Source organism: Dreissena polymorpha, chromosome 1, assembly GCF_020536995.1.
Source record: "Dreissena polymorpha isolate Duluth1 chromosome 1, UMN_Dpol_1.0, whole genome shotgun sequence".
NCBI classification, from domain to species: domain Eukaryota; kingdom Metazoa; phylum Mollusca; class Bivalvia; order Myida; family Dreissenidae; genus Dreissena; species Dreissena polymorpha.
Window position 1 is genome coordinate 112778900 of NC_068355.1, and position 63398 is coordinate 112842297.

At 36.5% G+C, this 63398-nt stretch overlaps 3 protein-coding genes across 7 annotated transcripts; all 3 read right to left on the reverse strand.

The window, feature by feature from the left end:
* Positions 1-13470: 13470 nt before the first annotated feature.
* Positions 13471-17504, reverse strand: LOC127845013 (uncharacterized). Its single transcript, XM_052375630.1, has 6 exons — positions 16937-17504; positions 15782-16074; positions 15340-15635; positions 14633-14728; positions 14311-14454; positions 13471-14154 (listed from the first exon to the last, which is right to left on the reverse strand). Exons 4-6 carry the CDS (start codon positions 14633-14635, stop codon positions 13735-13737), a joined length of 567 nt encoding a protein of 188 aa, XP_052231590.1. The 5' UTR covers positions 14636-14728; positions 15340-15635; positions 15782-16074; positions 16937-17504; the 3' UTR covers positions 13471-13734.
* A 1860-nt stretch (positions 17505-19364) lies between these two features.
* Positions 19365-27364, reverse strand: LOC127844994 (dual specificity protein phosphatase 3-like). 3 transcript variants are annotated; one of them, XM_052375612.1, is made up of 4 exons: positions 27197-27364; positions 23174-23340; positions 20874-21100; positions 19365-20120 (listed from the first exon to the last, which is right to left on the reverse strand). In XM_052375612.1, exons 2-4 carry the CDS (start codon positions 23326-23328, stop codon positions 19894-19896), a joined length of 609 nt encoding a protein of 202 aa, XP_052231572.1. In that variant the 5' UTR covers positions 23329-23340; positions 27197-27364; the 3' UTR covers positions 19365-19893. The 3 variants fall into 3 exon arrangements, with proteins under 3 accessions (XP_052231572.1, XP_052231578.1, XP_052231562.1); XM_052375618.1 differs by having other exon boundaries at positions 27193-27346; XM_052375602.1 differs by lacking the exon at positions 27197-27364 and adding an exon at positions 24445-24480.
* Positions 27365-32666: 5302 nt separating this feature from the next.
* On the reverse strand, positions 32667-59814 carry LOC127845015 (uncharacterized). Of its 3 annotated transcripts, XM_052375639.1 has the most exons (16): positions 59640-59814; positions 56142-59111; positions 55581-55734; positions 55102-55232; positions 53708-54672; positions 51563-51700; positions 50768-51027; positions 48981-49103; positions 40564-40908; positions 39424-39522; positions 38249-38347; positions 35845-35943; positions 34589-34837; positions 34095-34337; positions 33275-33402; positions 32667-33031 (listed from the first exon to the last, which is right to left on the reverse strand). In XM_052375639.1, the coding sequence occupies exons 1-16, from the start codon at positions 59764-59766 to the stop codon at positions 32994-32996; spliced, it is 6168 nt and encodes a 2055-aa protein (XP_052231599.1). In that variant the 5' UTR covers positions 59767-59814; the 3' UTR covers positions 32667-32993. The 3 variants fall into 3 exon arrangements, with proteins under 3 accessions (XP_052231599.1, XP_052231606.1, XP_052231611.1); XM_052375646.1 differs by lacking the exon at positions 48981-49103; XM_052375651.1 differs by lacking the exons at positions 32667-33031; positions 33275-33402; positions 34095-34337; positions 34589-34837 and adding an exon at positions 34941-34983.
* Positions 59815-63398: the final 3584 nt, after the last annotated feature.

Below are 63398 nucleotides of genomic sequence, written 5' to 3' on the forward strand. Positions count from 1 at the left end.
TATGACTTATACAATGTATATGATAATTTGTGAACTGCTTGATAAAAAAAAAAAATTAAACTGTTTGCAGGGTCAAAACCCAATTAATGAAGATAAAAACCAATAACATGGAATGTTTCTTTTTCAGCAGATAAAGATTGGAGCGATTCTAGAAATGAGCCATCCAGTATTGCTGAAACCATCTCTTCAAGCTCTCCTGGGTCCAAAATGAGACCAAAGGCCAAGCGTCAAAGGTGTTTCTGATTATGTAATAAATGAGGTCAGACCATGATAGTTTTGCCTGATGAGCGGGCTTTGAAGCCGTCAAGTCATCTCTGGTCATTATTTCGTAATTGTCTTTAATTCATATATTTGTTACCTATACGATAGACTATGGATACCTCTGTCTGTATGTGTTAGTTGAGTACGTTGAATTTTACTGTGTGTGTGTGGTGCCTTGGTACCTCACAGCATTTAACATTTCCAGATGTCAATCCTTATAAATTGCATATACATTACAGCAGTGTGTGTTTAACAAGGGTCTCTGTAAACTGTGGGTTTGAGTCCCACTGAATACACAAAATCTTTTAAAAATGTAGGGTCTATGCTTATTAAAGGTGGTAGTGATATAGCAGTTATGGTATTGCCAGAAACAGCGGTGTAATGTAAATAGGTTCAGTGTTTGCTGTGAATCTGTACTGTTGGGGACAGGGACCTTTAGGGTTAAAAAAGTGGGGACAAAAAGGGAAAAATTTGGGAACAGAGAAATACATTTGTAGCAGAATTACATTTTCAGAAACTAGAAATGGCGCGGCAGAGGCCGACGCGTATCCCCACGCCGAATGTTTGACAGGTGTGCCCCAGGGGTTGGTAATGGGGCCATGCATAGCTGAGATTGACAGTATTGTCATAAGAGAAGTTCATCATCAATTAGAAGTGAATGGTGTAGAAATGAAGAAGTTATAGTAAAGGCAATTTGGGTGGGTGTGACATATTGTGGGCAGGGCGCCCCAGGGTTGGTAATTGTGCCATGCAATAGTTGAGATTGACCATATTGTCATAAGAGAAGTTCAGTATCAATTTGAAGTGAATCGGGTGTAGAAATGAAGAAATTATAGTAAAGGCAATTTTGGCGGGGTGTGGTCTATGTGGGCGGGGGCCCAGGGTTGGTAATGGGGGCCATGCATAGTTGAGATTGACCGTATTGTCATAAGAGAGGTTCAGTATCATTTGAAGTGAATCGGTGTAGAAATGAAGAAATTATAGTAAAAGGCAATTTTGGGTGGGTGTGGTCTATGTGGGCGGGGCGCCCCAGGGTTGGTAATGGGGCCATGCATAGTTGAGATTGACTGTATTGTCATAAGAGAAGTTCAATATCAATTTGAAGTGAATCAGTGTAGAAATGAAGAAATTATAGTAAAGGCAATTTTGGGTGGGTGTGGTCTATGTGGGCGGGGCCCAGGGTTGGTTATGGGGCCATGCATAGTTGAGATTGACCCTAATGTCATAAGAGAAGTTCAGTATCAATTTGAAGTGAATCCGTGTAGAAATGAAAAAATATGGTAAATCATAATAAAATGGAATTTTTTGGTGGGCATGGCCTATGTGGGCGGGCGCCCCAGGGTTGGGATTGGGGCCATGCATAATTGAGATTGACCCTAATGTCATAACAAAAGTTCAGTATCAATTTGAAGTGAATCCGTGTAGAAATGAAAAAATTATAGTAAATGGAAATTTTTGGTGGGTGTGGCCTATGTGGGCGGGGCGCCCCAGGGTTGGGAATGGGGCCCATGCATGGTTGAGATTGACCGTATTGTCATAGGTGAGGTCCAGTATCAATTTGAAGTGAATCGGTGTAGAAATAAAGAAGTAAATGTAAAATAACCTAAAAAAATGAGTGATTATTTCTGACGCGGCCCCACCCCAACCCCTATAACTTTTGACCCAGGGGTCAGATCAAAATTCCAAATAGTGCAGGGTCGCACATATGCTCATAGCTACCATGTGTGTAAATTTCAAGGTTCTAGTGCTTTTAGTGTAGGAGGAGATAGTGGCCAGGACGGACGGACGGACGGACGGACGGACGGACGGCGGAGATCACCACAATATCCCCACCTTTTTTTCAAAAAGCGTGGGGATAAAAAGGACTCATCTACACACTCATTTTGTTTCAAGAACAGACAAGAAAGGGCAAGCTTAAGGGGAAGACTTGTATTACAATAAATGGTCAGCTATCTTTGGGTTGTTTGGGATATTTGATTGTGATACCTTACAATTACTTAAAGAATAACATTTTGGTGAATACCTCTATCTGTATGTATTGTGTTTCTAGTTTGTGTGGTGTTCCTCGTACCTCACAATGTCTATACAGTAAATATTACATATTTTGTTTGTATTCATTTTTTTGTACCACAATAACTACAGGCTGTGGGTTTGAACCCATATTAGGCCATACAACAAGTCCGTGGCCTCTGAAAAGGTTGTTACTTCAGTTATGACCAATGAATGATAATTTTGTGAACTGATTGTTTAAAAAACTGAAAAACTGTATGGAGGTGCAAAATCCAATTAATTAAAGATAAAAACCATTAACATGTGATGTTTCTTTTCTGGCACATAAAAATGGGAGTGGTTCTAGAAATTAGCCATGCAGTGTTGTTGAAAACAACTCAAATACAAGCTCTTGTGGTTCCAAAATGAGCACCAAAGGCCAAAGTGCAGAGGTGGGTCTGATTATTGTATTAAATTAGATCATAGACCATGATAATTTGGTCTGTTGAGCTGGCTCTGCTAACCTTCAACACATTTCTGGTCATTATTTCCTCCATGTTTTTTTATTCATATATTTATTACCTTTACGATAGACTATGGATACCTCTGTCTGAATGTGTTCAGTTAAGTACATAACATTCTACTGCGTGCGTGTGTGTGCCTGGTACCTCACAGCGTTTTAACATTTCCAGATGTCAATCCATACCAACTTAAAGTTTTACTTTTTTGTGAACACCTCTATCTGTATGTACTGTGTTTCTAGTGTGTGTGTGTGTGTGTGCCTTGTACCTCACAATGTCTTTACAGTAAATGTTATATGACCCGGTACACCTTTGGATTGTATCAATGCACTTTTTGACCACAATAAGTACGGTAAATGCTGTGGGGTTTGAACCCTACTTAAGCCTTAAAACCAGTAGGTGGCCTCTGAGGAGTTTGTTGCTTCAGTTATTACTTATTTATGACAATTTTGTGAACTGCTTTATTTAAAAATATATATATATATATATAAACTGTTTGCATGAGCAAAACCAAATCAATGAAAGAAAAATTCATTAACATGGGATTTTTTGTTTTTTTTTTTAAGATAAAGATTGGAATAATTCTAGAAATGAGCCATCCAGTATTGCTGAAAACGTCGCCTATTCAAGCTCTCCTTGTCCCAAAATGAGCACCAAATGCCAAAACGTCAGAGGTGAGTCTGATTATTATAATAAATGAGGTCATAGACCATGATAATTCAGCCTGATGAGCCAGCTTTGGTCATTATTTCCTCCATGTCTTTGATTTATATTTGTGTTGCCTTTACAAAAGACTATGGATACCTCTGTCTGTATGTGTTCAGTTGAGTACATAGCTCTCTACTACGTGTGTTTGTGCCTGGTACCTCAAAGCATTTCAAAATTTCCATATGTCAATCCTTATACTATGCATATACATTTATTTTAATACAGCAGTGTGTTTGTTTACCAGGGTCTCTGTCTGCTGTGGGTTCGAGTCCCACTGAATACAGAAAATCATGTAAAAAAGTATGCTTATTAAAGATGGTAGTTATATAGCACTTCATGTATTCACAGAAACAGAGGTAATGTACATAGGGTGTTTGTTTATCTGTAAAATGCAGTGAAAGAGGTTAAAACAAAATGAAAGGCAAATACAAATACTTTGTCACAGTTGCCAGAGAGTGCTTTATTAAATAATGATGATGATGACAAAGAAGCTGGCTTTCAACCTACCAGTTCTAACAGTGCGGAAATGGACTCATCTAAAGGCACATCTTGTTTCAAGAACAGACAAGAAAGGGCAATCTTAAGGGGTAAGGCTGGTATTATAATAAATGATCAGCTCTCTTTTGGTTGTTGTGGAGATTTGTTTCTGATCTTTTACCATCTTACTTAAAGAATTACATTTTGGTGAATACCTCTATCTGTATGTACTATGTTTCCAATGTGTGTGTGTGTGTGTGTGTGTGCCACTGTGCCTCGTACCTTACAATGTCTGAACAGTTAATGTTATAATAACCTTTGGATCGCATCAATGCACATTTTTACCACAATAACTAAATACTGTGGGTTTGAACCCTTATTAGGCCGTACAACCAGTCTGTGGCCTCTGAAAAGGGTGTAACTTCAGTATGACTTATGAATGATAATTTTGTGAACTGCTTGCTTTTTTAAAATGAAAAACAGTTTGGAAGTGCAAAATTCAATTGATTCAAGATAATATTCATTAACATGTGATGTTTTTCTTATCTGGAAGATGACGATGGGAGTGGTTCTAGAAATGAGCCAGCCAGTATTGCTGAAAACTACTTCAATTTAAGCTCTTCTGGTTCCAAAATGAGCACCAAAGGCCAAAATGCAGAGGTGGGTCTTATGGTTATATTTAATGAGGTCATAGACCATGATAATTTTGCCTGATGAGCTGGCTTTGCAGACATCAAGACATTTCTGGACAGTATTGCATCCATGTCTTTGATTCATGTGTGTGTTACCTTTACAATAGACTATGGATACCTCTGTCTGTATGTGTTCAGTTGAGTACATAATTCTACTGTGTGTGTGTGTGTACCTAGTACCGCACTGCGTTTATGCTTACTTAAGATGGTAGTGATATAGCACTACTGGTATTCCCAGAAACAGTGTTAGTGTAAATAGCTTGTTTGTATGTCAGTGAAATGCAGTGCAAAAGGTCAAATAGTCTTGGGTTAACACCGTTTTGTTGTTCTGTTGTTGTTTTCTCATTAATTTCAACAATAGATGTGTACTGTGGCATTATCTCATCCCCATAATTTCTTTACAGCTGCAGAGTTTAGCAGCGACAGTAAATGGAGGAGGAGCATGGAAATGATGATCATGAGTATAATGAAGTAGAAGGTATTCAGATGAAACCTGAAATTGAGTGCTTTTCGGTCTTTACATGAAGTGCTTTTCGGCTGGTATATTGTCGATATATATCCAATTTAGGGCATTAATACATCATAATAAACAAAAGGTAGTATAAATATGCATGAAATATAAACATTTATAATTAATTAAATCCGTTTACACACAATAGAAACGAAATGTTTCATATATAGAGAGAGAAATTAAGTTCTTTTCGGTCTTCACATGAACTGCTTTTCGGTTGGTACATTGCCCATATATATCCAATTTTGAGCATTAATACCTCATAATAAACAAAAGTAGTATAAATATGCACAAAATATAACCATTTATAACTAATTAAATCTGTTTACACACAATAGAAACGCAATTTTATATATATATATATATATATAGAGAGAGAGAGAGAGAAATTGAGTGCTTTTAGGTCTTGAGTGCTTTTCGGTCTTCACATGAAGTGCTTTTGGGTTGGTATATTGCCGATATATATCCAATATTGGGTATTAATACCCCATAATAAACAAAAGGTAGTATAAATATGCATGAAATATAACCATTTATAACTAATTTAATCCGTTTACACACTTAATAAAAACCCAATTTTTCATATATAGAGAGAAATTGAGTGCTTTTCTGTTGGTATATTGCCGATATATACCATTTTGGGCATTAATACCTCATAATAAACAAAAGGTAGTATACACATACAATCATATAATCATTTATAACTAATTAAACCCGTTTACAAACACTAGAAACGATTTATTGCATATATATAGAGAGAAATTGAGTGCTTTTCGGTGCTATTCTGTGCTTTTCGGTGATTGTATGGACCGTTCCAACAGTTCATGATGTAACATAAGACAAATATGTGTCCAACGTTATATCATAACCACTTATTTAATTTTAATTGATAACTCAATTTCCACCCTAAGACAAATATGTGTCCAAAGTTATATCATAACCACTTATTTAATTTTAATTGATACCTCAATTTCCACCCTAAAATCCATCTATACCAGCTGCTTGTACTGGTACTATATTTACGACAATGGCGTCCATTTGCATGAATGTAACGAAATTCGCTAGTTTCAAAAGCCCTTCGATACTGAAAACATAAACCCTGAATGCATGGACATCAATATCTTTTGCATAAAACGGCAGTTTGTGAACGTCTGCATATGCTCTACATTGTTCCCAGTTCGGGAATGTTTTTACTTGTATATAACCCACTGCAGAAACGGGTCCAGACATTTCTATGCACAATATTACCTCGAAATCTCAATAACCAAGTCACGAGTCAGTGTGCGGCGACCATGTTGATTTTCTGCGCATGCGCCCTTGTTACCCGTTGACAGCACTAACATGCGAAACTAGTCAACTCGTACCTAAGTCAACAACTACCTTGGTCAACTCGTACCCGATTTGGTTAACTCGTACCCGATTTTTGGTCAACACCTTCCCCCACTATTCAACTCGTACCCGATTTGGTCAACACGTACCCTCCTAAAAGTTATTTCTATATATCAAAGACGTGAAGTTTTTTATATGTTTTTTTTCTTGCTTTTTGTGAATTTTTTGGTAATGTAGGTAACGGCTATAAATATGTGTAAAAGTTTAATTCTAATAAAAACTATTGTCATCGTCATAATAGAATTTGGCATTAACCTTATTTTTGCCAGTACTTTAGACAACATATCAGTGACGCTTTAGAATTGATGACATGTACAGCCAATAAAATGCACTTATGTTTACAGAAGCAGCTTAACATAATGAAAAATAAATAAAAAAGGTGTGTTTATTGTATTTTTTTATATTAAGCAATACCGAATGCTTCATATAAGTCCTTATCATTTCGAAAAGAAAAAGGAATTTAATGGATAAAAAAAGAAACAAAGAAATTTCCATCAAGACTATTGGTATACTTTTAGGTGTAACACTTGCTCAGTACAACATAATGGTGAACGGCGTAATCGAACCCCTTTTGTTTGTGTGCCATGTAGAGAAAGGCCACCGGTTGAGGTCATGGACGTGTCTCTCTGTGACGACAGTATCTCGGAATCCGAGTCCGACAATGAGTCTGTGCCCGAGTCCGATCATGAGTCCGTGCCCGAGCCTGGCAAAGAGACCGAGTCTGAGACAGTAGTAAATTGTCCGAGCTCGAGTCTGGCCAAGAGTCCGAGCCCGATTCTAATATGGACACTTTTGTGCACGTGACAACGTAAAACAATTTTCTAGCTGAAGATGCCTCGAATTTTATTTATTTGGTGGTGGCTGCTTTCTGCCATTTTATTGGCGTATAAAAGGGTTTGAATGACGCCAACACAACACGCCGATGGCTCCGACCCTTAAACATTTCTAGCGCGTCTATACAACGCTTGCAGAGATGAAGATGCCAAAGATGTGTTGCTACGGCGTTCCAAACGCCTCTCTTCAGTGCCTCTTGCAGACGTCATATTCGATGTATTTGGAATGAGGTCGAAATAATCGCGGCGACATGGCGATCTATGCTTAGTCACTGCTCGAAACGTTGCTGGCGACTGCATAATGAGCACCTTTGCGTTATGCATATATCTTGGCGGTCGTGAGTGCGCTATGCAAAGGCCGATATGCTGCAACTGGGGTGTAATGGTTCAGCGACATAAATAGAGCTTTTTCATTAGCGAAAGTAAATACATGAGTACGCGATAGTATTACATACGCAGGCGATAGTATTGATCATGTTCGCAATAAAATTAGGACAGCAGGCTATAGTTACTATGTGAGAATGATATAGCTAATACGTGCGCATGCGATAGCTATTACGTGTGCACGCAAGAGTGATAACGTGCGCATGCGATAGCTATTACATGCACACGCGATATCTGATCAATGAGAATAGGTGTCTGATGATTCGTTAAAGTTTACGTACGCTCCGGAAGTATTTATAAAGTGATTGCTTATCACATAGGGTACGGGTTTTATAAGCGAATATTTAATTTCATAATTGTAAAGAATTGTTAATGTGACACTTCGAGTGCATAGAACATCATTTACAGTAGTAAATTGTTATGAATGAATATATATATATATATATATATATATATATATATATATATATATATATATATATATATATATATATATATATATATATATATATATATATATATAATTCAAATATCGTCAATGACACTAGTTGCGTATAGTGAACGGTTATTATAAGTGTAAAATTCAATTTCAACTGCAGACGTGTATCGCAATCGCCCCGTGGTATTTACCTCAGTATGGACACACACACACACAGCACACTTATAGTATGTCACGATCGTCCCGTGGTATATTTACCTCAGTATGGACACACACACAAGTTTCAGGGATGGGACCCTAATTTTGATTCCATTTACCAAGTTTCCCTAAGTTCTAAACATGGCCAAACAACATCAGCCAACCCACGACTCGAACCCCAAAATCCACGACCCTTAATTAAAAAACAATAATCAGACTTTATCCTATGTACTAGGATCCTCCCAACTAGCGAACTTCTTTGGCTTGAATCGGTTTAAGCTAGTGGCCATAATTCAGGCTCAGTTTATGGTCATTATATGGGCATTGTAGGAAAGGTCCTGACAGCGCGCGTCAGGGTCTGAAAGATTTTTGATGATCGAACCTTTCGTTCAAAAGTTATGGCCCTTGGCGCAATGAGTTCTGAATTAAATGTTGTTATTTTCTGTTTTTTGATGATTTTTTTTTTCTTCTTAGTGTTCAAAGCTAGACCCCTTATTTTGGGTTTGTAGATGCAGGGTGTAAATCTCTACAAGCCCCTGTAATATGCCCGGGGGTAAGGGGGGGGGGGTAATAATAAAGTTGTGGGCCTTGAGAACTCCGATTTTTATTGTGTTTTTTAGACAGCGGGGTGTTTGGCAATGTCTGGTGATTTTATTTCGCAATTTAACTGACATTAATTAATATTGACGGAAAGATAACTAAATTTCCAACAAATAGACACTTGAAAATTAAAAATCGGCCAAAAAATAAACGTGGTACACGAGTTATAACGTGCTGGAGCCACTATTTTTGGGTTACAAAGCACTAAAATCGAGAATATACACCACTATTAGGCACTATTTACCAACAGAGTACCGTGTAACCATATATACCGTTGAAAAGGTCTTTAAAAATCAGGCAGGATTTTTAAAGCATTATACAGAAATAACAGTTTGTGTTCCGCGGGGAGCTGATAAACCTTTTTTTTGGCTTTGTTCACCTCATTTTTATACAATAAGAATTGTTAAAACTACTAAACGTGATATTTAATGCCAGAATATGGTATATATGGATAGATATACGTTCACCGGACCTGACGATACCAGATATATGGTTGTGTGACCATTTGGGGCCGGGAAAGGGCGTGTCAAACAGGGGTACCCTCAAATACAATGAGACTTTTGTGTGTTTTGTGCTCTTTATACGGTTTAAAGTGACCAAAGTCGACCATTTCTTGACTTATATTCTTGAAACTTGGCACGATTATTATATTTGTATGCCGGACCGGACAAAATAAAAACTTTGACCTAAATATTGGCCCGGGGGTAGGCTAAGGGGGTCAACGTGACCTACCCTCAGGCGCTGTGTCCATTTTTTTACCATAATACAATGTACTTTTTTTTAATTTCTCATGTCTAGACCTGGAATATTTGGTATATTTAGGAAGGTGTTGGCCCGGGAGTGAGCCCGGGGGGTCAGGGGGGGTTATTAAGCGCGTCACGTGCGTTCTTAAGGTGGTTTTTGGGCCTAAAAATGCCCTTTTGAGAACATATTGTGAGTTTTTCTCGAAATATATTAATATTTAGGCAGTGGCTAGTCGTATGGCCCCGTACGGCTAGACAAGAGGGTAGTCGTACTGCTCTGTACGTATAGCCTTTCCTATGGAGATTGTCTAGCCGTACAGCTGTTATGACACATAAATATATTGATTAATTATTGATCTACGTGCAGATTCCGAAATTTCTAGCCTTTAGACTAGTTCGTGTAGTCGTCGTCACGGAATTTGCAATCTGGTTTATGTTTCGTCGTGGTTGGAAATCCGATACGTGCATAGTATATAAAGAGTGTAAACAAGGGAGATATATAAATGTAAATTGGTTCCGCCAAACAACAATTACAGCAATCAATAGAAATCACAGTTATGGAGTATATAAATACGTATTGTACATGCAAATATCAAATGTATACAATAAATATATAGTAAATAATATTAACTAAGTTAATGAAAATTGCGACATCACAATGAGAAACGTTTATAACAAAACAAATAAAAGGAAACTTAACGTGAAAAGGATAAAACGATAAAAGAAAAATGGAAACGTAAATTTACAGAAATTTAAAAAAGCATTATAGAACGAAAACAAATAAACATGATTTTATAGCACTTGACAAAAGCAAATACAACATGAAGTTATATACCCTATTTTCACAATATGAGGCACCATTTCACGAAATGTAATGTCGACTATGCAAACAAATAAATCAACGGAACTAAAATGATTGCTTTTTGATGTGTAAAGTCTATTAATGATGCAGCGGCAACAAAGCCGCTGATTATACAGTGTGAATACACAGCCTTATCCGTGTCTTTGTTGTTCGCTTGTATGACAAATGAAGTTGCTCATATCTTAAATGACATGTCACTTTAAAGAAATAATACATGAGCCGCGTTTTGAGAAAACTGGGCTTAATGTATGTGCGTAAAGTGCCATCCTAGATTAGCCTGTGCAGTCCGCACAGGCTAATCACGGATACCATAAAAGCGGTAAGTGTCGTCGCTGATTAGCATGTGCGGACTGCTTAGGCTTATCTGGGACGACACTTTACGCACATGCATTTAGCCCAGTTTTCTCAGAACGCGACTCACATTATTTACAGAATCATACATTTGTCAGAGACAGATCGTAATGCAAACGCATCTAGTTTTAAGATCTTTAGTAAAGTACAACTTTTTGACATCGAGAATGTGCATCGTTTGAACTTAAAGTCGTAAAAACGTATTCAAGCGTGTATCAGACAATCTATACCCTTTATCTAGAACATTTTAGGAGTATCCGATATTGCTGCACAATGGTAATGGAACCAGCCGAGACACAGGTCGCAGCACACACATCTAGTTTCTAACTCCTGTAAAACTGTACACATTTTGAACGCTGGTACTCTTCAATTTTGCCTGTTAATGCACCATAAGAGGAGAATTTTTTCCCAACAGTTAAAGACACGGCCATTTTCAGTGAACTGATATATTGCTTGTATGAAACCATCTATTTATCAATTGTCTTAAAGATAATTAAATTATTTGTGTAACTCAATTTCAGAGAACTACCTTTGACGGCTGCCTTCATTGAATTTCATAATATCGATGCCGCAACTAAACAGTTTTCACGCCTTACATAGGAACGTCGACTAATTAAAGAATCAAATTAGAAACCGAATTAAATTATTTGTGTAACTCAATTTCTGAGAACTACCTTTCACGGCTGCCGTCATTGAATTTCATAATATCGATGCTGCAACTCATTAAAGGGGCCGTCCAACAGATTTTGGCATGTATAAAAGGGATCTTTTCACGGTTTGGTAAATTGACAAAATTGAAAAATGTTGTTTCAGATTCGCAAATTTTCGTTTTAGTTATGATATTTGTGAGGAAACAGTATTACTGAACATTTACCATAGTCCAATATAGCCATTATTGTATCCTTTGACGATTTGAAAACCTAAAAATTATAAAGCGTTGCAACGAGAAACGATTGAATAATATGGAGAGTTCTGTTGTTGTCGTTTAAATTTACGAAAATACGAAGATTGCTTATATAAGGTATAAAATACTTAAACTGTGCATACCAGGCGGAAAAGCCGAGAGGGCTAATGCGTTTTTACTTCAGACTTACTCCAGGACTCCGGGGGTCACTGGTTCGAGCCCTGGTACCGGCTACTTTTTTTTCCTTTTTTAAATTTTATTCTTAATTTTTTACTGGAGCTTTTAAGATCCAATGTTTATATTTATCAATATAAAGCATTTAATGACAATTTTCAAAATATGCCAAAATCTGTGAAAAGGCCCCTTTAAAGCTTGTCATTTACTGCTTTAAATGCTTTATATTGATATATTTAAACATTTGAACTAAAAATCTCCAGTAAAAAATAAGAATACAATTTAAAAAAAGAAGAAAAAACGTAAATCTCCACAGGGCTAGAACCACTGACCCCTAGAGACATGGAAGCTTTGAGTAAAATGTCTCTCGTTTTTACCACTCTATCATCCACGCTCACGTCAAAGCCGGAGGTATTTTTTAGCTATATAAGCAATCCTCGTAGTTTCCCAAAATATCAATTCGCGTCGAACGACGCTTTAATCTGTTGGACAGTCCCTTTAAAACAGTTTTTCACACCTTACTTAGGAACGTCGACTAATTAAAGAATCAAATAGTAAGCAACCGTATTACAAGGAAGCCGTAACAGATGAAGAATTTTAAAACTTTTATGAGCTTAAACAAACTTATTACTGATTAACAACACTGAATGACAATTCTATACTTTATAAGCCGTACGGCTAGACAATCTCCATAGGAAAGGCTTTACGTACAGAGCCGTACGGCTAGCCTCTTGTCTAGCCGTACGGGGCCGTACGACTAGCCACTGCCTAATATTTAATATTATTTGAGTAGATCATGGTGAATTTTAACAATAAATCGAAAAAATATTCAAGAAAAGTTGAAAAATAAAAATCGTTTTTTAGGATCCTCCCAACTAGCGAACTTCTTTTGCTTGAATCGGTTTAAGCTTGGGGCCATAATTTAGGCTCAGTCTGTCTATTAACACAAGGACCACAATAATATATAATGATAACATAACTTGTGGCAATAGGTGTGTTTTAATTGTATTACCTTATTTGGTGTTATACATTGTTGAAATAAATGACTGACTGAATGAGTGAGCAAGTTAGTAACTTACTCACTCATTCAGTCAGTCAGTCACTCACACATTTAGTCAGTCACTCGATCACTCAGTCAGTCACTCCTTCACTTCCTCACTACCTTACTCACTCAATCACTACCTCACTCAAAGTCAGTCACTCAATCACAAAGTCACTCACTCAGTCACTTATTCAGTCAATCAGTCATTTATTGTCGCGGATCAAGCTTTTGGTATTAATTATCGGATACATTCAGCCCTTAAATAATATTGTAAGTTCGTTCGCACTTTTGTGTTTGAAGTCTTTTCGCTTATCCCTAGGCAATATTGATAACAACAAGTGAGTGTCTGTAATATTAATACACTGATGTGTGTATTATTTTAATAGTTTCAGACAAAAAACCCTGGGCAGAACCAGTACTAATTATGCATGCGTATATATTGATTATATATAACAATAAATCAAGTAATTTACCTGGGTAGGGTTAGTAGAACCAGTAGTACCAATATGTACAACATAATAAAGTCACATTCCTGAGTAAAACGAGTTCTTGGCACAGAAATACATTAATACAACGAGAACATATCAAAAAAAATATATACAACAGTTTCCTGGGTACAAAAACCAGTATTGTCAGCCGACACGGGTAATGTGAGCTCACGGATAAGCAACTATATAAGACTTTCGTAACTTGAGATTTTTCACAATATTTCGTAGTTTCTCACGGAGTTGTTTTTCTGAGAGCGCAGCTATCTTAGGTGTACGCTTCTCACGTACATCTAAGATGGACACGGTTTTACCCGTGTCAACATACTTCGCAATCTCATCAGCAAAAACGTGCAATTTCTCGCGAGTCTCGTCCTCCGAGACTCGATGGCGGCTGCTCCCCGTGCTGATGCGCGACGTGGTCGTGGTTGTGTATGGGTCCTCCTCGTCACTGGAGGACACCTGTCGCAGCCTCTTCCTGGACACGACACGGATCGGTACCGATGAGGATGATGATGACTTGCACTCGCACTCCTGCCTTTGGAAATACTGGGCATCATCCAGTGCATCCTGGGCATCCTTGATTTCCCCCTATAGAAAATAGACATAATACGTGTAAATATGTATTTTCGTATATTTTAAGAAAGCTGAAAAGCGTATAGATTATATAAGTAAACAAATAATTGGCTTATCGTACATTCATGTATCTTATCATTGTAAATCGTGTTTAAGCATTGTTAAGCTTACCAGGGAATCCGTCAGGCTGGTCTCCAAGTCTAGGGCCTGAGTGTCAGTGTCAGGGTCAGGTTCCAGGGCGGCGACCGACGGCATAGGGACATTTGTGTCGTCGTCGCTATGATGCGTGAAATCATGCCCATCTGTTTCATCGTACTGTTAAAAATAAATAAAACACGTGTAAGAAAATACATTCGATATTTGTAAAGAAATCTGCAATGCGAATTGATTATATAAATAATTAAATCAGCAGCTTATTGTACATTTCCATATGGTGTCGTCATCATCTGAGAATGTTAATCGTTAATCGTGTTTGATTCTCTGTAAAGCTTACCATCGTTTCCTCACGCTGTGGTTGCTGCTCCGGGGCGGCGGCGCAGGGCAGAGCTACGCGTGTGGCTGACAGGCAGCCATGGATAGTGCAATCGGCCTGAAAAACATTCAGCTGAATAAGTAGCCGTCGGAAAAGAGTACAAAGTTAATTCATGTAAACTAAACAAAAAACGAGTACTTAAAAGTGTGCTTAATGCAAAACATAATTTAAGTGATTATAACTTTTTTATTTACGCTTGAAATTAAAAAAAATATTTAAAAAATAAAATAAAACTATAAACTGTTTTTGTTTTAATAATACAAAAAAACAACAAAAAACATATATAATGTGTTTTTTTAAAAAAAACATTAACAGTTTATAGTTTTGTTACAAATTTTGTTTAAATTTTTGAAAAAAAGAATTAAACAAAAGTTATAATCACTATAATTATCTTGTTTTGCAAAAAAAGCATTAAGCACCCTTTTGACAGAACGTCAAAACACATTAAAAAACTACCAGTGGAAACCTTAAATTCTATCGAAATAAAACAATAAGATAGTGAAATCTATATGATGTTGTCACGTTGAACCCGAATCCGTTGCTACTTTTGCGATATCTTGACCCGTTAAAGGATTATTAATTGTAAATGGTGCGGTTCGAGAATAATGCATCGTTTATCTAAATGCATACATCTTCATAATCAAATCAAATCCTATGTCTAAGCTTACTTCCTCCACCGTTGGTGCTGGTGCATGCTTTCTGTCCCCGGCCCACTTCAAGAAGGCCCAAACCACTGTCAGGGCGGATCGAACTGTTCCTGGCTGGTAGGTCTTGGTTAGTTAGTTGTCATGGACCTCCATGTGTCCTCCTCACACCAGCATGTCCGCCAACATTGTCCCCTCAGTCTACCCGCTCAGGGCCAGGAAGCGGTTCAGCTTCATCTTGGACTCCAGACGCTTCGCCACGTTGTACTGCCCCCGACAGCACGTGGCCGCGTGCATGATGAATTCTTCCACAATCGAAACTGTAACAAATATTATTGAATGATATTCTATGCTACAGCTTGAAATTGCATACAATTTTACTTACAACTGATTAATATAATTCCTAAGTATTCAAAATGTATAATATATTTATATTTTTATAATATTTTTTATCTTCGTTACTTACAGCTTTAACGACCAAGCATGACGCGGGAATGCGGGCCGAGGCTGAGACAGCACTCCCGGGTGAGGAAGGTGTTCAGTGTCTGCTCGTTCTCCGAAGAGCTCTCTTCTGGGCGTGGTGGCGGCAGTGGGTTGGCCAAACCGTAACCGGCAGCAGACCCGGACGCGGTTGCTGACCTGTACGCTGCGGCGGAGTCAGGCACCTTCCCAGATATAGTCGCTGACCCTCGCATACAGCGTCGTGATACCTTGCAGGCTACAGATGGGGCATGGCCTCCACATGTGTACGAGCTTTTTCTGAAATAAAATTTTGCAATGTGTCGGAATGCACCTGGCTATGAGCACGTGCTTATAAATTATGCACCCAATACGCTTACTATAGTGCTGTTACTTAATAGTAAAGAATACATTTTAAATAGATGCATATCAATGAACGCCGAATAATAAAAACAAATCAAATTAAGTGGCCCAGGAAACTGAAAAATAAATAGTTTTAAACAAAATATAATGACAATCTTAATTGATATATCATACTTTTGTTTTTACCTCTTGTAATGCATTTCACTGTTATACAGACTCGCTATTTACATAAGCACCGTTTCTAGGAATACCAGTATTGCTATATCACTATTACCTTAAGTAAGCATATACACAGGGGTTTAAGTTTAGAAACCTTTGTAGATGATAATACATACAAAATATAAAAGCACAGGGGTTTCACCGGGTAAAAAAAAGTTGTCGCCACAAACTTCGTTGCGTGAAACAAGTTGGAGCCAATCTTTCATTCTTTGTTCATGATAATGTTAACAATAATTTATATTGACACATTTCAGTCAATCAACATTATGGTCATCATGAAGTACATGTAGAAAAAACTCCACTCTCGTGATTAAAATCATTCATGATAATTGTAAATAATAGCAAATATCTATTTTATATCACTTTATTTCAATTCATTAACTATTGTCAGCACTGTTGACAGTTTCATTGGGTCACGAAAATATAAGACAATATATAACTTTACTTGCCGAGTCCTCATATAAGCATTCTATATTAAGATTGGAACAATATGCACAACTGAAATAACATATACTTCAGTGATACATGAACCAGTTCTAATGAAATCTTTCAAAAAGAGTAAATAATCACATTTGTTCACCTTATTAACCACTTTCTTCTTGGGCGTTGTCCTCATTTTCTTATTTTATTAATAAATCCACTGACATCAGCTGGAACCTACACCACTGTAGAAGATAATGTTATATTATTAAATATAACACACTAGAAACACTGAAAACAGGATCCTTTTTTTGTAAGAAAAAAAATGTAAAAACTTGAGTCTGAAAACAGTAGGTGCGTGCTCCTACCTCGGATTTATGACCGGGCGCATGCCTAAGGGAAGTAACTGCTGTGAGGAGTTTGTCGGTTTTGGTACGATGGTTCCCTGTTGGTGCTATTCTGTTCCCGCTTTTCAAGACGGGAACCACAGAAACCAACCAAATATCAGAGATGAACGTCAAGTGTGTGGGGTCACACTCTGACACACACAAAAGTACTACAACGTTATTTCGAGGTACCCGTGGAAACGAGCCGAAAATGTGGAATATGGTAATGACAAGCGTTTGGCGAGGTACACATTCCGAGGTAACGGGAAAAAGTACCTCGGTAGTTTTTGGTACCTCAGTACGTGGGTGTGTTTTTCAATGAATTACCTCGGCATGTTAGGAATACAGACTCACACACACACACACACACACACACACACACACACACACACACACACACACACACACACACACACACACACACACACACACACACACACACACACACACACACACACACACACACACACACACACACACACACTCACACACACACACACACACACACACACACACACACCAATTTCACACAGTGTCTTAGTGAAATTAAACGCAAACTCAACAATATATTGTTCTATTGAAGGGTCCTTTTCATGATTTGGTAAATTGACACAATTGAAAAAAAAATGTATCACATCTGCAAACGTTCGTTTTAGTTAATATGTGTGAGAAAACAGTAATATTAAACATTTATCATGCTCTCAAATATCCATTATATGCATCTTTTGACGGTTTAAAAACCTGAAAATTATAACGCGTTGAAATGCGAAACGATTAAATAATTTGGAGAGTTCTGTTGTTGTCGTTATATTTTGTGACACTGAGAGGATTGCTTATATAAAGTATAAATTACATCAATGTGTACGGATGGCCGAGTGGTATTAGCGTTAGACTTTTACTCCAGGGGTCAGTGGTTCGAGCCCAGTTTAGGGTTGCTTTTTTCTTTCTTTAATTGTACTCTTGTTTTCTACTGGAGCTTTTTAGATCCTGTGTTAACATTTTTTCAATATGAAGCATTTAATGAAAGACTTCAATACATGCCAAAATCTGTGAAAAGGTCCCTTTAATTAATGCATACTATAATCCTTTGTTTTATTTCGACAAGTTATAACGATACTGACCAACCATGGGAGTTAAATGCCGCCTTACTACACTACGTAGATATTTAATTGTATGTTACGTCCCTTACCACATCCCTCGATCACAGTAAGTATTGTCGATCTATAAGATTAACAGACCGACACGCTGACAAACAGCAAACTAAACGAGCCTCTATGGCGGACTTAATAACTTGATTTGATCAGACGATTATACACAAGTAAGCATATCTGTTCGTAATATTTAGTGACGCTTTTAAGATAATTTTGATAAAATTCCTACACCCGACCACAAAAAAATACATCAGTAGCAAATCACAATAAAGTTACAAAAGTTACAAAACGCGACGTGCGACCATCTGTATAACCTAATAATCCTCCAGACATGTTGCGATGTAAAATTATTTCTCTAAAGAAGAATTTCGTCCGTATAAATATTAAAATGTATTAAAATGTATATTATTTTAGTGTAAAACTAATATTCCAATTGATTTAATGTGATGGTTGACTAATACAAAAAAAAAACAATATCAGCAAAAAATCGAAACCCAATACGTTAACCATTTTGCAATGTCTAGCAATATTGATATTAAAGAATCTTCTTCAGAGGCAACGGCAATTGGTTAACTTTAGGGCGGCGGGGCTCGTGTGGCCCTTAACTTAAAGAATCTTGTCCATTGCAATTTTACAGTGACCCGCAGCAGTGTATAATATATTATCAACCGCTTTCTTATTAAATCCAGACTGCTTTTGCTTTTTCTGAATTTTAAAGGGGTTGGAAGAGCCGGTAGAGTTTAAACTGCCTTTAGAAGAGTTAAGAGTTAAAAGCACGAACAAGATCCACCGACTGGTCAAAGTGCAACCATTAAAACTTGAATACAATTAAGAGGTAAATGCACGCCATTCTGAATTTATGCTTTCCGAAATAACATAACGGGAATTTAAAAATATGGGGCGATTTGGTACATTTGGTATTAGAATGTTTAAGGTAATGTAACATTTTAATTTTAGTTATTTTAAAATTAATGAAAGCATACGTTTCAACTTCTTCTTTTTCAATCGCAGCAAAGACGTTTTTGTTTGTGTTTATAAAAACTGTATCACGTTTCATTAAAAATCGTTTTCTTTTATTATTTAAATCTATATACAAAAACTCAATTGCTAATCAACATCGATAATTATTCTCATATACTTGATAAATGACCCATAGAGCGTTGTCTGTCGCAAATTATGGACCTGCGATGTGGACGATCATTCAGCTGACCATGCGTCACAGATACCTTCTTCAAACAACAACTGAGGCTCGATAATAATATATCAATCTCCGATTTAGAGCAGAGGATTTACTACATGAAGATTACTTGTAGATATTGCCGCCCATTTCCTACGCCATTGTACTCCTATGACTTATCGAATCATTGCATTATAAAAATGAATTCGTTTTATGTTTTGGATTATATAAAAAATCGTTATTGTTAGTCTTGACGAACGACCATATATTTGTCAATTAAAAAAGTTTGCCCATTATCTTATTGACGCATTGACTCGTTACACATGCACAACAAATTTGGCCTCTCCAAAAACCTCTACCTCAGGCTACCTGATGTCCGAGCTACACACTTCTGTTTGTCACATCAAAGGTTCACATTGTCCTCTTTAGTCTCAAAATGGCCGCTGTTTAATAATTCACTGTTCAATTCACACAACTGTTTTAGAAACCCATCGTTTGGACAAATTTCCCGCCGTTTCCGGACTATTTTCACTGCTTCTGGTGCTGGTATCCGGCATTTGATAATCAAATAAGCGAGTACAATAGTGGCTGAACGGCTGGTCCCCACTTTGCAGCTGACGAGGACTTTGCCTGTGAAATGTACCAACACACTTACATAAGTTTGAATTTTTAAAATTATTATATAAGCTTTGAGATTGTAGAAGAAAATACAACGTATCGATAGGCATTCACTTTGTGGTAAAAATGCATCTTTAACGTTACTATCAAATACATAACTAGTTGTTTGCATCACACATTACTTATATATATTATTTAACATTTACATCTGTAAAACTTTCCAAGAACAATGTGCATTCAAAATTGTCACAGCTGCGTGGATGTACATATGTGATTAATGAGGTTATTGTAAAATCGTTTTACTTTGCAAAATCGACCAATCGATGCATATAATCATAATACAAATTTACAAGATGAATAATAATTATACGTAAGAATAATATTTACATTCAGCCTCAGTTATAGATTATAAGTTCAAGATGTCACCGTATTAAAATACGGATATGATTCCCGGTACGTTTATTTGCATCATTTGATTGACTTATATGTCATTGACTTGGCCCAATGTTCACACACGACTTGCATGTTTTTGGAAATTACAGTGTTAAATAAGGCAGATGTCGTACTTACCAGTTAATTGCCAGAAGACATGTGAATTTATAAAGGCGAACTATAATTAGGCTTTACCGTGATGTTTCAGACTTGTATACACGTTTAAGCAATAAACTTTATTTCCATGTACAAATTAGAGAAAGTCCTAAATCTAAAAAATGTTCAAATATTCATTTCAAGGCTACGTACTTATTAGCAAACATCACTTCTTACCCCCATCAGCAATGGCCGAGGCAATATAATCCGCGCATTTCTGAAAGGACTTGGAGAGGTCAAAGGTCGGGTCGTCGGTAGCTTCAATCCCTAAATACTGTATGTTGGCGGGCCGGTATAGTTCCGTATCCAAGTGGACGTGGTAGCCATCGTGGACGCCCTCCGCCATGTTGATCAGATGTGTGACGCCCAGACGCTTGAGTCCGGCTGGAGAGCGCGCAATCGACCTGGATAGGATGAACACTTTAAGAAATACACACATGTTTTGTCCCGGTTGGTTTGTTATATTTGAGACAATCAGCACATTGTTAACGTAGTTTATTGATCTACATTCAAACATATATTATTTTTATTTCCCTTCACTAGTTTACATAGCGTTATACAATTTTAACAGTAGTAAGAATACTAAATATTTGTGTACATGTAAAGCATATTCATATACGAGTATTTCGTACCTTCAGAGAAATATTGTTCGGAGCAAACATATATATTTAGTCTATCACTTATGATAATCTTTTGTCATTTTGGGAAGTGTATTCTGTTGTGTAGATCAATAGTATGATAATAGTTGCTACCTTATTTACGGGCTTTTTATACATGTGAAGGGTAATATTAAAAAAATGTACGAATGTTCAGAATATTGTTAACGTTTAGTTCTATTGAGTCGCTCGCGTCTTAATTTAATTGCATTTTCATAGGAGTTCTGAGGTCATACAAATTATGTGTGCGTGTATCTGTCCCAACCACACCAAGTATTGGTTTTTTTCAGAAAGTTTACGTCAATGTTTTAAGTTATGCATAACTTTCAATGCAATCAGGAATTAGTTAAACACATATGGTTTAATTAATACCTTCGACAAAATATGTCTTGAACATGACTATTGACAAGCGATAAAAGTCCCCTACCTGTGAAACTCCACCATTTCAGCAATATTTCTAGTCCATTTGTTGCCATAGCAACCAGAATTCTTGATATAGGAAGAAAATTAAATGACGTGCATAATCTCCATATTGCCATCTGTCCATGTTTGAAGTTTTGTGAAAAAATATGAAGAACTTTTAAAGTTATCGCAGGATCCAGAAAAGTGTGACAGACTGACAGACTCACAGACACACAGACTCACAGACACACAGAGCGCAAACCATGAGTCCCCTCCGGTTTCCCGGTAGGGGACTAATAACCATATAGTCCAAAAAAGAACAAGACTTCACCTATTTTAAGATGTTTCTGTATAACCAGGTATCTTAGTTTTGATAGCTATATACACTACAGTAGTATTTAGATATTCATTTTTTTATATGGGTACATGTAGATAATATTGAAACAACACACTTTTGTCGCTGAACAATATATTTACGCTTTATATAAGTCATATGTAAACATTACTTTATTGCCACTGATTCTTAAATAAAATTGAATCTCAGCGACTGACTGTATTTAAAAGACGCTATTGAGTGAAGACAAGTAACACTATTACTATTTTTAACAAAGTTCGAATACCTCTGAAGTACAGGTAAAAAAAAAGAATTGACACACTCATCAGAAAGATTGACAAACACTCTCCAAAAACGTCAATTACAGACTCAGAAACGTGCGGAAGGACAAGATAGCCATGAAAACGTTCTCCTGACCCATTTCTGGTAGTTAAAATTACATAATAATAATTGATATGCTATGTGATTTTGAAAAGATTATAAAAATATAAGCTTTGTTTGTACCCCATATTAGAAGGTTTATTCCTCCAGAATCTAAAACATTCCGTTCATAAGTCTAGTAAGAAAATTACGTAGGAGAGCTAGGACTCCGGGTCCTCACATTATGTTACCTCAGGCGCAGGAGGACCTCCTAAACTCCTAAATACACACACACGCACACACACACACATCAAATGACATTGAGGCTGTCCGTTAAGCGCAGTGGTAAGTACACGCGCCTCTCGCCCATGCGATCCGGGTTCAAACCCCGTTCCGGACAGCACGTGAAATTGGTTGACGGACACCATCACGGACAGTGGTGGATTCCTGCGGGTATTCCGGCACCCTCCCCACAAAAAATACCACATCATGTTTTTCAGAAACGAATCAATAATTGGAAATAACGGAATAAATTCAAAATCATAACAAACGTTCGTGGTTCAAGTATGCTTATTTGGAAGGAATGTTGTGCCACTCTCCGGTTTATCCTGTTATTAAGCCTCATGAACAAAAGAACCTCTCTCACACACACACACACACACACATCGCATTGGAAATAGATCGAAAATGGGTTGCCAAAATGAACTTTGAGTAGTCTCACTTACTCCTCCCCAATGAAAATGTTTTTGTACACCTCGTCGAATGGTCGGGACGGAAGCATCGTCATACCACCGCAGGGCTCCGTGATTATGTCGTTTAGAACATCCGGTGTTACCGAGTCACCGCTCGAGCCCGGCCCGTTAGTGGCGCCGGACATCATGTTAAGCGGAACCTGAAAGTGGACGCGTACTAAATAAGATATGCGGAAAAGAACTTTTTATCATATTCTCATAAGTTGGGAAAAGAGATTAAGTGCGGGTCATTATTTTAATAATGCAAAAACTGTATAGAACTGAGGTAATGGCATATTGTTCTCAAATTGAGATTCAAATAAATTTTATCTCATTGTTCGGTGTCAAACACGCCATTTTTCAACCTGTAATCCCTATGTGGTCCATAACGATCTTTAATCTTATAACAACTCTATAACAAACACAGCGGAAATATGTTCGAAAACTTAACATTTTCCGCGCTATAACTACATGATGCGAGTGTCTGGTCGCGTAACAATGAAACAGAATAACCACCCTCGATGTTTAATTGAGCCTCGTTATGGGAAAACTGGGCTAAATGCATGTGCGTAGAATGTGTGCCGACATTAGCCTGTGTAGTCCGCACAGCCTTATCAGAGAAAATAATTTCCTCTTTTATGGTATTTTTTGTTTAAAAAGAAGTATATTTTAGCGAATATCCAGTTTAGCCGAACAGTGAGGCTTGATTCATTTGCACCGGAACGTGTTGTCTATTGGCCCGTAAACAACAATAAGTATAAAACTAGTTATTTTTTAATAAAATAAGGTCAGAGTGGATACTAATGTCATAATATGTGTAAATATATTGGGATATGGTTCAACGCTTCTTTTCTACAACGAATGCGGAAAGTAACGAGTGCTAAAAGGCGGGAAGATTAATGACTTTCCAACAAAATAACTGAAACAGACGTCCGATCAATTACAGAATTAAGACGCAATGCATGGGAGATTGAACATGAATCTTAATGAACAGAACAATATTAGTTCACCATACTACTTGAGTTAAATATAAACAGCGCAAACAAGGATGTAAACGAAAAGCAATTGACATTATATTAATAATGAAAGTAAAATCATGATTGTAAACTATGTTTTATAGGCGGAAAAGTGTGGCATACGTACATTGAATGGTTAATCCTCACAAGATAGACAATAACACAATTATTTCAAGAATATTAAAATATGCCTTGTTAAGTTGAAATAAGTTTTTTTAAGCAAAAGTATGCAATAATAAATGGGTTTACTGATAAATATAAGTCACGCATGGTTTCGAGTTCTCATAAGCGGACAGGGTCGACCTTGACCTGCCTGCACTAGTACTAAAAACAGACAGTTTATGCAGATTATACAATTGTACATCGTCCTCATACTAAAATAAACACATTATTTTCTGTCACGTTTAAAGCGAATACTAACATAACAGCTCGAGATGGTCCGTAGCTGTGTCAGATTTTGTTCAATAACATACCGGTATATATCTCGCTTAACAGGGAAGTAATTAACTCAATTATATCAAAAACATATTTACGAAAAAACTAACGATCACACTAATAAATTCTACAGTTAAATAAACTAAAAAGAGACTTCTCAAAATTTTCTGTTCAAAACAGATAATGGCGAGGACGTAAAAATGACTATTAACTCTCTTTTGAGACCTTATTAAACCGGCGTACGGATCTAGAGTAGACCACTCAAGCAAACCCTTCACACTTCAATCGGCCCAAACATGTATAAGTACAAGTAAAGTGTTTGTTGTACTCGTCGTGATCATTCAACGAATGCAAAGTTGGCCTATATCATTGTTTTTTTCATTACACGATTATTGACATGAAGTGTATCGTGGTTACATTACTATTTTCTGTGTTAGATATTATTTTAAGCAATCGCGGAGATAAGAACATAAAAACCGTATGAATTGACGCATTTAAAGGGACTTTCACACAGATTTCTGCACTACTTTGCAGTTCGTCATTATATGGGCCACGCTCTGTGAACAGAGGTTTAAATCATATGCAGTGTCGTCCCAAATTAGTTTGTGCTGTCCGCACAGGTTATTCAGGGATGACACTTTCCTTCTAAACAATCTCTTTACTAAGAAGAGACTTTCTTTAAACGAAAAATATCATAAAGCCTGTGAGGACTGCACGGGCTAATCTGGGACGACACTTTACGCACATGCAATAAACCCCCATTTCACAGAGCGCGGCAAATATGCTTTAAATTGATAGTTTTAAACATCGGAACTAATGAGCTCCAGTCTAAAACGTAATTGTAAAAAGAAAAGAAAAAGAAAGCAATACACGTATTGTCACAAAATATAACGAAAACAATAAAAACTCTCCAAAACATTCAATCGTTTCGCGTTTGTCACGCTTTATAATTATATCAATTTCTTACGATGATTACTTATAAAACGAAATCCTATATGCAGTCTTCGTCATTAGTGTAATTACGCTCAACGTTGAACAGTGTTCCTTTTTTATTTTAATATATACCAACAAGCTTGACGATTGTCAGTTCGGCCATTATTGAACAAGGTTCTTTATCGGATATCTAAACGTTATCACTTTAGCAGACGTATTGCAGTGCACATGAGCTTATCTTTATATTATACAAATACTAACCACAGGGAACTTTAAGAAAAATACTCTACAAACTATAAAATTATATATATTCTTCTATATATATATATATATATATATATATATATATATATATATATATATATATATATATATATATATATATATATATATATATATATATATATATATATATATATAAATATATATATATATATAAATATATACTTCTATAGTATGTATTGTCACTTTTATAGCAGACATTGGTTGCAGAAGCAAACAGAAAGAAAAACAGCTATTTAAAATCGTTATTTTCTTCTTTTTTTTAAACGTGCCAATATTTCAGATTCATATGTCTTATATCCTAAATCATAAGCACATTTCACCTAATATCGTAAACATTTCTACTGTTAAAGTTCGTCCTTTTTAATTGTGCCTCCTTTTTGGAAACGGAAAACTGCGCTGCAAATATCTGCGTCAAGTGTACTCCCAGATTAACGTATGTCGTCTGTTCATTCTTATCATGACGACACTTTCCGTTTGTATTTTTCGAATTAAAGAAGTCTCTTCTTAGCGAAAATGTTGTCTGGGTGGAAAGTGTTGTCACTTAGCGGACAACACACGGTAATCTTGGGTGACGCTTTAAAGGGGCCTTTCCACGTTTTGGTAAATTGACAAAATTTGAAAAAAAAACAATTCAGATTTGCGAAGTTTCGTTTAAGTTATGCTATTTGTGAGGAAACAGTAATACTGAACATTTACCATGCTCTAAAATAGCCATTATATGCATCTTTTGACGATTTAAAAACCTGAAAATTATAAAGCGTTGCAACGCGAAACGATTTAATAATTTGGAGAGTTCTGTTGGTGTCGTTATATTTTGTGAAACTACGAGGATTGCTTATATAACGTATAAAATACCTCCTTCATTGAATGAACACGGATGACCGAGTGGTCTAAGAGGGAGACATTTTACTCCAGAATCCTTGTGGTCAGTGGTTCGAGCCCTGTTGAGGGATACTTTTGTTCTCTTTTTTATATTTTATTCTTTATCTTTTACTGGTGCTTTTTAAATCCAATGTTTACATTGATCAAAATAAAGAATTTCATAACAATCTTCAATACATGCCAAAATCTGGGAAAAGGCCCCTTTAATTAAGCACGTGCAATAAACCTCGTCTGCCATGAGCACGGCTTATACTTCTGCGTGAGCTCATTCATAAACTTAAATATTGTAGTTGACATGTGTATTCTATTAAGTGCATAATCTAGTTTCGTTATGTATACAGATCAAAACAGATCTCGAGTTTCTTTACTTTTAGATCGCAACAGTTTATCTAACATGTTAACAGAGTGTACACGAGTCAAATACTCACATTTTATAAATTTAAAAATAATACATAAACGTACTTACGGAGGTGTGAAATGTTTACAGTGTTATGTTGGAAAAAAACACTTTAAAGTGTCATAAAGCAATCCCGGCATTCCGTATAGTAAACATGATCGGTTAGATAGTTACACCGCACTAATGTGTAGAGACGAGCTCAACAAGTAAATTATCGAGTGTCCTTCACAAACTTAAAGCGACTGCAGCGCGGATCTTTGTAGGCGAATTGTGCACTATATAACTTTTTTTTATTAAAACATGTTGTTTCTCATTGTAAGCAGCAATTTAATACAATTTCTGAACCCTATACATGTGTTTGTAATTTTCGTGTTCATGGATATGAATACTCGCATGCAAGCAATTAAAAGTGTACAAACGGGATAATCATAAAGATTAATAATTTGATGCATATTTTGGTCCACCAATGCAAATGATGACACTGGACATTCGTGAAACACGTGTTGTTTTTGGTTTGCTTATCTGTCTAAAATGACCCTTCTGTGAGTTCGTGGACTGAATATGAAACTGATGTGTATGAGCCTGACTCTGGGAAAACTGACACAAAATTTCGTCCCAGACTAGCCTGTGTAATCGGAGACGACACTTACCGCTTGCATGGTATTTCCCTTTGAATGGAATATCCAGTTAAAGGGGGCCTTTTCACATTTGGGTAAATTGACAAAATTGAAAAAAAGTCGTTTCAGATTCGGATATTTTCGTTTAAGTTATGATATTTGTGAGGACACAGTAATAGTGAACATTTACCATGCTCTAAAATAGCCATTATATGCATCTTTTGACGATTTAAAACCTGAAAATTGTAAAGCGTTGCAACGCGAAACGAATTAATAATTTGGAGAGTTCTGCTGTTGTCGTTATATTATGTGAAACTACGAGGATTACTTATATAAAGTATAAAATACATTTAACATTGTATCAGGAAGGATGGCCGAGTGGTCTAAGTTGTCTTTACTCCAGGACTCCAGGGATCAGTGGTTCTAGCCCTGCTGAGGGTTACATTTTTTTCTTTATTTAATTTTATTCTTGAATTTTTACTGGAGCTTTTTAGATCCGATGTTTACATTTATCAATATAAAGCATTTAATGACAAACTTCAAAACATTCCAAAATCTGTGAAAAGGCCACTTTAAGCACATGCATTAAGCCCAGTTCGCCGTAAACAAAGCTTGTATGGTACGTGCTTTAAAATGCATTTTATATTTGACTGACTGCCAATCAAGTGTTTAACAATTGCTATAATTATTTTTAAAAGTAAATATATTTACGTTGATGTTTTTTCGTATTGAAATTAATACATTTTAAGGAAAGTATCTATGAATGTAAACGCTTCATTTTGACGATTAGTAATTGAATGTCGATCAATAGTAATTATATTATGTGTAACACGTGTGTGTGTAGTCCGATTAAACTAATTCTTCACATTCCATCATCTTGTACAGCGTATGATCCGCACATGTGACAGTGCGCATGCGACTGGACCGTAAATAGTCGTCGTTTTCCGGCAATCATCGGATACCGACTAAGTGAAATGAAGATATGCAAATATGTTAAAATTAATTATATTGTGAAATTACTTATAAAAAAACGTAGACTAGATACATAAACATAAAGCCTCTTATGTATTGATGAAACGACATTCAGTATTTTAATGGAAATGTGTTCTGTGTTTGAAACCACGGAATAACTTACAATTTAATTCAAAACTGAATTGTGTGCGGATTTTTTTCCATTTCAAGTATTGTTCGCAGTTAAGTGTTAAAGGACCGTTCACGGTCCGCCGAAGTATGATACAGTGCATGAGTTCCTACTGAAACTTTTAAAGCTTATTTCATCGTATGAGTGGGATTTTAAAGGTTTTCAATCGGGACAATTCATCGGAATAGGCAGCGATTTATGGCAATCACCATTCGGTTGTCTGATAAAATGACAGCAGAAATCTGCCATAGAAACTATCTTTTGCCAAGGATTCATGTTTGTCGAGAGAATACCGGAAAAAAATTGCAATGGCATTTTGTAATGTTAAACAAAGATAAACATCTCATTACCAAAAATAAAGCAATCGTAAAATCTTGAAACTATGCGCTGAAGAACTTGGTTATAATTATTTTATAAAAACTCTGACAAAAATGGGCTGCAAACACGACAGGAGTTACCCTCCCCCACCCCACCCCCATCCCTACCCATAAAAAGTTATGCAATTAACTCGTAAACAATCTCGCCATGATATATTGAAAGCTTGACAAAGTGCGTTGCAGCACTTACAGATAACGATTAGGTATGAGCTAGTTATGGCGAAATTTTAAGTTTAAGTTGGCGAAAATCTAACGAAAAATGCTAGAGGAGTTGGGCACAGGCGCTTTTATATGTGTTTTTTTAACAAATGCCAATACCTCCTTAAGACCGATTCAATCGTGAAAGATTAAAAATATGCGCTGAAGCTCTTGCATAATTGTTCTTTCAATGTTTGGTTGAAATTGCACACACAATCTTGTAGAATGTGTGTATTGAAGCTTGTATGCTTCTATATGTAATTTTTACAAAGAGAAATTTAATTCCTTGCAAACTAAAGCTATTTGAAAACTTGATTAGATGCACTGTAGCACTGGGAACTACCTATTATAAAAGCGTTTCATAAAATTCGCACGCAAAATGCTTGAGCAGTTGCGCACAGTTAGCTTATACATGTTATTTTAAACAAAGGACAATATCGCATTTAAAATATACCCATTCGCAAAATTTTCACAGTATGAGCTGAAGCACTTGGAAATGAAAAAAAATGGTAAAAGTTTAACGAAAATTGCATACAAAATGTATGCGCATGGACGCTTTTACATGTTTTTTAAAGGCAATATATCGATAAAAAATTATCCTATTATAATAGGAGGATTTGCGCAGGGAAGATTGTACTGAATAAGTGGGTATTTCCGCGTGTCGAAAATGTATCGAATTCAAAATACCGAGCATTTGGCGTGCGGATTTGCTAAAAAATCGCATTGACTGTAAATATTTATATTTTATATACACATACATATCGGTTATTTTAAGAAGACATGTGTCATCGTGACTTGGAAATGCACACATGTAACGTATTGCCTATACATTCCGTTGATGTGAGAAAATCATGCACCAAATAACTCAAGTGCATAATAGCAATATATATATATATCTTGATATGTTATCGCTGTCTCAGTACACTGGCAGTTATATTGTTCGAGTTATACGCGGGTTTTTCAAATGAACATCATTCTCAATCAAAAGTTTCACGAAACAAACTTTATTTTCCTTTGGCAAATCACGTTTATAAATATCGTATATCGTGAATAACTCACTTAAGCTCGCTCATTAAATCTAGTGTATACAATGAAAGTATATTGTCCGGAAGTTTTATCTTGTATTGACGGAAATCCATGATAAAGCCTCTGTGTTAAGTTTTCATAGATAACATTTGAAAAATTGTCTCCTCTGCAATTAAGTACTTATAATAGCCGCAATCTTTCATGCCCTTTATTCGATGCCTTTTCTCTGTTTTAAAAAAGTAAAACTTCAAAACACTTGAGCCTTTGAGATTAAAAAAAACATATTTAATGTTACAAAAAAAATAGAAGGGACTTTCGTCCGATAGCGATCGAACATATGCGATAAATGCACGGCAAGTCAGATTTAATTCATCGTCAATTTGAACGAAAAACGACCTGAAAGCGTTATAAACACTGAAACACTATAAATATTTCGATATAATAATTCACATGTTTCTAAAAGTTAAGATGAACTTATTAAACTGTGTTATAATTAAGTTATAGTAGTGGGAGATATATCAGAAAGGATATCGTTCAACACTATGGGCACAGCAGGCGAATATAAGGCATGGTATAACAGGTTATTAACATCTTTAAAAAAAAAAAATAAGTGATTGCCAATGTGGAATATAACGCGTAGTAAATAAATAATATGAGTCTCGTTTTGGGCTAAGTGCATATGCATAAATTGTCGTCCGAGATTAGCCAGTGCAAGTATGTTAATTGTTCGTACTGTTTGTACGCTTCATCGTCAAACCTGTATCATTGTTTACTTTTTAACGCCGTTCCTACAAAAATAGATCCAATAGCGCGTGTCTTGCAGAGAACAACGACAATCCCAAATGCTGGGCGGTGCTAAAATAGTTTTATCGGCTTTATGATTTTCCTATTACAAAATAAACAACCGTTAAACATAACAAAATACATGAAAATACGGAATAAATGATGTATAAAAATAATTAAAAAATAAATGTTAACTAATTTATTTAAGTTATAATTTTCAAATACTTTTACATATAGATAATGATTAACATTCCTTTTTAAATATAATTAGTTGTCTGCTTCTGTTGAAAAACAAAAGACATGCAATTTTAACAAAATAAAAACAAACGAATCAGAAACCAGAACAAAACTGACAATAAAGACAGTTATATTTTTAATTTAATTTGGGATGACTTATCTTCTCATGCATTGGGACTATATTGTTTGAGGAAAACAACGAAAACTAAAAATCGGTTTCGGAGATAAATAATTAGTATTAGGTATTTAAGCAAATCTATGTATGTGTTGTAAGTTTACAGATAAATGAGTTTGAATTCAAATCAGTCGCATCAGTTCCGTGTCTTCTTGGGTCTGTAGCCATCACTGGCGCTCCTGAAGTGAGCACGTGTCGTTAAGGCAATCTCTCAACAAACGTTTTCACGTATTTGTCCATCTTTATAATCTCTAAACCTTTTTTCAAGTGGCCGCATTAATATACAGAAATACTAAAATCAAATATGCTGTATATTTTGAAAGATATCTACTTTTTTGTATTGCCATTTGGTGACTACTCCATCTTTCCATCACATTCATGTCAGCTGTTACTGAATAACGATTTAGTGGACTTAAGTTTTCTTCTTCTTGTTGTTTCCATGCACGCTTTGGCAAACATTTTACTATCTAACGGTCGCTTATATACTAAAATTCTAATCATGGCGACTTTTGCACAGGTGCGATTGTATATATATATATATATATATATATATATATATATATATATATATATATATATATATATATATATATATATATATATATATATATATATATATATATATATATATATAGACGAGGTACTAAAGTCTTGAATAAAAAATCTTTCTGTCTGTCTGTCTGTCTGTAACAGGCGACAACGAAGCGATGTTCCTTATAGCAATAGCCAAAATGTTAACGCTAGATGTGGTCTGGTAACATAGATTTAACAAGATACGATATGCTCATTTTGTGTGTTGGACAATATATCAAACACATGTTCGTGTACCATGTAAGTGTTCGTGTGTCGTATGAATATATATCGTTGCGGGATATAAACATGAAACAAGCCTTGACAGTTTGGCTATTGCTATAAGGAACACTGAATACGTATGACGTAGAAAAATAGACGTGATGTTTAAAATAAAGAGCCTAACCAATTGAAACATGTTATCAATGTTTAAAGATATTATATATTAACGATGTGACACCACGACTTCTTATTTTCAGTATACAGCCATGTATGGTTCTTTGGTGTGTTTCCGAAGTCAGTGGTGTTATTTTCTTTTCAGTTAATTTTAACTTTCGGTTTCTGTTTCGATTGTGAATGTGTTGTATTATATGGTAGAATCAATTTAAGCTAGAATGGAATTTTTCTTATAACGAGACCAAAAGCCCAATCATTGATTATTCCATGATGTTTCCTTTAGATCAATACATAAACGAATCATCCGTAATTACTAAGAAACTGATACTTATCATGATGCTGGAGGTTAGTTCCTCTTGTTGGTGAACGTTATTTTCATCAAACCTAAATCAGAGTACAAATAATACAAAAGTAAATTCTATTCATAGTATGAGCACAAAAACGTTTGAAGTCTAGCAATATTGGTTAAGATGTGATTCTGGAAAAGGCTTGACAATGCCTTTTGAATATTAGCTACAGCTTCTAAACAATTCATAAGTAACTTCAGCCATGATAATTTCTACATTAATCATTGTTATGCGCGCGGATAAAGTACGTCAGAGACAGTTGTAACTGATGTATTCTCACCTTTATCCTTACTTGTCATCTCAACATATCGTTGTGATCGTGAGAGAGCACCGTCAGAATCGTTACACAAAAGAGCCGACTGTCGAACCAATGAGCTTCCGTAAGCTGCCTTTGGATATTCAGGATTTCTAGTTAATAACATTGAAAATATATTAATCCATTTATGCCAAGTGGACTCTCACATCCGAATTGGATCAATTTATTTCCAAAATTAGGGATGTCTAGTACATGTATATTTATTTCTATATTTAGAATATTTCTTACAGAAATACCTTTAAGCAAACAGCGCAGACCCTGATGACGCATCATGCGGCGTCTCATCTGGGTCTACGCTGTTTGCCAAGGCCTTTTTCTGGACGCTAGCCATAAATGGGTTAAGCAAGTCTGAGCATTGATACCAATGTGACCTTGCCACTTGGGCTTTTTTAAATGGTGGTTGTCTTTGACAATGTCGAGTCGTACTCATATTCAACATGTAAATAATGGAAAATATCCAACCTTAGTCTTAAATGCCAATAAAGGAGCATAAATGCATTAATACACCGCATGAGCTTGGTGGTATTCGGCTGGTTTAGAATATAGATTGAAAATGTACAATTTGAATAAACGTAATTAATGAGTAAAGATAGTGCTTTGGTAGCAGGTCAGGATTTTACCATCATTGTTAACTTCTAATGGACACAACAAAGTTGTATCCTTACAATGAAACATTATAAAATATTTTATAGAAATCCTTTAGACATGGATCAGTTAACACTACGTCTATGTAAATCGGTATACACTAACATGAACACAAATAAACAATGTTTTAGATATTCACCTCTTTCGGGATTTCTTAAACCTTGTTGAGGTAGTTCCAAAATTGTATCTACTTTTGAAACTTGTTTCAATGTCATCTGTTAGTATGTTTTCAATCGTGTTTGATCGCAAACTTGGTGTTCGGTCAGACACACTGGTAAGAGTGGGCGAGGCAAGTCTTTTAGTTAAGTCAACTCTGTTCTTTTGAAGTAATATATGCAATCGAGCTAATGACCCACGTTTTCTTCTTCTTCTGTTTTGATTCCTTGTTGATCGGAATAAGAAACATTGCACAAATAATTGTTGTGTTTTGTTCAAGAACATTGCACAAAGGTAAATTTTGTTAACCACATGTTGACTACAACAACTTAGGTTATTGAGAATAAAATCAATCAAAAATAACAATAATTACATATATCAACCGCTAATACTAAACACAAAATAGCATATTAAATCAAAAATATGAGAAACTATATTGTTCAATATTTTCACAAAATAACGATTAAACTGCATCACCTTTTGCGTGATCGCTTTGATTTGTTCTTTTCCGACTCCCAGCTGTAGTCTTCAGCATAAATACTTGTAAAAGTTCCATTAGATTCTGTATGTTCATCGCAGCGTTCGATGCGCGTTTGGTTTAGAACCAATGTTGCATTATGAGTTTCATGAAAGAAAAACCTTTGGCATTCCACGGCCTCATCAGAATCAGAATAACGGTGTGTGCAGCATGGAGGGGGCGGAAGACTCTTAACGGGACATAATGGTCTGAAATTGTTTAAACGCCTTTTTATGCTCCGTGCATGCCGTAAACATATTTGCCATTACATGGCAGCAACACTTTTGGACACACCGGAATCATGGTTAAGATTTCCCAGATATCATATCATCGCCATGGTACACAGTCCTGAAATCTTTAGGATTCAAAGGGTTTTCCTATAGCATTATAAGGAAAACTCCCACATCTCATGACCGACATGTTTTTCAATTGACAGAAAAAATATCGTCGGATAAATTTTCAGAGACCGTTTCATGACGACTGCGCAAGCAAATGCGCAATGTTTACAATATTAAGTAAGTATTCATAATAAAACAGGTTACAAGAGTCACATTAAAAAATATGTATATAAACAGTTAAGACTGCACGCATGACATTCCATTTCCAAGTCCTACATTGATCCACTGAACCACCACAGTGAAAGGTAACTGGTGGGCCGCTGTTTATGTAAATCGTCTTTACTGTAGCAAATATTGTTAGTGTTGTCTTTGGTTAGTATCGTTTTTCTTACGAACCATGTCGAATGAGTGGGGAAAATAATTTTGAGCCAGGTAAAAAAATATCGTATAATAAAAGTAGTGATGGTTTTCAAAAACAAATTAAGCAACCACAAGCCTTGGCAAAGACTCCTGCCTCTTAATATGCATGTAGCATCGATTGTTGAATATATACCCGTTGATACCCTTTTGGCTTTATTACTTTTATTAATCGCTTAAATGCCGCTCACTTTTCAGCCGTATTAATATATCAAAATGTCACATTTAGCGACAACAACAACTCATACATAGAACACATGTTTTTATGAGTTTGTTCCCTTAGCGATACAATCTGTTGAGTTAATTTACGCTTAAGTATATCCAGTATTTTCGTTTATTATAGAACTGAACATACAGTTCGGATCATATTTTAAAGATAAAACAAATTAAGCAAACACAAATATTGGAGCCTCGGCCAAGACTCCTGCGTCCTCTACTCCTCCTCGCCTCTATTGACTCACCTTGATATTGGTGATTCATCTTTTTTTCGTTTTCTAGTTTGATCCGAACCATCACGCGACCTGGGATCAGCTACAAATTGTGAAAGAAAACTCCTTCGCCTGTGAAAAAAAAGACTTGCTTCTACATATATACAATCGCAATCCGTTTTAAGGACAAGGTTAACACGAACATAGGCGCGTAGATGACTAAGATAGATAGAAAGAGATGATGTAGGGTAATGACATAATGAAGAGAGAGATGATGTAGGGTAATGACATAATGAAGAGAGAGATGATGTAGGGTAATGACATAATGAAGAGAGAGATGATGTAGGGTAATGACATAATGAAGAGAGAGATGATGTAGGGTAATGACATAATGAAGAGAGAGATGGTGTAGGGTAATGACATAATGAAGAGAGAGATGGTGTAGGGTAATGACATAATGAAGAGAGAGATGGTGTAGGGTAATGACATAATGAAGAGAGAGATGATGTAGGGTAATGACATAATGAAGAGAGAGATGATGTAGGGTAATGACATAATGAAGAGAGAGATGATGTAGGGAAATGACATAATGAAGAGAGAGTTGATGTAGGGTAATGACATAATGAAGAGAGAGATAATGTAGGGTAATGACATAATGAAGAGAGAGATGGTGTAGGGTAATGACATAATGAAGAGAGAGATGGTGTAGGGTAATGACATAATGAAGAGAGAGATGGTGTAGGGTAATGACATAATGAAGAGAGAGATGATGTAGGGTAATGACATAATGAATAGAGAGATGATGTAGGGTAATGACATAATGAAGAGAGAGATGGTGTAGGGTAATGACATAATGAAGAGAGAGATGATGTAGGGTAATGACATAATGAAGAGAGAGATGATGTAGGGTAATGACATAATGAAGAGAGAGATGATGTAGGGTAATGACATAATGAAGAGAGAGATGATGTAGGGTAATGACATAATGGAAGGAGATGATGTAGGGTAATGACATAATGGAAGGAGATGATGTAGGGTAATGACATAATGAAGAGAGAGATGATGTAGGGTAATGACATAATGAAGAGAGAGATGATGTAGGGTAATGACATAATGAAGAGAGAGATGATGTAGGGTAATGACATAATGAAGAGAGAGATGATGTAGGGTAATGACATAATGAAGAGAGAGATGATGTAGGGTAATGACATAATGAAGAGAGAGATGATGTAGGGTAATGACATAATGAAGAGAGAGATGATGTAGGGTAATGACATAATGAAGAGAGAGATGATGTAGGGTAATGACATAATGAAGAGAGAGATGATGTAGGGTAATGACATAATGAAGAGAGAGATGATGTAGGGTAATGACATAATGAAGAGAGAGATGATGTAGGGTAATGACATAATGAAGAGAGAGATGATGTAGGGTAATGACATAATGAAGAGAGAGATGATGTAGGGTAATGACATAATGAAGAGAGAGATGATGTAGGGTAGTGACATAATGAAGAGAGAGATGATGTAGGGTAATGACATAATGAAGAGAGAGATGATGTAGGGTAATGACATAATGAATAGAGAGATGATGTAGGGTAATGACATAATGAAGAGAGAGATGATGTAGGGTAATGACATAATGAAGAGAGAGATGATGTAGGGTAATGACATAATGAAGAGAGAGATGATGTAGGGTAATGACATAATGAAGAGAGAGATGATGTAGGGTAATGACATAATGAAGAGAGAGATGATGTAGGGTAATGACATAATGAAGAGATGATGTAGGAATGATGTAGGGTAATGACATAATGAAGAGAGAGATGATGTAGGGTATGACATAATGAAGAGAGAGATGATGTAGGGTAATGACATAATGAAGAGAGAGATGATGTAGGGTAATGACATAATGAAGAGAGAGATGATGTAGGGTAATGACATAATGAAGAGAGAGATGATGTAGGGTAATGACATAATGAAGAGAGAGATGATGTAGGGTAATGACATAATGAAGAGAGAGATGATGTAGGGTAATGACATAATGAAGAGAGAGATGATGTAGGGTAATGACATAATGAAGAGAGAGATGATGTAGGGTAATGACATAATGAAGAGAGAGATGATGTAGGGTAATGACATAATGAAGAGAGAGATGATGTAGGGTAATGACATAATGAAGAGAGAGATGATGTAGGTAATGACCTAATGAAGAGAGAGATGATGTAGGGTAATGACATAATGAAGAGAGAGATGATGTAGGGTAATGACATAATGAAGAGAGAGATGATGTAGGGTAATGACATAATGAAGAGAGAGATGATGTAGGGTAATGACATAATGAAGAGAGAGATGATGTAGGGTAATGACATAATGAAGAGACTATGAAACTGGATACGAATAAAACTTTAAACTTCAAAAAGTTGTGATTAACCGACCCTGCTGATTTGCCTGTCGTTCGTTTTCGAACAGACTGGGAACAATCACGTGACCTGTGATCTGTTAAATATGCCGCTTGTGGAACAGGACTCGTTCGCCTTAAAAAAGAAAATTATACAAATACATGTTTCTAGAATCGGTATAGGTCACTTTCTAACAGTGGTACAACTAAAACGAGTGCACTGTAGTGATTTTTGTTTATAAATCGTTTATGACGGCTAGAACTTTCCATGAAATTGTCAATTTGTCTTATCTGTATGTTTATACTTGTGACCTGTGGTGTTGTGAAGAACAGAAATACATAAAAAGGATTGGCATCGATACTCGTTGCATACAATTATCAGTACATCGCACATCAATGTCAGCGATTGATTAATTTGTTTAAAGGGAATACTAATACTAATGTTTTCAGTCTTGAATACTACCAGCAGAACACAATGCCTATAATTGATTTCACAATTAACATTCTAACCGCCGAATAAATCTCACCAAACTAAATATTAACTTATTAACTTAAAAGATATTATTATTAGACCCTGACACTGGTGATTCCAATCTAGCTCGCATTCTGTGCTGTTCGTTATCAGATTCATTACTTGACCAACTAATAAGTTGGGGCGTATGACTTTTTTGCCTAAAAATCACATTCAAATGAATAAATATTTTACGTTTTATACTTCATATTAATATAAATTCATATATTAATTTTATTTTCGTACAATGAACTCTGTAGAAAAATAAAAAGTATGTATAAAAAGTGTATTTATATATTTGTCATTTATTTATATATTTATCATTTATTTAAGATTTTTACACGCGACGATTAGGTGTTAAATAAAAATTACATAACAGAATACTGACATAACAAATGCCTTTACTTTATCCAAAGAAATATTTGTATCGCTAAACATAAATTTCAACTAAATATCTTGTTGCAAACTAAATGTCAACGCTGGTACATGCGTTGCGCATGGTAAATGGCTTGTAAAAAAGTCGGAACCCGTTTAATTGCGATCATAAAATAAATATAAATAAATAAATACAAACAAACATACAATAAGTTAAGAATACAAACTTGAAACATTTTAATTTACCATAAAGCATGTTATATTTTGAAGCGTTTAAAAAGCGTCTTCATAATTAATATTAATGAAAAAATGTATTATTATCAAACCATAACCCAGGTGATTCCAATCTAGCTCGCTTTCTGTGCTGTTCGTCATCAGATTCATCACTTGGCCAGCTAATAAGTTGGGGCGTATGACTTCTTTGCCTTAAACATCAAATATATGTGCATTATGTTACGTTTCAAATACAATATATTTGATGTCAACGTATTACGCTTGTCGTACGGTAAAAACAATAAAGCGTACAACGATGGTATTTCGATACTAATGTGAACAGTTTGAAATACCGCCAGCGGAACACAATATCATAAAATAATATCATTATCGATTTCAAAAAAATAATTATAACAGCCCGAATAAAAACTCCATACTAAACATTGATGATACATATTTAAAACATGTGTCGTAAAAGATTAGCCTGTGTAGTCCGCATAAGCTAATTTAGCACGATAGGTTCTGCCTAAACTGGAATTTCGTCAAGAAGACCATGCCTTTAAACGAATAAAAAATGGTAAAAGCGTGAAGTTGCCAAAATGATTATCAATATCAGACCCTGACAATTAGAATTCCAAATCGTACTATCTTTCTTGATTGTTCGTCATCAGATTCATCATTTGACCAGCTAATACGTTCTGGCTTATGACTGCTTCGCAAAGATCAAACTACCTGTATTTATATATTATTACTTTTACATGTTTCACTATGAATTTAAGCCTCTCGTAAGCCTCCTCAACCCTCAACTATGAATTTAAGCCTCTCGTAAGCCTCCTTAACTATGAATTTAAGCCTCTCGTAAGCCTCCTTAACTATGAATTTAATCCTCACGTTAGCCCTCCTTAACTATGAATTAAAGCCTCTCGTAAGCCTCCTTAACTATAAATTTAAGCCTCCCGTAAGCCTCCTTAACAATAAATAAGCCTCTCGTAAGCCTCCTTAACTGTAAATTTAAGCCTCCTTAACTATGAATTTAAGCCTCTCGTAAGCCTCCTTTACTATCAATTTAAGCTTCTCGTAAGCTTCCTTAACTATGAATTTGAAGCCTCTCGAAATATGATATTGTTTTAAGTAGCTTATAAATGGACATAACACCATGTTGGTGTATGCAGAATATATACTTCAGAACACATCGATTTGTAAAATTCAAATTGACTGTATAAAGACAATTCATGAAAGCTAAGACGCTTCACCTTTTTTTCAATCTCAATCTTTTCTTTGTCATTAACGTCGAAGGTGAGATGGTTGCTCTTTGGTTGATACCCGTGTTTTCTTTGTATGATCTATCTTCTAAGGTGGTCTGAATTACTGTTTTTCGAATTTTCCCTTGACTCTTCGACCCAGTCGGATGCGAGATAGTTGCTCTTTGGTTGGTTCCAGTATTATCTTGGTATGATCTATCTTTCATGAATGTGGTCTGAACTGACGTTGTTCGTCGGGTGCTTTTGTTCTGCCTTGATGTTCGCGATGAACGTATCTCCTCTACAAATTCCACAACTCGTCGCTGTGATATTTCACTTATGCCTGAACTTATGGGCCTGTATAAAAAGAAAAGAATCATACGAAAAAGAATAAATTTTAACAAAAGATCCTGAATATTTCAATCGTATTTTTCTGTATCAGCTCATAGCTAGTATTTTAATATAACATTAAGCTCATAAAAACGTTTGATACACGTATAAGAATATTTCCAAAGATACACTCATAGTTATTTATTTATCAATCAAACTCTAAACAATTCATACTTGTGGCATGACAACAAAATTGTATTAAAACGAAAAACTGTTGATACACATTTGCAAATCACATTTTTTTTTGGATGATGATGATGATACAGTCTTTTCACACCTTTATATAAATACAAGAAAAGAACAATTTCGAACTTCAAAAGCTACCAAATGTATTATTACAAATCAACGTTCAAATTTCACACAGATCCGTGCAAATGCCTATCTATTATCAATTAAAACGAGCATAATTATGGAACAGTTTTTGGTTGATTTTAACTGTTTTGTACGGGATCTAGGTATTTTATTGGTTAGCTCAAATCAGTGTCAATATATTTGCATAAGAGATTTTGACGTAATCAATTTAACCGTTCACGAATGGAAAATATATTTGTTTTATGCATGCAATACATTACAAAACAGACAAAAAAACACAAACATTCGGACTTTTCGTGGTAATAACTTATAATATTAACACTGCGTTGCATGACATAAATTAAGCGATACTGGATTGAATAAAAGCTCTTGGAAAATATTAAATGAATAACAATAATAGAACACATGAGTGTGCAAAAATAAATCAAACTAAAGTGTTGGATAGTGGCTGTAATAGTTCATCCTTTTAATTTACAGTTGACACATGACCAGCATTGCTGAGATATAGCCCAGACAAAAACGCACTATGAACTAATGTTAGCAATGTCAAAGTATATAGGTCTGCGACAAGTTTCCCACAGAAGAACATGCTGGCCATATGTAACATTTCTCGTGAACCTATCTGCAAATGCAGTTGGAATTCTAGCAAGTAGCATACGCTATACTGGACAAGCTGGCAAAGAACGGCATACCGCATAATAAAAAGATGTTTAAAAGTTCACAATTCTGAGCAAAATATTTGGAGCAGAACGTCATGCACACCTTCATGTGCTTATTTTATAACAAGTTTAATTGTCAAAATATTTCCTAAAATAATTACAGAGAGTTGTATCGGACAATAATTCAGAAAGAACATAGTAATTACAGAATTTCACAATTGTTCTTAGAACACAGAGACAAATAATTGAAGCCACCGCCCAAACAGTATTTACACATCCTCTTGGTGATGACGCTTTCTTTAAGGTTTCGATGAATTCTAACCAGTAGTTACCTAGAGATGGCACAGGCAAATGTCATGAATTTGGCGTTATATGATAATTTCATGAATCTTCAAAGTCCCAAATATCTGACAAGAATTATTCAAGCAGAAAAGTATCAGTCGAGAAAGTTAGTTTTAAAAAGCTAGTCTTTTATTCAAGGCAAGTTACAAATTCTTTATATAATACAGTACGATACATACATGTACACAACGAAATAAAACATATACAAGAGTTGTTACAACACAGCGCCCTTGACTATTCTTGCGCGTTATTAGTATAACAGACGTTTTCTGTCAAGCACCTAATACTTTGACCAAAGACTTGGGAATTTAAGATCTTTAGAGGTAAAATAGTGCTTGTAATCTTTAATGAAAATTTATAAATTAAAACAAGAAATGTGACCATGTCAAGAAAATATAATTCCCCATTTTACCAGTTCATTTTGGCGAATTTAAATAAAATTGCAAGCAATGTCTGCATATAAGCTACCTACACAGAAAAGTACCGCATAATACATCACTCAAGACTTAAACATATTGCGCAGAAATCATATTCTATGTTAACAGTTAGCTTGACCCAACTAGCCCGAAATGCAACCCCAATCTCACGGCCGTTAATCACGCGCGCCACCTCTTTTTTAGATGCATTAATAAATGTCCAATGCTTCTTCCGAGGTGGCGCTCAGGTCCGGATGTTTCGAAATTTAATGGATAATTTTACAGGTGATTAGGTTTTATACGTTTGTTTAACATATTTCGCATAATTTTTAAAAATCGGCCAATGTAGTGCGATTCAGCGAGTATAAATTCATTCAAAGATATACAGAAACATAATATCACAACCCATTTCGAAACGTGAGGACCTTTATAAGTTGTGGCATGGGTGCATTCGTAAAATCAAATCTAAGTATTTTGCCTGTGTGACGAGCGAATTCCCAGCCAATTAAATCTCTAATTACCTAAAACGATTGCTTTAAACCTGTACAAATTTATGCGTGCACAAAAACATCGGCTTCTAGCCGATCTAATAGATAAATTAGCATTTTTCAAAAAGAAATGGAGCCAATGCCTAGGAGGTGGCGCTCAGATAAGTAGATGGCGCCAATGCACATTTATAGCTTTGTTAAAGGAAACTTTTTATGTACTGGTTTCTATTATGTTAACAGGACTTACATTATTTTGTGTAGGTTGACTACTTCAGCACATTTGAATCGCGTTCGTTTTTAATTTGAAAAAGTAGTTTTCTAATAATATCTTGATGGATATAAACGTTCGTCTTTGTAAGATAAGAACATTTAACAGGTATTATACAAAAAAGTTAACGGAATAATACCGAGCTATCTTTATTTATTTGGAATGGATAGTGGGAAAAACTAAATATATGAGGCTTATTAAAATTCGTTGACCTTGGCATTTTTAGAAAGGGCCACAAATCATCGTATCAAGATTTATTATCTTATACTTATTCCGTGATTTAACAAACTGTATACCGGTACAAATATTGCTGTCGATGAATTATTTTGATAATATTGAACATTAAGTTATTGGCTTTATTGAGTATCAGAAGTTTTTGGTATATATCGTACAATATGTTTTATTTATGTTGGTGACTTCTTAATTGAGTTAATCACTTATATATTTTAAAGCGAGATTATACGATTTTGTCAAATATTAATGAATTTATATAAAATGTGTAAAAAACTTATTATATATATTTCAATATAAAATCAAATAGAAGTTCAGAAGAACATGTGTCGAAAAATGCGAAATAAGCCAGATATTTAATTCTGAAATCGAAAAAGGCTGTACAGTCGAATTCGCCAGCATGTATATCATGCATGTACGATGTGAATCTAAACTTAGTTTAACTGTTCATTTGAAATTCCTGCAACGATATATATTCATACGACACAAGAACACTTACTCTGATCCTAATAAAAAGACGAATGCTTCGGTTATTGTAGGAAAACATGTTCGTCACAATCGGCTTTGGGCGCTAATTTGCCTTTGCTGCATTTTATGAAATTCGTATTTAATGTATAATATTTATTGCCTATTTTGTGTTATTGTAACATATTTTATCAATATATTACAATTTAACAAAATTAAAAAATCGTATAATCTCGCTTTGCCCACTACTGCGCCGCTTTGAAGCCATATATTCGACCTTTGACCTTGAAGGATGACATTGACCTTGACATTTCACCAATCAAAATGTGCAACTGCACGAGATACACATGCATGCCAAATATCAAGTTGCTATCTTCAATATTGCGAAAGTTATCGGCAATGTTAAAGTTTTCGGACGGACGGACGGACTGACTGACAGACAGTTCAACGGCAATATAACACCCTACCTGGGTATAAAAAGTACATCTCATTTATTATAGAATCTGTTTATGTATTGTAAAGATTTGGGCCTCGGTATGTACGTTAAAAAATAAATTCAATATAACAAATAACATAATCTATCAAATGTACGTCATGTGATAATGCCATTGCGATACGACTGTTAATTGATACATCCTGCGTTAGCGCCACCTCGTATAATTAGCGCCATCTACAAAGCATTGGCTCCATCTATTTTGGAAAAATGCAAAATTATCTACTACGTCGGCAAGACGCCACTATTTTTGTGCATGCAGCATCTTATGTATGTTGTACGCAATCGTTTGATGCCATTAGCGATTTAATTGGGTTGAAATTTTCTCGTCACACAGGAAAAACTCATCGAAATGCTGTTAAAACTCCACCGTGCCACAACTTATAAAGCGGGTCGCGTTTTTAAATGGATTGAGAATGCATGTTTCTGTACATTTTTGGATGAATTAATATTCGCCGAATCGAACTACATTGCACGATTTAAAAAATAATGCGAACTATGTTGAAAAAAACAACGACATATAAAACCTAATCACCTTGTACAATTATCAATGAAAGTTGAAAACATCCGGGCCTAAATTACTTTTCTAATGATCTGGTGATAATTGTTGGGATATGAAGCGGATATGAGTATGTCTACAGATAATATTATCCAACGTTTATTCGGTCGATACACTAAAATAAAATGCGTGGTAAAATAAAATGTATTTTGAAACATGTTAATTTCATAAACCATAATGTCAATTCGAAACCCTGTTATGCTTTATTGGACGGTGTTTTAGTTTTTTATTCGGGTAATTATTTGTAAATAGAGTATGACCAAAAATAGGGACGCATGGATATGAGAAATAAATGACAAACGTTATGTTAATATTTGACGCTTGCTATTTTGAACTACGATTGCAAAGGGAGAAGTAGAGCGGCGTGTGTTCCGTAAATTGCAGACTAAGGACGCAGTGACAGAGATTGTAGACTAAGGACGCAGTGACACAGAGATTGTAGACTAAGGACGCAGTGACACAAAGATTGTAGACTAAGGACGCAGTGACACAGAGATTGTAGACTAAGGACGCAGTGACACAGAGATTGTAGACTAAGGACGCAGTGACACAGAGATTGCAGACTAAGGACGCAGTGACACAAAGATTGTAGACTTAGGACGCAGTGACAAAGAGATTGTAGACTCAGGACGCAGTGACACAGAGATTGTAGACTAAGGACGCAGTGATACAGAGATTGGAGACTAAGGACGCAGTGACACATAGACTAAGGACGCTGTGACACAGAGATTGTAGAATAAGGACGCAGTGACACATAGATTGCAGACTAAGGCGGCAGTGACACAGAGATTGTATACTAAGGACGCAGTGACACAGAGATTGTAGACTAAGAACGCAGTGACACAGAGATTGTAGACTAAGGACGCAGTGACACAAATATTGTAGACTAAGGACGCAGTGACCGAAAAAATGTAGACTAAGGAGGAAGTGACACAGAGATTGTAGACTAAGGACGCAGTTACACATAGATTGTAGACTAAGAAAGCAGTGACACAGAGATTGTAGACTAAGGACGCAGTGACACAGAGATTGTAGACTAAGGACGCAGTGACACAAATACTGTAGACTAAGGACGCAGTGACAGAGATTGTAGACTAAGGACGCAGTGACACAGCGATTGTAGACTAAGGATAAAGTGGCACATAGATTGTAGACTATGGACGCAGTGACACAGAGATTGTAGACTAAGGACGCAGTGACACATAGATTGTAGACTAAGGCGGCAGTGACACAGAGATTGTATACTAAGGACGCAGTGAGACAGAGATTGTAAACTAAGGACGCAGTGACACATAGATTGTAGACTAAGAACGCAGTGACACAGAGATTGTAGACTAAGGACGCAGTGACACAAATATTGTAGACTAAGGACGCAGTGACACAAAATATGTAGACTAAGGATGCAGTGACACAGAGATTGTAAACTAAGGACGCAGTGACACAGAGATTGTAGACTAAGAACGCAGTGACACAGAGATTGTAGACTAAGGACGCAGTGACACAGAGATTGTAGACTCAGGCGGCAGTGACACATAGATTGTAGACTAAGGCAGCAGTGACACAAAGATTGTAGACTAAGGACGCAGTGACACAAATATTGTAGACTAAGGACGCAGTGACACAGAGATTGTAGACTAAGGACGCAATGCCACAAGATTGTAGACTAAGGACGCAGTGGCACAGAGATTGTAGACTAAGGACGCAATGACACGGGGATTGTAGACAAAGGACGCAGTGACACAGAGATAGTAGACTAAGGACACAGTGACACAGAGAGTGTAGACTAAGGACGCAGTGACAGAGATTGTAGACTAAGGACGCAGTGACAGAGATTGTAGACTAAGGACGCAGTGACACAGTGATTGTAGACTAAGGACGCAGTGACACAGAGATTGTGGGCTAAGGACGCAGTTACACAAAGATTGTAAACTAAGGCCGCAGTGACACAAAGATTGTAGACTAAAGACGCAATGACACAGAGATTGTAGACTTAAGATACAGTGACACAGAGATTGTAGACAAAGGACGCAGTGACACAAAGATTGTAGACTAAGGACGCAGTGACACAGAGATTGTAGACTAGGACGCAGTGACACAGAGATTGTAGACTAAGGCGGCAGTGACACAAAGATTGTAGACTAAGGACGCAGTGACACAGAGATTGTAGACTAAGGACGTAGTGACACAAAGAGTGTAGACTAAGGACGCAGTGACACAGAGATTGTAGGCTAAGGACGCAGTGACACAGAGATTGTAGAATAAGGACGCAGTGACAGAGATTGTAGGCTAAGTACGCAGTGACACAGAGATTGTAGACAAAGGACACAAAAATTGTAGACTAAGGACACAGTGACACAGAGATTGTAGACTAAGGACGTAGTGACACAAAGATTGTAGACTTAGGACGCAATGACACAGAGATTGTAGACTAAGAACACAATGACACAGAGATTGAAGACTAAGGACACAGTGATTGTAGACTAAGGACGTAGTGACACAAAGATTGTAGACTAAGGACGCAATCACACAGAGATTGTAGACTAAGGACGCAGTGACACAAAGATTGTAGACTAAGGACGCAGTGACACAGAGATTGTAGACTAAGGACGCAGTGAAACAGAGATTGTAGACTTAGGCGGCAGTGGCATAGAGATTGTAGACTAAGGACACAGTTACATAGAGATTGTAGACTAAGGACGCAGTGACACAGAGATTGTAGACTAAGGACGCAGTGACACAGAGATTGTAGACTAAGGCGGCAGTGACACTAAGATTGTAGACTACTGACGCAGTGACACAAAGATTGTAGACTAAGGACGCAGTGACACAAATATTGTAGACTAAGGACGCAATGACACATATATTGTAGACTAAGAACGCAGTGACACAGAGATTGAAGACTTAGGACGCAGTGACACAAAGATTGTAGACTAAGGACGCAGTGACAGAGATTGTATGCTAAGGACGCAGTGACACAGAGATTGTAGACTAAGGACGCAGTGACAGAGATTGTAGGCTAAGGACGCAGTGACAAAAAGATTGTAGACTAAGGACGCAGTGACAGAGATTGTATGCTAAGGACGCAGTGACACAGAGATTGTAGACTAAGGACGCAGTGACAGAGATTGTAGGCTAAGGACGCAGTGACACAAATACTGTAGACTAAGGACGCAGTGACAGAGATTGTAGACTAAGGACGCAGTGACACAGCGATTGTAGACTAAGGACGCAATGACAGAGATTGTAGACTAAGGACGCAGTGACACAAAGATTGTAGACTTAGGACGCAGTGACAAAGAGATTGTAGACTAAGGACGCAGTGACACAGAGATTGTAGACTAAGGACGCAGTGACACAGAGATTGTAGACTAAGGACACAGTGACACAGAGATTGTAGACTAAAGACGCAGTGACACAAAGATTGTAGACTAAGGACGCAGTGACACAGAGATTGTAGGCTAAGGACGCAGTGACACAAAGATTGTAGACTAAGGAGGCAGTGACACAGAGATTGTAGACTATGGACGCAGTGACACAGAGATTTTAGACTAAGAACGCAGTGACACAGAGATTGTAGACTAAGAACGCAGTGACACAGAGATTGTAGACTAAGGACGCAGTGACACAGAGATCCAACGTGTTCCTGTAATACCAGCATTTTTCGTCTGAATTTTTCCACCAAACTGCTTCCAATAAATAGTAAAATAGAGGCAAAAGCGATCTCTGGACTGACCACAATAGTTGTTATATTGGGCACTTTCGAAACACATGTGTGAGTATGCAACATAAAGCAGACTTTAACTAACCAACAACTTTGCATGAATTGAACGCTATCTGTTCTGGTAGGAATAGTCATCAGGTTTCGATACGTTGATGCAGGTGAAAGACGCGTGACAATGCGGGACGTAGATGCAGGCAATGGAACGACACTAGAAATAAACGCGTTGAATCTAGTGGTTCCACGCAACCCATGTTTCATGTATGGCCGTACATCGCCTAGCATTACGTTACATGTCGTTAACATGTAGATTAATGACCTTGTCAAAGTATCGTTTTTGCAATAATGTTCTTGTCATAAAGTAAATGTTATTTATGTGCATATCTATTACATCTACCAAAAGAATAAGCTTAGAACCATATTCACACAATATACAACTATTTTATCATACATATCCATGTTGTCCTTGAATTATCTTTACTCGAGGCTGCTTTAACCGTTAAGATACAATTTAAAACAAATAAACAAGCTTTTAATTTACCCTACAATAATTAAACCACTTTTCAATGTATGTTCTATTGTTGTTGTTTTTTGTTAGTTTTGTTTTCAAAAATGAATCGGGAGAGACTATTATGGTCAAAATATCAGAATATTGAAGGAATTTCACTCGTGTAAGACCGCCATCATTCAGGGTACGTTTGATGTACGTTTTACTCGGGGAACCAGACAGCTTTAACAGTGAATACATGACCCTGTATTATAACAATTACACTTCGTTACGAGTATTCAGGTTAAGATAAACCTTAAACTTCGGCTTTTGCAGTCATAATCAATATTTATCGACTGTAATTGTATAATTTACAGTTTATGTTGCAATAAAATTCTTCATTACAACTTCATACAAACATTACTTTTGCTATTTAAAAGCGAACTCTTCAAAAAATACTTCAGCTGGTGTGATAACGACCTGGTATGCGTTCTCGTATAAGTCGGCAATTGGCCTTTCATTGTCGAAACAAAGGTGTAAAACATACGGAAAAGTGAAATGTTTACTATAATGACAAAGCAATCTACCCAATGCCAGTGTTTTGAAACTATGTCTCAATACTCCTAAGTCATTGTACGGACCGCATTTACCAACAACCGATTTGGTTTACATTTACATTTCATGCAACAATAATACGCATAAACTTCCATCAAAGTCAACCTTTGTATTGGTTTTGAATACCCTTCGACAATTATTGACCCAAACACAAGTCTGCCCTCGAACTGTGAATCAACTTTTAGTCGAAATCTTTCACATTTAATTAGCTTTCCACAGTTTTCCATAGTTTTTACCAGGCATAGAATTAGGTGCTTTTGGTAAGTTCCAGTCAGTTTGACTACATGATTCCCGTACGAATCCAATACACATCATAACAAATATTTATACGATGTTCGTTTAACCTACTTCTAAGGGCTTTTTCAGTTTTTTTTCTCAGAAAAGTGTTTCCAACCACAGAACGCGGGGCAACCTGTGTGCCATGTTATGGAAATGGAGAATAAAAACATAAAACATGAAGATATTAAAGGGCCTAGCAAGCCTCTGAAACCTGCCCCAACTATTTCATCAAATAATTAAATCTTCATTTTATTTGACGACAAACGACCACTTCAAACTTTTAGAACAAAACGTATTTAAACTCATTTATTCGTTCATGTTTAATATATATAACAACAAACACTCATGTGGAGATATAAAATTATAGTTTTTCCTAACGAAAAAGTTTATTTAAATAGTGTTTATTTCTTGTCGACCTATTTCTAAAACGGCAAACAATAAAAAAGTACACTTCATTTATCACAAAGATACACACGTATCTAAAACATATTTACATATTGCACTCCTCGTTTTTCTGCAGCTGAACAAGCCTAGCAGTGGCCTCAATCATGTATTTCTCTCTTTCCATGATATCGGTCAGTTTTCCCTCCTCCGCACTGCTGGTACACAGCACTATGAACTTGCTGTCCTTCTTGCGCGCTCTCCCACGCATCTGCACAAGCGCAGTGACAGTTTTGGGCGGGTACATGCTGATCACGCGGTCACATTCCGGCCAATCAACGCCTTCCTCTGCGACCGATGTGGCGACGACCACCTACGTAGAGAAGAACACGAGAGTTTCATATTGATAAATCAAATAACGTTCCAAATTCTTTACTTATATGCTTAAACAAAATATACAAATCGCGTAGAAAGAATGAAACCTGGCACAAGCTGAGAAGGGTTGACATGTTAATTGTACATAGACGACAGTGCCAAAGAATATCAAAACAAACGTTTCGTTTTTCGCTTTTAATTCTTACAGATTAAAAACTCCTACATTCAAAATACTTGTCATATCTCGAACATATTCAGCAAGCGAATTGTTAAGTATACACCAAATATGTAGCGTTTTAAAAACTCGTGAAATTGTTTGTTAAAATAATTCAGAAAATAAAGACCAATTCGTCTGATAAGAAAATTACTCAAATACATAAAATGTAAGTTCAAATACGAGTTATACCGGTAATGTCAAGAATTAAAATGCATGTATTTATAACACTATATTGAATTCACAAGCATAACAGTTTTGGATTTACACTACAAACGCAAACATACCCAAAGTATTAAATGACGTTTCAAAAACTTGCCTGATACTTGTTCTGTTTTATTTCTTCCAAGACGCTCTTCTGTTGCTTGACACTCATTCCCCCAGCACTGGAACCTGTCGATCCGTGGCCTACCATTGTGGTAGTGAGTAGCCCCGCTCGCTGCATACGCTCCGACCGCTACATAGAATGGTATACGCGAAAATGTATCTCACACACATGTGTACAAATACTTAGAGCGTTCTCATATGTTTCAATGGACTCAAACCATTTTTAAAACTCGGCCAATGCGTCATTCGAAAAAGGGTCTGAGCGAGTGCAAGTTTCAAGTATGTTGGACAAAAATGTGACCGTTTTAGTTTTCATAAGGTTTTACAAAAGCCATATATGGAAAATTGCCCAACTCTGACCCCCCCCCCCCCTTCTGACACGCGTGTTTTTAGACCTTCTTGCATACATGTTTCATGCATGCAAACACTGGCTTGTCACAATGACATACATCTTGTGAATGGGGTAAAACTTTTAATAAACAACCAACACTCGAAGCCCTAACAAACATATTCCACGCATCGTGCATGCAAATACTGCCATATGTTTTATATGATGACAATGTAATCAACATTTCACTTGAAAAGTTTTAAGATAATAAACAAAACGCATAGCCCTTACATTTATGCGCCGTCAGTGCAAATACTGGACATTTGTTAAGGATAAAGAACCTAGTAAACAACCAACAATGTTACATTAAAAAATCTCATTTTAAAAACGTTCAAAAAGTATGTTGATTAAATGGAATTGTAAAATAAAGAATTTAAACAACAGAATATCACTTGAAACCAATGAATTAAAATTTATCATCATTTTTCCTTAATTGTCATGTTATTGCCTGAAATGTTGTATTTTCTTAAGTTTATTCAGATAGGATAAAAAACGTTTCTTGTTATTTATCTACAACAAATAATCATCACATCATAATCGTCATTATAACCATCATTATCATCTAACTTATCATTTTAATCATCTTCAAAGAGAACCGACTTTTGGCAATGCGTCAGAAGAAATACTATAAATACTGAATAAAGACCATGAATGTTATATACTATGCATTAGATGCATTCATAAGAAATGTTGCTTTTTCCTTACAAGTAATGCTTCTCTGTATAAACAAGGATTTCTTAACGGAAGAGCAACGCTTATTTGTAAATTTCATGATGACAAAAAAAAGGCAAGTGCTCATGAGATTCGTATGGCTCACTTTTACCATTAAACCAATATTTCCCAAATCTCTGGCGATATTTTTTTCAACAAACCAGAACCATTTGTTAACTAGCCCTGGATATACAGTAATTAGAACATAATATGGCGGCCATGTTTCTTTTGAACGGACCGGGGTTCTTTCCAAACTTGGCCGAAATACCATTTGAACAAGTAGAGGACTTCAAGCAAGTTTGATGAAAATTGAACATAAATGTGACTTCTCTAATGTTAACAAGTTTCAACTATAGAGGTAAAGCCCGCCCCATGGCGGGCGTGTTTTTCAACGGACCAAACCCAGTGTCGTACCTTATATCATAAGAACAACCGTTCTGAAAACAACCTCATGATTAGACCCAAAATCTGACTTCTGGAGAAATAAAAAGTCATCGAAATCACAATAAATAAAACTGCCTCGTCTTTTGTCTGCCGGTGTTTTTAATCGCACCGAAATCGTTTTCAAAGCTGATATAGCATTAGAACAAATGTTCTGAACAAATTTCGTTCAATGGACTAAAATACAGATTTCTAGAGTGAACTCAAACTTTATCTTGAGTTTGACCTAGTGACCTATAGTTTACCCCGCGTTAACCAGTTTCGAATTTGGTTGAGATATTATTTAGACAAACATTCTGACAAAGTTTTATGAAGATTCGACCATAAGTGTTGTCTGTAGAGTTTAAACAATGTAACATGTGGATGACAGACATCGAACGAACATGGACGAACGACGGACAAAGGCGATTGCAAAAGCTCAAGATGAGCACGTTGTGCTTAGGCGAGATAAAAAAAAACGTATATAGCAAAATGTTACGTAACTCAAAACGGCTTCGGAATTAATCCGCTATCATGATTGATTATGCTGAAAATGACCCAATAGCAAGTGAACGAATAAATCGCAAAAAAACAATAATGCATGCTAGGTAGTCATACCTTTAGCAGGTCTGTCAAATGGAAAGCCGTGCCCCTTTGTTGGACTAGCACAAGTGATATGGTATTACCACCAGAGAATGAATCGTCACGTTCGATACCGGTCAAAATGTCGATCAAATGTTTGACGTGATTATCGAGCGGCATGTTCGGCATATTCACTGGAGGGGATTCAATGAAGAATAGGTCCCTGTCGCACATTTGCAATTCAACTAGTGTCTCGGTTGGAAGGCCGATTGATTTGGCAAAATTGAAGTTTGCTTTTCCAAGTTCATCGAGATCTCTTAGAGCACAGTAAACGCCACCATCCAGCAGACTACTCCGGGCCATACAGACCCCTTGTGTGTGAGATCTAAGCATGGAGAACTGAACTTCTTCTATATTGCTGCTTGGCTTAATGTCATTCAAGCTGTTCTGAATATTATCTAGCTCTTTGGAAACAAAATCATCAGCTAACATTCGTATCACAGCTTCTGCAGTGCCTGGTTTCAGTTTTTTGTCAATGGCCACGTAAATTCTTATATCCGACACCTCTGCGAGTCTTAGCACACAGTACATGATGTATATATTGAGTTCCTTACTAAAGCTCTTCTGAAAACCAAATTGAGAGTCTTGGTCCGAGTCCTCTTCACCATCCATCGGTGTCCGTGTTTCCATGTTAGCATTCGACTGATAGCTCTCTAGAGTGGCTTTACACTTGGGCTCCTCAACAATGCTCATGCGCGCCTTGCCTAAGTTTTCAACAAGTTTTACAAGCATTCCAAAGCTTTCCTGTACATTCTTTTTACCAGCCGGTGAAGCGGTCAGAGCCAATACCTTTGGTTTAATTGTGTTTTCTTTCCGCTGATAGTTGGTCAGTAGCTGATTAAATGGATGGTCCTTATCACAATGGTGCGCCTCGTCAAATACAACTAGGCTAAAATCCTCCCAACGGACAATACCTTTGTCTAACAGATTTTGACAAAACGCTGAAACATGAATTTGAAATCAGTTATAAAAACACTTGAAATTAGTACCTGTACGAATATATTTTTGCGATTACGGGTCTGTGAGATACTACACGTTCTATTTTACTTCATCAATGACATGCCTTCACAATTATTGAACATTATATTGTCACAGTAAAACACATGCATAGCAGCTTTGAGCAGTACAAGTAGAATCGAATCTTACAGTATACTACCATATGTCTGTTTTGATCACTGATTTGGAAGTGGGTGGTAAGCATAACCATATGTATTGAACTTTGTTAGACGATATGATAATTCTATAAATATTACTCCGCATTTGAGAGGTCAATTCAGAGCATTGATAGTTTCAGTACCATGGCTTGAATAATTATTTCATCGTTTACATAGGTTTACCTGTTTGAAAAGTTAAACAGTATGTATACACACCTGCCGTCACAACAATGACGTCATGTTTCCACAGAGGTACGCCACCTGTCGACTGTTGACCCATACAAAGGGCCGCAATGCGTAAGCGTCTTTCTACAAGCTCCGTGCAGTCTTCTGTTTCATCATTAAATCTGTATGAGAATGTGAAACGCATTGAAAATCACTAATTATACTCCGTAAACTTACCTTCTTATCAATCGAGCAGATTTATTCACCTAGTGCATGGCATTGAACATTACATTCTCTATTACACATATCTTATTAAAACAGACCGTCAAAACGTCACCCATCTATATAATGCGCAATATAATGCGAGGCAAATGTGTTACGAAATGTAGTGAAATAAATATTTAAACAAGTAGACTAATTTGTTATTACAACGAATTGAAATGAAACATTACAATTTAACAAATCGCACCTTTCATCTCGTTAACAAGCAACACAATGTAAACACAAACACAATATACATATTCACGTACCTGTAAAACGATCTTTCTCCAATCTCCCTTTGGATGTATTTCGACTGTTGCAATACGAGAAGCACTTTGTCTACAAGGAACAACACATTCCTCGTTGGAAACTTCTCAAGCATCGCGCTGATCGTCATCACTGATACCAATGTTTTACCTGTGCCTAAAATTTAAAGAGACCTTCTTAATGCAAGTTTAACATCACGTATATTAATAGCTTTCCCATCATATTCTGAGAAATTGTTGTGGCCACAGGCTGATCTGGGAAGATACTGTTCGCACATGCATTAAGCCCGGTTTTTCCAGAGCGAGGCTCATATAGTTTTGCATTTTCTAAACTTCGCTTTATTGTTTCCATGGTTAACGTAATCCAAAATATTAAAGGTATCAATTATTGATGAAAATTGTTACATAAAGTCATACGTACTATATCCAATAAATATTTGTCATAGAGATCGAACAGTTTTTATACTTTCGTCAAAACATGGTGTATTGAACAGTACTACCATACCCAAATTAGGATATATACAATCTAGTCATGAACGTACACTGATACTACAATATGCTTACCAGTAGGGAGGAAAACAAGAACATCATTTGCCATTGCTTTTCTGTACAGCTCTAACTGGTAGTTGCGTGGTTTACTGACGGTGTATGGAACATGATTTGATGCGAAATCCAATGCAGGCAGATGTTCGCGCACAGGGGCAGGCTCCGTGCACACTTTCGACAGATGACGCTTTCCTTTCATGTGCGCCTCATAACTGTCTTGAGTGTTCATAGGCGCCTTGCATGTGTGACAGTAGTAGTTGTGTGTAGCAGCATAGGGATTCGTACAGGTCGAGGCTTCAGTCCTTTTTGACGGATGATATACGCCTGTCGCTGCTTTAAAATTGCTTTCCTGTTTGCCAACGTTTTTGTTCCGTGTTGCGTATGCAAGGTCTGAAGGCATACCTCGTTTAACGTTACTATTTGTACAGTTGTCAGTAGGAGACCCAGAATCTTGTTCCAAAACTTGAGCATATTTGTGCAGAAGAGCCACGCGTGTTGTTGTTACTTCGGGCTCAATTCTTGATTTTGTGTAGTGTGACTGACAATCTTTAAGTTCTGTTGGCAAATACTCTGCTGGAAACAGTTCTTCTTGTAGGAACTCGTCAAGTGGCGATTTATAACCAGCGTTTGATCTGTCCCCAATATGATCTCTATCATGTGATGCATTTTTTGAGTTCTCAGCCCATGTTTGGTGAGTTTGTATCATATGCGTCTGAAGCTGTTCAACGGTGATGGCTTTCGAGCCACAGACGGTACACTTATGCCAGCTAGTCTTGTCGAAAGGATTGCCTTTTGCTGGATGAACAGCGTCTTGTGCGTGTTTGGAACGCATGTGAATCTCTAAATGCTTGAACGTGTTTGTTTTTACACCACACGTCGGACATACGCACCAAGCGGTTCGATCTGTCGATTCTATTATCGGTAGTTCACTTGAAATTCCAGCGGCCTTTCTATGCTTCGCTCCTTCTAAATGTTGCCTATAATTGTCTTCTCCAGAGCAAGGAACTTTGCATATATCACAATAGAAAACCTTAACCGGCACGTCTATTTCTTCGATTGCATGCTTCGCCTTCATATGAATGAGTAAGTGCTCAGACGTGTTGCATTGTGTAAAACATACAGAGCACGTGTGCCAGATGGTTTTGTCTATCGCGTCAAAAGCACTTGTAGTCGTATTTTTCATATGTTTCGCACCTTGAAGGTGTTGCTGATAGTTGTCATAACCAGATATTGTGACACTGCAAGCGTCGCAAACAAAAACTCTCTTTGATGGCTGTAGATCCGCTACGCTAACAGTGCTAACTGGCCTTCTTGTCTGTTTATGTTGTTGCGCCTTCAAGTGGTTCTTTCCGCTAACATGTTGTTGCATATGTTGTTCGGAAGTGAAATCTACCCGGCATAAAAAGCATCGTCCTGTTCCAGTTAATGTATCAAAATTGTAATCTGCAACTGGTGTCTGTTCAGCAGCTGATGTTGGTTCTTGACTTAAATATGACAAATACGATCCTCTTGGATGTACCTGCATTCCAGCATCAAAGATATTACATTCGCTACTGAGATTGCCGTCGCTGTCCGAAGGTGAAGAGACAATCCGATGCTGAGAATAAATATTTGCCTGTGAACAACTGGCGTTTTCAAACATTGGCCGATTGGAGTTTGATAAACCATTTATTCCCGAGGGCACTAAATTATCCCTCGCGTTTAGTGGTCTATATACCGGTTCAACCGCACTCAACTTTACAGTATCATTAAAGCTTGAAACATTTCTGGCACTGACCTCGGTCTTCATTCCTTGTTTGAGAGCCGTGTCTTCTCGTTCAGTTTTCAGAAACATTCCTCCTAATGACAATGTCTGTCTCTGTTCAAGTATATCCAAAACCCCTCTTCCTCTCCCTATACCCGTCGTATAACTGTCAACTGGATTTACAACAACCCGAAAAGGAGCAGTGACCCTGCTGCTTCGACCAGAACTAGCGTCAGATTCAAACGAACTCAAACTCAAGTGACTTAAATTATCTGTTGTGGTAGATTGCATGTCTTCTTTGATCTTTCCCTCATCTGTCTCCCTGCTTTCTTGTCTTTCAAAGTTTAGGCCTCGATTGCCATGACGATCAGATTCAAAAGGTTTTATGTTCAAATCGCTTACTGTCGACAATGTATTGTCATCAGTGTTATCGTTTCGTACCAATGGCTTGAACGCTTGCATTTCTTGCTTTACGAATGTTTCAGCACGGTCGATGTTGACATTTTTAAAACTGGAAGTACGAGAATCGCTGGTTGGTGAACGATTCTTTATATTATTGTTCTTTGTGTTTTTAGCATGTGCTTGACTTTTAAAATGATCGTCGGCACTTTCCGGCCCCGAGAAATAATTAATATTACATGCATTACAACCCAACGGCTGTACAGCCCCACTTTTCTCTGCTTCAAATCTTCCATTGTCATTTCTGTGCTTTTCTCCAATCATATGCGCATCTTGTGTTTCGGGCCCAGTGAATCCGGCATTACATACGTCACGAAATAAATCGCTTACCGATCCCAAAGGCAGATCTCGAGAATAAGCCTCGGCCCCCGACACTTGCTGACCTGTATTTTCAGTTGATTCTCTTACGAAAGTTTTGTCTTGATAATCGAGCCTACGAAAAACATTGCATCTCTCAGAATTTGTGTTGGTTGTCGATGCTGGTTTGTTGTTTCTTACGGCCCATTGCAGTGCTTTCTTTTGGTGATTTTTACCATTTAAATGACTTGATGCGTGGGATGGTGATGTTAATTCTAATTTGCACACATGACAAAAGCCTCGCTTACCATCAAAATCATATTCGTTATTAGTAGAGCGATCTTTTGAATGCGTCGAATTTGATCTCGAACTGCAATCCATGCCGCGTTGCTTTTCAACCATTGCATTGTGTCTCGGTGATATTAAATGGTTGTTCAATACATCAGCTGTGTCACATCTTATCTTACACACACTGCAATAGTGCCCACCTGAAAAAAAATGAATATCGAATATGAAGGCTACTAAACACTTAACAACCGTACATTTTGTCACAAAGAATTGAACAACCAACACTCTGCGTTGAAAAAATGTCCTGATTTGTTTGGACGAACCACTGTTGTCTCTTTGAACATGCCATCTCCAGATGATGATCATCTTTGACAAGTCCATTACAATGTTTGCCGTATTAATAAGCAGATTACAGTCTGAACAAATCTATTTTGCTTATTAGTTTAACATTGACTTTGAGCTTGGAACTGAAATATTAGCTTGCGCTTGCACCACCATTGGCTTACATGGCACACACTATTATAAACAATGTTTATGTCATGTTACCAGGAAAGTATATAACAGTAACATTTGATTTATTGCACTGCTTATAAATACCATCCTAATATAAATGTCATTTAAGCGATACTGGTTTTCAAGTCAAATATTACTGTGATTTGAGCGAGACTGGTTGTCCAGTCAAATATTACTGTGATTTGAGCGAGACTGGTTGTCCAGTCAAATATTACTGTGATTTGAGCGAGACTGATTTTCCAGTTTCCGTCTATGTTCTGCGCTGGCGAAGTGCTGCTGGGCAGGGACATGTCCTGAAAACGTCTTGATGCAGACATCGCAGCTTAACGGTATGGTAGCCATTAACAAGTACAGCGACCCAGGGGGTAAGTAACTGAGAGTTCGATTATTGCAACTACAAAAAAGATAATCATCTTGGTATTTTATTGTTCATATTAGTTGACATGTTTTGTTTGTTATTTCATCATCAATGTATTTGATCGTTGTGCTAGGTAAATGGTCATTTTCAAAGAACCTACTATAGAAGTCGACCGTTTAAAAGGTATTTTTGTCCGTTAAAGTGGTAAATATCGGTAGCGATTTGCTATAAGGGCTTTTGGGAGTGCAGTCATTATCAGAGGCTCTGAGGCATTCGCATCTCTGTGAGTGAGGCAAGTCGGACAATAAGTGACGTTTGTTATTTGCATAGACATGCCATGCCAAACAACGAATATGTGGCACGTTAAAGTGTCAAGTGTGCCGAATAAACATTTTGTTCCAGTTCATTTCGCAGAAGCTTAGGGATGGCCCATGAGAGACCTCTGAATATCAGACCATTCTCCGAGGTTAATTCGTTACCGTGATTGAAATATTCTGCTATGTTTCGATCGAATTAACTTGTAGCCCTAGTTATAGCCCGTTTTTAATTTTATGATTTTCGCGTTTATTGTGATTTTTTGTTAACACAAGTCTTCAATCTTTGACCGGAATTTGTTGATAAACCGTGTACACATGACTATCGAGGCGTTCGATTATTTGGGGATATGTGTCTTGCAACGTTTTGCGCAAATAACGCCATGTTATTTATGAGTCATGGCATGCTTTCGACCTGTTCGCGGCTGTCTGTGGTCGGCATTTTGAAATTGGCTAAATTTTCTTTGGGTCGGCTTGCCGGTGTCAGAAATCACGTGACCAAAGTTTGGTACTGACTTTTTATGGACCTAAACTCAGATGAATATAAACTAATAAAACAGAACAGCACAATCAGCTCCGGTGTAACCACTAACCACAAGGAAAATTAGGCGGCCGCCTAGTGCGGCAAAATTATGGGGCGGCAGTGTGGAACTTTGAGCTACCATGATACTATGCTCTTTGAGACTTGTTTTTATTAAATAGTATGCAACTATTGTAAATATAAATCGAGTAAAAATCTGAGCATAATTAAATCTAAGTTATCTATGATTGACCCCTTCAAAATTATAAGAATGCTTATTTAAGTACAACTGTAAATACAACATGTATAATGTTTACGAAACATAAAAAACACTTGTAAATTCAAACATGTTATTCTAATTTCTAAATAAGAAGATCAGTTGAAAGAAATATGCAATCTGCATACATAATTCCATCATTCATACAAAGATAAAGTAATTAAACAAGGGCTGTTTGTAAAACATGCATGCCCCCCATATGGGCTGTCCGTTGTAGTGGCAGCCATTGTGTGAATACAATTTTTGTCACTGTGACCTTGACCTTTGACCTAGTGACCTGAAAATCAATAGGGGTCATCTGCGAGTCACGATCAATGTACCTATGAAGTGTCATGATCCTAGGCAAAAGCGATCTTGAATTATCATCCGAAAATCATTTACTATTTCGGGTCACCGTGACCTTGACCTTTGACCTTGTGACCTCAAAATCAATAGGGGTCATCTGCAAGTCATGATCAATCTACCTATGAAGTTTCATGATCCTAGGCGTATGCGTTCTTGAGTTACCATCCGAAAACCATTTTACTATTTCGGGTCACCGTGACCTTGACCTTTGACCTAGTGACCTCAAAATCAATAGGGGTCATCTGCAACTCATGATCAATCTACCCATGAAGTTTCATGATCCTAGGAGTATGCGTTCTTGAGTTATCATTCAAAAACCATTTTTACTATTTCGGGTCACCGTGACCTTGACCTTTGACCTAGTGACCTCAAAATCAATAGGGGTCATCTGCGAGTCATGATCAATGTACCTATGAAGTTTCATGATCCTAGGCCCAAGCATTCTTGAGTTATCGTCTGACAACCACATGGTGGAAGGACCGACAGACCGACCGACCGACATGAGCAAGCAATATACCCCTCTTCTTCGAAGGGGGGCATAAAAATGTTCAAAAAGTTTTTGAAACATTCAACATGTTTTTGTAATTTCTTAACTGAACAGATTTCCATCAAAAACACAATACATGGGGTTAGTGTTGTGCATGGCTATGATATTAGTCAATAAAAACAAGTTTCGCTACCAAATGTTTAGATCTTTAATGTCATATTTGAAAGTGATTTTATCAGAAAAGTTGATTTTTCGTTATAATTAGATTAGTTTTCAGTCAAAATAATGTTTTTTACTAATTAATAGCATAGTCACGCGCTGACCACCTGTGAAACACAATCCACCATCTATAAACACATTAAATAATTAAATGCACAGAAAATATACCTTCTCAACAATTTTGAAGACTTCCGCTAAATCATATTCATATAGTCAACTTTGTAAAACCTACATTAATTATAATATGTGGAATTTCATCAGGAATTTCAAAACGAAAGTAAAAGTAGAAAGTTAATAGCAACACATCACTTGCACTGTATTTTTTAAACTAAACTCAATGTGGTAAAATGGTATAAAAAGCGTGATATAATGCATTCAAGTTATAACTTTAACGAAACTGCGCATACATTGATGCATACATTGATGCAATTAAAAAAATGTCCTAAATATCGAGATAACGAAAGTCGAAAGTCTTGCTTCTGTTGGTAGCCGCATTTCGCAAAAAAATCAAAATTTTGATATCCATTGAAATATTTTTTTCTAACGAACAGCTTTTATTTTATTAGTAAGCAATTTCTTCTTATACAAATATGAGATGAAGAAAAAAAAATTCGCTGTTTCTTGTGTGGCCTCTGAAATAGGTTATTATGGCAACAAGCAAGATGGCGTCCTCCGAACTCGTAAGAGTTGTTTATGTGTTTGTATAAACTGTATTGCTAGGATAAACCGATCTATTTAATTAAAGTAACTTTTTTGTGGTGATATCTAGCCATTATAACATTACATGTTTGTTAGTTATTCAATATTTGTTTATTACGTAATAAATCTTCATAAACCGTAAATTCATACACATCGGAAGTGGGTGGGGAAGAAGATGAAACGTTAAGCTGTAATATTTAGGCTTTTTAGTATGAAGTCATTCTTCTCACGATCTTTATCGTTGATATTTTATTTTTTCAAGATTTATAAGATATCATGTAAATAAAGGCCTCCGGCCCAAAATACAGCATTCATTTACAATTTCATAATGATAAATTCCACCTTGTAAAATTGTTTTAAACTGGTGTTTTAACAAATACACATTTTCAAAATGATTCAAAATCTGTGTTACCAGTGCATACACCTATAAAATAACCATAAAATCGTTCCATTATTTTAATTGGCCAATATTGATCAATCATTTATTCGATAAAAGGCCAAAAAGATAATAGGTCCGCTTGGGAAAAAAAAACAGGGTCGGTAGATAGGGATGTTGTTTTTGGTACTAGAATGGAAGGCTACTTAGACTATAATAAGAAAAACATTATTTATATGCTTTGGCTTGATATTACATTTCTTTATGAACAAATTAATTTTTTTGCAACTCCAATAAAAGTTGAGGGTTGGCGCTGATTCGGGTGACAAGGTCGGGCGACCGAAACGGACCTTTTTTTTTTGCCCCACTTTGATCATTT

Coding starts and splice junctions, on each gene's coding strand:
- LOC127845013 (XM_052375630.1), bottom strand. Junction 14,155..14,310: donor CCAGCCTGACGGATTCCCTG/GTAAGCTTAACA, acceptor TATTTTCTATAG/GGGGAAATCAAGGATGCCCA.
- LOC127844994 (XM_052375602.1), bottom strand. CDS start 24,465: ATGCGTGACTTATATTTATCA. Junction 21,101..23,173: donor AACATTTTCATTGGGGAGGA/GTAAGTGAGACT, acceptor CATCCTATCCAG/GTCGATTGCGCGCTCTCCAG. Junction 20,121..20,873: donor CTCGGCCATTGCTGATGGGG/GTAAGAAGTGAT, acceptor TACATTTCACAG/GCAAAGTCCTCGTCAGCTGC.
- LOC127845015 (XM_052375639.1), bottom strand. CDS start 59,766: ATGGCTACCATACCGTTAAGCTGCGATGTCTGCATCAAGACGTTTTCA. Junction 34,838..35,844: donor GATGAATCACCAATATCAAG/GTGAGTCAATAG, acceptor AAACAATTTCAG/ACCATTATGTCCCGTTAAGA. Junction 33,403..34,094: donor TTTAAGAAATCCCGAAAGAG/GTGAATATCTAA, acceptor GTTATTAACTAG/AAATCCTGAATATCCAAAGG.